Below are 67,739 nucleotides of genomic sequence, written 5' to 3'. Positions count from 1 at the left end.
TGGGGACATTTGGTGCATATGATGCTCGCAGCTGGCTCCCCAGTTGGCAGCCTGGAACCTTAGGGACAGAAGGTGAGCCTAGGTGTCACAGGGAGAGAACACTTTCCAATTCTGGAGCTAAAGCACTGTTACTGTCTGGAACTAACATCTCAGCCGTCCGCAGCTGGTCCTTCATTTCCTGTGCTTAGCGGGGACCCAACATATGCCTTGGCCATTTTACACATTTTACAAACCCAATCCTTCCAACTCACTCAGTAAACAAGCTTGTCAAAACCTAGCCAACATGTAGAACAGGGTCTGTGGATGTTGCTGGTTTACATGGTCTCTCTGGTCAGGCTGCAGCCCAGGCCCCTTAAGAATGCACTGGCAGGGCTGGGCGTGGTGGTGCATGCCTTTAATCCCAGCACTTGGGAGGCAGAGGCAGGTGGATCGCTGTGAGTTCGAGGCCAGCCTGGTCTACAGAGTGAGTCTAGGACAGCCAAGACACACAGAGAAACCCTATTTAGAAAAACAAAAAACAAACAAACAAAAAAGAATGCACTGGCAGCCCCAGCCAGCCAGTGTGGAGAGAAGCCAACAGAATGAGGGAATTAGAGGTATCTCAGGTGCTAGCAATGGTAGCCTGGCTGCCTTAGCTCTTGTCACCCCTGTCCTTTTTCTGCCACAAGCCTAACCCAAGCTGGCCTTTAGCACCAGCCACCAGAAAACCCACACTCCTTCCACAGTGTCTCCTAAGAGCGAGCCCCCTCTCCTCCTCCCTCCCCCACCCCCAATGAGCCCCCCCCCCGCCCCCGACACACACATCAGCTCAGCACACCTCATGGCTGCCCCTTACAGAGGCCACTTCCAGGACAAAGCATTTGACACTTGTCGGCTGCCCCCCCGTGAATAGACAGAGAATAAGTAGACAGAGAATAAAGCAAAGGAAAGAGTTTGCTGGAGGGGCTGGAGAGATGGCTCAGTGGTTAAGAGCAGTGACTGTCATCCAAGGGTCCTGGGTTCAATTCCCAGCCACCACATGGTGCCTCTATAATGTGATCTGATTCCCTCTTCTATCTGATGTTCTCTTCTGTCATGTGGGCATACATTCAATAGAGTGCTTATATACATAAATAAATAAATATTTTTTTTAAAAAAAGAGTTTGCTATGGCTTCAAGAGGTGGAATGCTGTAGACTGGGTGGCTTCAACGGCAGATACTTACTCACTGTGTACCCCTGGCTGGCCTAGAACTCCCTATGTAGACCAGGCTGGCTCCCTGTGTAGACCAGGCTGGCCATAAACTCATAGAGCTCTGCCTGCTTCTGCCACCCGAGTGCTGGGGTTAAAGGTGTGCTCCACCACGCCTGGCTCTCATCTCTTTCTGAATGACCTTCCTGCCAGGGATGACCCTGGCCCTCTTGGAGCTTCTTGACCTATTGGTGTTGGTAGAATCAGAGGCAAGCTGCGTGCGCAGGCTCAGTGTTTGGAATGTCCCACTGGGGGTGTGATTCTGGGCCCTGACAGACATCGGGCAGTTGTACAGGGGTCATTCCCATACAGTGTCAACCTGGGGACCTTCTCTGTCTCTGGATGTGAAGGGTGGAGAGAGATGGTCTGAGGTAAGGAGGCTTGACGGAGTGTAGGGGATGGCGGGAAGGAAGGAGCCGTGGTTAGGGTGAGGTAGAGCCTATGGGTATGATTAAAAACGTCATGAAACCCATGACTTTGGGGGCCAGATGATCTGAACTGGATCCCAGAGCCTCACATGGTGGAAAGGGAGGACCATCTCCAACAGGCTGTCCTCCGACTATCACATACAGACAGTGGCACATGTACACAGACTCACACACATACCATATGCGCAGCCACATACACAGTAATACATACATACACACACATACATACATACACAGACACACACATACACACACACACACATACACACACACACATACATACACACACACATACATACATACACACACACACACACACACACACACACACACACATACATACATACATACTCCGGGTTTCCCCCGCCCCCACCTCCCAGCAAGAAACTGATTTCTTTGTGCCCTAACTTAAAATTTTAATTAAAATAAAAGACAAGGAAGCTTGGTGGACCTTGGGAAGCTCAGCAGCAGGATGTGAGAACTGATCTAAGCCTGGGCTACCTGGTAAGATCCTCCAGAGGAGAAATAAGAAGAAAGGAGAAGGAGAGGAAGAAGAGAGGGAGGAAGAGGAAGAGGAGAGGGAGGAAGAGGCTTCCACGGAGGAAGGAATGACACTCAGGCAGAGTCCCGAAATAACTCAATACCCAATCTTTTTTTGTTTGTTCGTTTTTGTGTTTTTTGGTTCTGGTTTTATGACACAGGGTTTCTCTGTGTGGCCTTGGCTGTCCTGGACTCGCTTTGTAGACCAGGCTGGCCTCGAACTCACATAGATCTGCTTATCACTGCCTCCTAAGCACTGGGCCTAAGTGATGTAAGCTTTGAGGTTAATGAATTTACATAGTGAGTGAGCTCCAGGCCAGACTATCTCAAAAGACAAAAATAATACTAAAATCCCTCTCTGGGAGGGAGTGTTGCACAGAGCAAACGTAAGGAAGGAAGCTGGTGGGACATGCGGGGCAGCTGGTGGGACCTGCGGGGCACCTGGTGGGACATGCAGGGTGGCTGGTGGGACATGCGGGGCAGCTGGTGGGACATGGGGAGCAGCTGGTGCGACATGCAGGGCAGCTGGTGGGACATGCAGGGCGGCTGGTGGGTGTGTACATGTGACACCACTGATAAGAATCACTTCTCTGAAATAAAATGCTCACACTGCAAACAGAAATGTGGGGCTTGCCAGGGCTGTGGCAGGGTGTGGAAAACAGGACAGGCAGGCTATGAATCTGTGTGTTGACAACCCCAATATGCATGTTTTCAAAGCTTTTCCTGGCCAGCAACCAAAATCTTTGCAGCCAGTTGGGGAGAACTGATTTGGGCAGAAAACCAGAAAACAAGGAGGGGTCCCCCCTCTGTATTTTATGTACTTGTTTGAGACAGGGCCTCGCATCCCTGCACCTGGTTGTAAGCTACATAAATACTCAAGAATTACTTGATTCTTCTAACTCTGCCTCCGGGTACTGGAACTACAGGCATGTGCCACCAAGGCTGGCTTTCCAGGCTTTTGTCTTATTTCCTTTGTTTTCTGGTGGTTTGTTGTAGAGGCAGGGACAGTGCACCTGTGTGCGCGCTTGAGCAGGAAGGTGCTGTGAGTCCTGTTGCATCTCCCTCGGCCTTGTTCCTTTGAGACAGGGTCTCTCACTGAACCTGGGGCTTGGCAAGTGACCAGGAAGCCCAAGTGATCCTCTCACCTTTGCCCCTCAAAAGCACTGGAGTTGGGGGCTGGGCGTGGTGGCGCACGCCTTTAATCCCAGCACTCGGGAGGCAGAGGCAGGTGGATCGCTGTGAGTTCGAGGCCAGCCTGGTCTACAAAGTGAGTCCAGGATGGCCAAGGCTACACAGAGAAACCCTGTCTCGAAAAACCAAAAAAAAAAAAAAAAAAAAAAAAAAAAAAAAGCACTGGAGTTGTAGGTGCGCATGGCTCACCTGGTTTTTTATGTGGGCACTGAGATCTGAACTCAGGTCCTCAGGCTTTTTCAGCTCGGGAGGCAGAGGCAGGTGGATCACTGTGAGTTCAAGGCCAGCCTGGTCTACAAAGCGAGTCTAGGACAGCCAAGGCTACCCAGGGAAACCCTGTCTCGAAAAACCAATATATATATATATATATATTTTTTTTCTTATATGTATATGTGAATGCCTGCATGTATATCTCTGACCACATGTGTGCCTGGGACCCACCGAGGCCAGAAGAGGGCACTGGATCCCTGGAACTGGGGTTGTCTGTGCGCTTACATGTTGGTGTGGGAGCTGAACTTGGGTTCTCTGAAAGAGCAGCTGTGCTAGAGCTTCTCCAGGACTTCTCTGTGGCAGGTCCCTAGTGGCGAGAGGAATGCTAGGCTGTCGCATGGTTAGCTCAGGCAGCAAGCTGCGGGAGGCAGATTTCGGAAGAGGCTGAGTCCTCTAAGCCAATTGTAACTCAAAGCTCTCCAAAACCTTGTCACTCGCCTTTGATCCCAGCCCTCCGGAGGCAGAGGCAGAGGCAGGCGGGTCGCTCTCATTTCAAGACCAGCCTAGTCTACAAACCGAGTCCAGGACAGCCAAGGCTACACAGAAAAACTCTGTCTCTAAAAGCCAAAAACAACAACAAAAACACAAAACCAAAAAACCTTGTTACCACTTGCAACAATGATATTCACAGTCAGTCGTGATGACCTTAGAGCTACTTACCCATGGTCTCCACAATGAAAGTCAAAGGCAGCATGGTGGCACACACCTTTAATCCCAGTACTTGAGAGGCGAGGCAGGTAGATATCTGTGAGTTGGAGGCCAGCCAGAACTATCTAATGAGGTCTTGTCTCAAAAAGAAAGGAAGAGGTGTCAGAAGTCCTTGATTAGACAGAAGAACACACACACACTCTCTCTCTCTGATTTTTCTTTTTCTTGTCAGTACTTTAATGCTGTGTACATCTGCCTGTAGCAGAGGCAACTACCTCTCTCTGGTTTTTCAAGACAGGGTTTCTCTGTGTAGCCTTGGCTGCCCTGGACTTGCTTTGTAGACCAGGCTGGCCTCGAACTCAGAGATCCACCTGCCTCTGCCTCCCGAGTGCTGGGATTAAAGGTGTGCGCCACCATGCCCAACTCCTGTTTGTTCTTTCCCCAGCATGGAACTGGAGTGGAGGAGGAAACTGGGCCATGAAAAGCGCAGCCACTGTAGCGCTGAAGTTGACAAACCCCTCCTGGGTGCAGACAAGCCCCAGGCAGACAAGTGGTTCCTGGCTGTGTGTACGAGTTTGAGAGAGAACTCTGGATGCCGGGCGTGGTGGCGCACACCTTTAATCCCAGCGCTCGAGAAGCAGAGGCAGGTAGATTGCTGTGAGTTCGAGGTCAGCCTGGTCTGCACATCAAGTCCAGGACAACCAAGGCTACACAGAGAAACCCTGTCTCGAAAATGCAAAAAATAAAAAATAAAAATAAAAAAAGAAAGAAAGAAAAAGAAATGTCAGCCCTGACCACTATTGTTACCCAGTGCTCTTTCTGCCTCTGCTGCCAGCTCCTTCATTCCTCGTTACCTCAGCACCCACAGTCGGGGTTACTGTCTTCCAGACGCTCAGTGGAAGCCGATAACACAAAAGTAGGGAAAACAGACCCCCGACATTACCCAAACACTGAATCTCACACACACACAGATGCCACTATGTGCTGGGTACCTGCTGGAGCGGAAGACTATGACACATGGTGCTGGTGTGTGGAACAAGGGACAATGTACTCCAACTGGGAGTGGACAGAGGTGGGGCTCGGCCAGCGGAACACCCCGGCCAAAGCCCAGGCTGAGATGGGTGCTAGGTGTGGCAGCAGTGTGAGCAAACATGGGTCTTGGGCTTATTACATGGCAGGAGATAAGCTAGGCATTTCCTGTCCTTTAACCTGAGTCATCCTCACAGCCACCCATCAGGGAGCAATAAATATTTTCACTTCTTTGATGGGGAAACTGAGGCACGGGGAATTAAATAAATTGACCGGAGCCACACAGACTTAGGGGTTGAATCAGGCAGGGAGGGGTTGCGTCTGTACCAGGCGTCACAGAACTAACAACACTATGGGTTGGGTAGACAGGGTAGTAAATGTCCTTTAGGAGGGGCTTTCTTTAGAGCAACAGTTCAACCTCGCTGTGAGTTCGAGGCCAGCCTGGTCTACAAAGAATCTGGAGAAACCCTGGGTCAGAGCAAAACAAAACAACAGTGTCAAGTCTGCCATGTGGTCGGCAAGTCCGCGAACATCCTAACCGCCGACAGAAAGAGCATTTTCAGGACTATGGTGTCCGTGGACACCACCCGCACAGTTTGGTGGCTGGCAAGATAAAGAATGTAAAGCTGATCTTTGAAGGAAAAAAAAAAAAAAAAAGCCAAACAAAGAAACAAAACAAAACAAACAAACAAAAACTGGGAGGAAGGCCAGATCATGGTGCCGACCGAGGAAAGACAAGGCTGAAAATGAGAGCTGGAACCAGGAACTGGAAACCGGAAGTGGAGACGCGGCATAGGAGTCAGGAGGTGTGAAGGAGGAACGAGGCAGCTTTCTTGCCTCATGGAGAATTTGACATTTACTGGTGAGATTCGTGGCACCAGCTCAGGCTGTCACCCTCGGTCTCTAGCAAAATCCCAGGTGCGGAATGCTAAATAAAATGGGTCGAAGCTTGGCAGTTAGGTTTGGTTTGGTTCGTTGACACAAGGCCTTGCGACGTAGCCCAGGCGGGTCTCACATTTGCCACCCTGCCTCGGCCTCGCGGTCGTCCATGCTGGGTTGCAGGTGTGCATTGCCAGGCCCTGCAGAGCTCATTCTTCCTCAGACAGGAAGGAGTTATTGAGGCGGGTGTTCCTGAAAGTAAGGGGGTGGAGGAAGTCCATTTTTTAGCGGGATTGTGGGGATTTGGACACAGAAAGCGGCAGCAGGATCATGACCAGATTAGCCAGGGATAGCCCACAGTCCACAGTCATTTCTTCAGGAAGTACACACGAGAAGCCACGATGGGCAGTTCCCAAGGTAAGTAATGACAGCCATTGTCCACCCCTTGTAATTTTTTCTTCTTTCACGATCGTAGTAAAGGGAATGTGAGAATTCTTTGCCTGAGGGAGATTTAATTGAAAAAGGGTGTAAGAAGGTCTGGAGGAAGCTGAGGGCTCAAAGGAAGAGCTGTGGAAAGGGACAGAAGGGGTGGGCATGAGCGATCCCGTGGTGGAGGAGGGTCAGCGTGGGGCCCTTGTTGAAAGTGAGGTTCAGGGGAGAAGGAAGACTAGTCAATGTGACTACGTCATGTGGGCTCTTAGGAAAGGGTTGGGCGAAGTGGGCTAAGGTGAGAACCAGAATAGAAGGCTGCCGGAGACACAAAACTGTCGCCCAGGCCAGTCAGGACCCAGCCGAAGATAAACTCCACTGAGACGTCGAGATGAGGACGAGAACTCCCAGAGCTGCAGGTGGGCTGAAAAGAACCGGCCTGGGCTGGCAAGGCCTCCCAAAAGTAACAGCAGTAAACTCCTTCTCAGATTCCTATAGGCCTGAAGCTTCTAGAACATTCTCTCTCCACCTTCTTTCCCTTCTACTCTCCCCTTCCTGAAACATGACTGTTATCTGGTTTGCCAGTGTCATTATTTCTAAGGCTACAATTACTTCCACCTTCAATTACCAACAGCCTTACATGAGTTGTTTAATCATTTTTACCTCAGTAGTTAGACCTGTCATTATTCCAGCTTCGCCAGGAAAGAACTAGAAACTTAGAGACAGGAAAACAACTTGGCCAAGGTCATACAGTAAGTGACAAAGTTGGGCTTCAAAGCTAGGCAACGGGATTTCGTGGTCACTCTGGTTTCTTGTTTGTTGTTTTTTGTTTTTTGAGACAGGGTTTCTCTGTGTTAGCCTTGGCTTTCCTGGACTGACCAGGCTGGCCTCAAACTCATAGCGATCCTCCTGCCTCTGCCATGGAGTGCTGGGATTAAAAGCGTGTGCCACCATGCCTGGCTTGGTTTTTTGTTTGTTTGTTTGTTTGTTTTTTGGTTTTTTGTTGGTGGTGATGGTGGTAGTGGTGGTGGTTTTCTTGGTGACTCTGAATCACGCCTTGGTGAGTGGCCCCATTTTGGTCCACTCCCTTAATTCCTTCTGAGGGCTTTCAAGGGGCTATGCCACTTTTATCTGGAAAACCATCCTCCCTGTCTCTCGAAGTCTCCAGCTTGCTTCCCCAGAGGGCACACTGGTCTGTGGCAGCTGTACATACACAGAAGTGCAGCCTCTCACAGCCACTTCCTGGTCTGTGCTGTGGGTGGGTGGGACCTCTCACGTCCATCTCCCTCTCCTCCTCAGGCCCCTACTCTTGTTCTTCGCTCTGCCCACAGACCACTCACATCCTTGTTCAATGTGCCTCTGGGATGTCACCCACCCACTTGTGCAGACTGCAGGATCACTCCTCAGTCCAACCTTAGACTCGGTAGAAACTCTCTGAAGACCCGCCAGTAAGTATCCCAGGACTTAAACACCTTGTCACACCCATCAGCCCCTGGGTCACTCACAGGAATCTGCAGCTGGCTCAGTTGATTGACCTGCGCCCTACTGGGAGTTAAACAAGACCTGCCTAGCTCAGACCGGCTGTTGCCAGCTCTCAGCGGGCAGCTTCATGGCTCATGTGCTCAAGTGCAGGCCTTTGTCAGCCTGATTTCAGAAAATGATGTCTGAGCACAGTCTAATAATCTTGGTGTGGGGTTCAAAAAAATAAAAGCTGCTACACACGCACACACACGCGCGCGCACACAGCTTTGTTTTTGAGGCGGTGTCTCCCTGTCTGTATCAGAAGCTGGCCTCAAATCTATGGCAATCCTCTCGTCTCTTACTCCCAAGTTCCGTGATTAGAGGCTTGAATCTGGCTAGAAGTAGCTTAATTTTTTTGTTTGTATTTTGTTTTGTTTTGTTTTGTAAGACAGGGTTTCTCTACGTAGCCTTGGCTGTCCTGGACTTGCTTTGTAGACCAGGCTGGCCTCGAACTCACAGCAATCCGCCTGCCTCTGCCTCCCGAGTGCTGGGATTAAAGGCGTGCGCCACCATGCCCGGCTTGAGCCCACACTCTTATCACAACCCTAATGAAACTCACTGGGCAACACACATACACACATGCACGCATGCACGCACGCACGCACATGCAATGTGGAAGTAGAAATGGGATGTTTTAGTTTGGTTTCTGACCAAACTTGGGGGAGGAAAAGGGTTTAGTTGACTTATGACTTCCAGTCACCACTAGGAAGCCAGGGTAAGAACTCACCCACGGGCCGGAACTGAAGCAGAGGCCATTAGACGCTGTTTACTGCCCTCTAGCTCGCCTTAGGTCTCCCAGGACCACCCATCCTGGGTGACACCGCCCACAGTGGGCTGAGCCTCACTCCGTGGAAGAGAATGTGCCCACACAAACTTGCCCAGTCTGATGGATGCCGTTCCTGAGCTGAGGTTTTCTCTTCCTCAGTGGAGTGAGGAAGTCACTCTTCCTTCCAGCTGTGTGACTCTAGTTTGTGCCAAGTTGATAAAAACTAACCAGTACAGGAGATGAGCTGAGACAAGGAGGAGCTGGATGACTTCCAGGAAGGTGGAGAAGCAATAGGTTCTAAATACGCACCCGCGTGAAAAGACTCACAATGAAACAGGCCAAGCACTCGAGGCAGAGGCAGGTGGATATCTCTGAGTTTGAGGCCAGCCTGGCCAAACAGAGTCCAGGATAGCCAAGACTACACAGAGAAACCCTGTCTCAAAAAGACAAAAAAAGAAGCTGGGCATGGTGGCACACATCTTTAATCTCAGTGCTCGGGAGGCAGAGGCGGGTGGATTGCTGTGAGTTCGAGGCCAGCCTGGTTTACAAAGCAAGTCTAGGACAGCCAAGGCTGCACAGAGAAACACTGTCTCGAAAAAAACCAAACCCCCCCCCACAAAAAAAAAATCTCACAATGAAACCCATTATTATGGATAGCTACTATGTGCTATTAAATTTTTTTTTTTTTTTTTTTTTTTTTGGTTTTTCGAGACAGGGTTTCTCTGTGTAGCCTTGGCCATCCTGGACTCACTTTGTAGACCAGGCTGGCCTCGAACTCACAGCGATCCGCCTGCCTCTGCCTCCCGAGTGCTGGGATTAAAGGCGTGCGCCACCATGCCCGGCAAAATATTTTAAAAGAAAAAAAAAACCAGAATTTCATGGAGAAGGCCCAGCATGGTGGCACACGCCTTTAATCCCAGCACTAGGGAGCCAGAGGCAGGCAGATGGATGTGAGTTCAAGGCCAGCCTGGTCTACAAAGTGACTTCAGGACTCTCTGCGTTAGCCTTGGCTGTGTGTATGCGTGTATTTTTTTTTTTTTCAGGGAGAGGGGTAGATAAAGTTTCTATATTGGGCACCGGATGGATCTAAGGCTTTCTCAGAGGCCCAGATGACAGGATTAGAGCACCTAGCTCTATGTCCTTGCACAGGGGAAGATTTGGCAAGGCCAGTCTGGGGCTGGGGCCTGGCCTCAAAGGAGTTAAGGTTTCAGTTCTGAGGAACCTGGCTTTTCCTCAGGAAGAACTGTTATTATCAGTGATGTGTCCTGTGTTCTCTTTGCCAACATTGTTCTGTTGAGTTTTCCATCGGCTCTCACCTCATCTCTTCCTGCAGGTAGTATACAGGACACTGTCACTGTACTTCCCAATAAACTGACGTGGCAGAAGTCATCAGCTTATAGTGACACACATCGGGAGGCGGAGGCAGGCAGATCCGTGAGTTCAAGGCCAGCCTGGCCTACAGAGTTCCAGGACAGACAGACAGAGCTGCATAGTGATTTCCTGATTCAGCAAACAACCAACCAGTCACCATCTTATGCAAGAGCTCCCAGTCCCAGATCTCTATCTTCTTTATTTCTCATCCTTGGTCCTCCCACTCGACACCTCTCCCACCATTTGGTACCCTACCCCTTCAAGTTCAGGTTAGTTGGATCCCCTGGAACTGGAGTTATACACAGTTGTGAACAGTCACATGGATCCTGGGAATCAAACCCAGGTCTTCTGGAAGCATCCCGCGCTCTTTTTTTGGGGTTCTTTTTGAGATAGGGTTTCTCTGTGAAGCCTTAGCTGTCCCAGATTTGATTTGTAGACCAGGCTGGCATCAAACTCACAGCGATGCACCTGCCTCTGCCTCCCAAGTACTAGGATCAAAGGCGTGTGCCACCACACATGGCTCACTCCAGTGCTCTTAACTACTGAGCTACCTCTCCAGCCCATGACTAAAGTTTAAATGTTAGTTGTTGTTGTGTTTGGGGGGTTTTTTGTCTGTTTGTTTGTTTGTGGTTTTTGTTTTGTTTTGTTGAGACAGGGTTTCTCTGTGTAGCCTTGGCTATCCTAGACTTGCTTTGTAGACCAGGCTGGCCTCGAACTCACAGCGATCCACCTGCCTTTGCTTCCCGAGTGCTGGGATTAAAGGCATGGGCCAGCATGCCCAGCCCATGTTTATGTTTATGTTTTTAAAGGTTTACTTATTTATTTTTATGTATACAGTGCTCTGTCTGCATGTACACTTGCAGGCCAGAAGAGGGCATAAGATCACATTATAGATGGTTATGAGCCACCCTGTGGTTGCTGGGAATTGAACTCAGGACCTCTGGAAGAGCAGGCAGTGTTCTTATCCACTGAGCCAGCCTTCTCTCCAGCCCTCTCCCCTGACTCTAACGTGGCTTGAGGAGTGGTGGGGCCTATGGGAAGCACTTGGGTCATGGACACTTTTCTCCTGAAAGTGTTATGCCCAAAATTTTGAGAGACTCCCCGAACAGACCACCCAAGAGCAGAGTCCAAATGCAATGATAAAGAAGTGTTTAATGCAGGTTCGAACCCGGGCCACCCTTCCCACGCACTGACACAGCAGATGCAGGGAAGTGGCCCTGAGGCTCAATTAAGAGGGGTTTTTATAGGTTTTAGACAAAGAAATGGGTTTTACAGAATATGATTGGATGACATTTGGGCAGAAAAGCTGCAAGCAGGGAGTTACAAGCCTTGCCGTTTCATGCTTGGGTAATAGCTGTAGGGCAAGTTGGCCTATAGAAAAGATTGGTTGAAGCAGTCACGGGGCGTTAGCAACTTTGGCCTGGCTTCTTCTAATTGGTTGTTGCTCTCAGCTTGACCAGCAGAGAATATATTTGGACTTTCCCAAGGTGAGCTGATTGTGTTGCTAAGGAATATTTTTCTGTTTAGACTAGTTTGTGGTTTTTCTGGAATCTGGGTTCAGCCCTTGGCTAAGTTTAACGCAAAACAGAGTTTCTTTTTCAAATGGTGTTCCCCTGAGCATGGGTTAGCTGACACAAGAGTGGATGTTAGCCTCTGACCCATCTCTCCAGCCCTATACTGTATTATCTGTCCATCTTTGCTTTCTATACCCATTTTTATATAGTTATATACCCTGAGTTGTGTAAAATTTTCTTAGGCAAGAAGGGTATGGTGGCCACCACGCCTTTAATCCCAGAATTCAGGAGGCAGAGGCAGGCAAATGATTCAAGTTTGAGGCCAGCCTGGTCTACAAAGTGAGTCCAGGACAGCCATGGCTACACAGAGAAACCCTGTCTTGGAAAAAAAACCAAAAGAAAGAAAGAAAGGCTCTAGCATATAGTCACATGACAGTACACCCCCGGGACACAGACGCACGTTCAGGCCCTAGACAGTCATAGTCTGTGGAGTGTGGCCCCAGCCACGCTGTCTCTGGCTCCATACACCAGTAGCTGGACATGAACTTGTTGCCTGGAAAGAAGGAATGATTTCTGGGTTCCCTTTTCCAGCTTCCTCACCCTCTTCCCTCAAAAAGAATTCTCTCTCTGCTCAGCTCGGGAAACAGACAGAAAAATCACGGGAGGCAAAGGCAAGCTGGTCCTATTTCCCAAGCCTCCCATCTCTCCAGTGAGCGCAAACTGGGTGTGGCCACCGCATGAGGGCGGTTAGTCTCAGTGCTGATCTTCCAGAAGCATTTTCTCCTCAGGATCCAAATTCTTGTGACCACAGGGCCAGGAGTCCCCTTCAGGTCACTGCCTGAAGGAAATGCTTTGGAGCTGTGAGGAAACCAAGTTAGGCCGGGAGGCTTGTCCGTCGTGGATAGGCGACCTGCCTCTCAGGCTCTCCTGTGAAGTCAGACAGCTGAGGCAACATTGCGCTAGACTACACAGACCTCAATTCTAAACCAAGACTTCCTTTCTAGGGGAGGAAGATGGAGGGGAGGGCGTCTTCTGTGTACAAAGTTCCGCCCTCGGAGGAGCTGAAGACCAACGGTGGCTAAAGCCCAAGAGACCAGAGTCTTGGAGACTCGCAGAGAGAGGCAAATGCCCAGCCACTTCGGGATCTTTCAGAAGTCAAATTTCATACTTGCCTTTGCCTGACGACTCAGATCCCCCAAAGGTCAGGGGGTGCTAAGCTGATTCTGCTTGCTGCTGACTGGTTACTGCAGCCTTTAAAAAGCGTTTCAGGGCTGGCGAGAAGGCTCAGGGGTTAAAAGCACCTGCTGCGTCCAGAGAGCCTGGGTTTGATTTGCAGTACACACCCATTTGTTTCTCTGGTCCCAGGCAATCTGATGCCCTCTTCTGGCCTCTGTGGGCACTGCATGCACATGGTGCACAGATACCTGCAGGCAAAACACACACACACACACACACACACACACACACACACACACACACACACACACACACACACACACACACACACACACACACACACACACACACACACACACACACACACACACACACTTAAAATGTTTTTTTTTTAAAAAGCACAGCAAAATCCGGCCTAGATTCTCTTCTGGACTCTATTAGCTGTTTATGTTGCAAGAAAGAGGCCCAGCAGTGTCTCCGCCCACATGACTCAGCCTCCTAGGCTTTGGGCGTGGGTGTTTTTCCAAGCTGCCCTGGGGCAGAGCTGCCAGTAACCTGGCCAGGTGTTCACCCTTTGTCCTGTGTCCTGCTGTAGTTACAAACACTCCCAGCAGGCCACGCGGACAGCGTGGACAGCAGAAAGGAACCGCAAACCTGTGTCTTGCTCCCCAGCTCAGTCGTTCTAGGCCCTTACCAGGGACAGGTTCATGTCATGAGATTGAAAGAAGGAGACAGCTATAAAGAAGGATTCCCAAAATGACCTTCCTTGTTCTGAGGAAGTCATCCTGCTTGTCCTATACTGTGTAGGGGATGCAGGTAAAACAAGCAAAGAGACTGGGGACCAGAGTCTTTTTTTTCTTTTTTTTTCTTTTTTCTGAGACAGGGTTTCTCTGTGTAGCCTTGGCTGTCCTGGACTCACTTTGTAGACCAGCCTGGCCTCGAACTCACAGGGATCCACCTACCTCTGCCTCCTGAGTGCTGGCTTTAAAGGCATATGCTACCACCGTGTGACCCAAAATGTTTTTTAATTGATTTGTTTGGTTCCTCGACCGTGTTTCTGGTGTCCCTGTGTGAGATTAAGCACACACGCATACTTGTAGAGGCCAGAAGATGGTATCCAGTGTAGAAGAGGGTGTCCAGTGTGCTCCACATAGGACTTTCTCCTGAACCCGGGACTCATGAGTTTTCAGATAGATTGGAAGCCAGCAAGCCTCAGAGACCTTCCCACCTCTGCCCATCTTGGAGTTGGCCTGCTGGGCTTGTTCTGTGGGTGCTGGGACCTGAGCTGCAACCATGGTGACAATGCAGCAAGTGCTCTTGACCACTGTCCAAGTTTGCTTTCTGTCACTGTGACCAAGCACTGGCCACATGCAGCCTGGAGGAAACGGTTTGCTTGGATTACAGCTCACAGTCCATCATGTTGGGAAGTCAGGGCGGGAACTCAAGGAGGAACCCAGAGGTGGGAATTCACCCAGAGGCCACTGCTTATTGACTGGCTCTCCGATGGTGCTCGGCTTGCTGGGCTTGCTGGGCTTGCTGGGCTTGCTGGGCTTGCTGGGCTTGCTCGGCTTGCTCGGCTTGCTGGGCTTGCTGGGCTTGCTGGGCTTGCTGGGCTTGCTGGGCTTGCTCGGCTTGCTCTCTTTCACTACCCAGAACCACCTGCCTCCCCTATCAGTCATTAATCAAGAAAAAGGCCCCACAGACTTGCTTACAGGCCAGATGTTGGAGGTAATCCCTCAGTTGAGGTTCCTTCTTGCAAGACAACTCTAGCTTATGTCAAGGTGATAGAGCCACCAGCACAGCCACAATCCCGTCTCCACACCCCACCCCAAGCCCCCAAAGAAAGCTTCTGTAAAGGAACACAGCAGGAATGACGTCACTAGAGATGCAGAGACTGAGTCAAGGTAGGGATGTAGGAGAGAGGGGACAGTTAGCATCAGATAAAGGGCCACAGAGCTGGTCCTGAGTCACCTTCGAACAGACACTTCTTGGGACGGACTTGGTGCGTGGCATCCGTGAAACATTTGACACAAAACAGGTGCAAGATCTGTGCTCCCAGGGCACAAGGGCTCTGCCAGTGCTGACAGAATTTGCATAGCAGATGCTCCTACCACTAAGCCTGCCTTGGAGAGTGTCTGCCTGTCCCCTCCCACAGGTCTCAAAGGACGTATTTGGGGTCCAGTACCTGTACCAGGCTTCCCCAGCAAGCATGCATCTTCAAATGGTCGGTGTAGAGTGCTTGGCTTCCGACGACATCCATGGGTTGTTGCTTTGCTTTTAATTTATGTAATTTCTGTCATACAGAAAAACGGCAAGAAAGGGCAATACTAAGAATTCATACATATGTGTCTCACTGTGTAGTCCTGGCTGGCCTCAAACTCACACAGATCCTCCTGCCTCTGCCTCCTGAGTGCTGGGATTAAAGGAGTGCGCCACTACGCCCGGCTCTGAATTAATTTTCTTTCTTTTCTTTTTAAAGATTTTATTTATTTATTATGTATACAGTGCTCTGCCTGCACATACACCTGCAGGCCAGAAGAGGGCATCAGATCACATTATAGATGGTCCTGGGCCACCATGTGGTTGCTGAGAATTGAACTCAGGACCTCTGGAAGAGCAGCCAGTGCTCTTAACCTCTGAGCCATCTCTCCAGCCCTTCTGGATTCATTTTCTATCACAATGACAAAAACATGTGATGATGACTCATTTATAAAGAAAAGAGGTTTACTTTGGCTCATAGTTTTATGAAATTTAAGAGTGGGTTGGCTTACTTCAGAGAGAAAAGCAGAAGTGCAAATAGATTCTTTGTAACAAGAAAAGGAAAGAAGTGGGGACAGGACACAGTACAGCTTTCCACTCTTGTGACAGCTAACCCATGCTCTAGGGAACTTTCAGGAGAAAAGTGTCCATGACCCAAGTGCTTCCCATAGGCCCCACCACTCCTCAAGCCAGGTAAGAGTCAGGCAAGAGGGGCTGGAGAGATGGCTCAGTGGATAAGAACACCGCCTGCTCTTTCAGAGGTCCTGAGTTCAATTCCCAGCAACCACAGGGTGACTCACAACCATCTATAATGTGATCTGAGGCCCCCTTCTGCCATGCAGGCGTACATGCAGATAAAACACTGTGTACATAATAATAAATACAATCTTTTTTTTTTTTTTAAAGTTAGGAGAGACACGATATCCTTTCTCCATAAACACTTCAGGTGTGCATTTTCCAGGGAAGAGAAAAGGCATTATGTTTTGGATTCTGGGCTATGGTCTCACGTAGCTTAGGCTGGCTTTGAACTTCTCATCCTCGAGCGCCTCAGTGTTGGGATTTTGGGTATGTACCACACACCTAGCTTTTAGGGAACACGTTCTTTGCGAACCCGCAGTGCAGTTAACACAGCCAAGTCAGCCATCATCTTCAGTCATCGTCCCGTTTCTTCAGCCTTCGTGTTCCCTCCTGCTCTAGGGCCAAATCCAAGACTGCACAGCACTTTGCTGCCAAGTCTGCTTATGCTCTTTTATTCTGGAACAGTCTGTGTGATTCCTTTTGTTTCCTGACTCCGACATTTTTTTCAGATGATAGGTCAGTTCTTCCTAGAATATGGGCTTGTCTTGTTTTTTGCTTTGCTTTTTTTTTCTTTTTTTCCTTTTTGAGACTTGGCTCAACTTTCCCTACTTCCTTCTTCCTTCCCTCCTTTTTTTTGGGGGGTGTGTGGTTTTGTGGGGGCAGGTTGGACAAGAGCTTGCTATGTAGCCTAGGTTAGCCTCAGATGTGTGAATCTCCTTCCTATGTAGCCTAGGCGGTGCTTGGATTTGTGATTCTCTGTCAGTTTCTACAGGGTCGGGATCACATGTTCACCATTACTTCTACTGCTGCTATAAATTTCATTGATTTAAAAAAATATTAATAGTTTTGGATGAGAGGTGGCTCAGTGGTCAGGACACTGGCTGCTCTTCCAGAGGACCCAGGTTAAATCCCCAGCACCCACATGGCATCGCACACCTGTCTATAACTCCAGTTCCAGGGGATCTGACACCCTCTTCTGGTCTCTTTTGGTACCAGCTACACATGTGGTACATAGATATATATACAGTCAAAACACCTGTATGCATAAAATAAACTTTTTTCTCTTTTGGTATTTCAAGACAGGGTTTCTCTGTGTAGCTCTGGCTGTCCGGGACTTGCTAGCTAGACCAGGCTGGCCTTGAACTCACAGAGATCTACCTGCCTCTGCCTCCTGAGTGCTGGGATTAAAGGCGTGCACCACCACCACACCCGGCTAAATAAATAAACTTAAAAAAAAAATAAAAAGCTCTCTCAGCCTTAGCACCATCTTCCTTGACACTCCTGCACTGAGGTGCAGGGAGAAGTGAATGCACAGGCAGCAGCGCAAGACAAGAGGGCTGAGGCAGAGGTCAAATAGCCTGTGCATGCAGCAGGGCTGTGGGAGCAGAGGGAAGGGAGGCTGAGGGCCGGGACGCTGGTTCAAGTTGTTGGTCTCTGTGCTGCTGTCAGGAAGAAGTCTTAGTGGATCTGAGCCATATCCATCTGCTCGCTGAGAGCACCTGAGAGACTGCCTGCCTGCCTTCCGACCACAACCGTCCGCACCTGAGAGACTGCCTGCCTGCCTTCCGACCACAACCGTCCGCAGGCCCTGTGCCCTGCACCGGTGGCACCCTGGACTAGTTCTCTCCTCACTTGTAAGTCATGCACAATAAATCATCTTTCTTGTTTCCTCTTGGGGAGGCAGAGGCAGGCGGCTTGCTGTGAGTTCCAGGACATCCTGGTCTACAAAGTGAGGCCAGGAAAGCCAAGGCTACATAGAGAAACCCTGTCTCAAAACAAAACAAAACAGCACCAAAAAGAAAAAGAAGTATTTTTTACTTTTTAATAACAAACTTGTAAGAATAGCACAAAAGATAAACAATGTTACAAACAAGTATTTCCTGGGACTGGAAAAGCAGCACAGGTGTTAAGAGCACTTACTGATAAACTTCTTGTGGCCTCTGCAGAGGTGTGCACACACAGACACACAATGCACACACGGAAACGTACACACAAACACACAGATACTCATACAGACACTCGCAGAGACACATACATACATACACAGAGACACAAACACAAGGGGGAAAAAAAAGTACTCCCATGTAGGACAGCTCTGAAAAGAACAGTGACTAGATGGACTCTAGTTCCTTACAAAAATGCTACCAACACCAGTTAGTTTCTCTTACTATAAAAATGCACTTACACGGAAAAGTCCAAATACTGCATGAATGACTCTGGCCAGCTTCAGCTCCGCAGGCCTTGTCCTTCTCCCCCACCCCCTCTGCCTTGCTGAAAACCATTGCAGTCCCAGAGCAGCCGCCAGGGTCTAGCGCTTAGCTGGCCACTTCCTCCTCCTGAAGCTGACTACCAAGGCCCAGCTGTCAAAGTACTGAAATCCAACACTCAAAAGCCCCCTTTAGCTCACCTAATTAACATGTCCACTTAAACACCTCATCCTAACATGGTGTTCTCTCCCCCCCCCCCCCCCCATATGACCCACCATTTACCTATGGGCCACATCTGTCTCCTCTGCATCCAGAGGCCACTGTCATCTGGAACAAATGCCTGGTCGCCTTCTCTCTTGCGCCCTTCTCTGTCATCCCCATCTCCTGTCTGTCTCTGATTCCTGCCCTTTGTCCCTCTGGGGCAAATACATCTCTTTTGTGCTGAGAACTGGATCTTGGGGGTCCTGAGTTGATACCTTTTCTTTCACTGTGTACTGCAGTGTACTTGGGAGCTAAGAGCCTCCACTGCTCTCCCAGAGGACCTGAGTTCAGGTCCCAATGGTGATGTCAGGCAGCTCCCATCCACCTACAACTTTCTGTGTTCACGTGCATGAACACAGACAAGTGACTGAAAGTGAAATCTTCTGTTAAAATGTCCAAATACTGGCATCGCTTGGCAATTTTTAGCAGCTTCATTTTCTAATTGTTGTAAAGTTGGAATAAGTTCCTGGAAGCACTCTGCATGCACCAATGCTTTAATTTCCATATTTCTGTTGCAAATGCACAAACTAATGAAAAGGGATAACTGGCCAATACTTCATCCTGCCTTCATGTTTTTCTGTGTGTGTGTGTGTGTGTGTGTGTGTGTGTGTGTGTGTGTGTAACAGAGATATTCTGTGGGGTGGGATATATCTTTAAGCCCAGCACTCAGGAGGCAGAGGCAGGCAGATCTCTGTGAGTTCAAGGCCAATCTGGTCTACATAGCACGTTTTATGTAGAGGACAGGCTGTATGGCCAATGTTCAGCCATCTTGTCAGAGCCTATGTTCTTATTTTTCCAGCAGTCTGCCATTTACCAGACACCAGCTAACCCTGTCGTGGTTCAGCAGTTAGACTAAAGATAAGATGTAGACAGAGCCACCCTGTTGTAGTTTAACAGTTAGATTAGATAAAGATAGCAAAATATTCCATGTGGCAGGAATGTTGTGACCTGCTTGGAATTCCTCGCATCTTGAGATAGCCTACTGCTGGGTTGCCATAACAGTATGCTTCCCTGCCCCCTGCCTTATAAAAACTCTGTGAAATTTCTCATTAAACGGGGTTTGATCAGAATGCAGACTTGCCCCCTTCTTCGTGTCTTGTGTTCTGTCCCTATACAGGAAAACTTTCCTCCCGAACGATAGTCGAACCCCGGTGGGCAGGGGCAGTTCTAGGACAGCCAGAGCCATGTAATCAAGAGACCCTGTCTCAAAAAACAAAAAGAAAAAGAATACCACGGGGACACAGGTATATATGAGGAAACATGAACTTACGCTGCTAATTCTAGCTCCGCTGCGGCAGAGATCCTTTCACATCTGGTGACTTCTCTCAACAGTGTGAGGACTCAGCTTCATTGGCCCAACGCCCCAGAATACACAGATGTAGGGCAGAGTTCCAGAACTGCTGATTTATACCTCTGACAAAAGGAAAATTGACTAGGATTCAATCTGATGGCAGTTCATTTTGTAAATTTTGTAAGATTTATTTATTTTGTTATTTTTTATGTGTATGAGTGCCTTTGCTGTCTCATATGTAGGTGCACCATGTGCGTGCCTGGTGCCCTCAAAAGTCAGAAGAGGGCTTTGGATCCCCTGGGACTGGGGTACAGACAGTTATGAGCTGCCACGTGAGTGTGCCAGCAATGGAACCTGGGTGGGCTGGAAGAGCCACAAGTGCTCTTAACCAGGGAGCCAGCTCTGCAAGCAAAAAGTATGCATAGTGAAAGATACAAATTCCAAGTATGCCTTCCAGCAGATTAACCGCTGTAGCAGGTGCCCCATCCTCAGTTTTGTTTTGGTTTGTTTTTCAGAAAGCCTGTATTTCTGCCTAGTCAGCGGGCCCCAAGTCAGAGACAGCCAGTGCAAACAGATCTGTCCGAGGAACCACCTTGCTAGGTGCCTTATTCCTGCCCCGCCCCCTGCGGCTGCCCCGCCCCCTGCGAGTTTCCCTCTGTGGCTTCTCCAGATTTGTTTTGCAGCTCTGTTCTGAATGCTTTTCCCAACCAGATGTCACCACGAGGCTCACGACAGGATTTATGCACAGGCTTGATGCTGATCAGACCCCAACAGGTCTCCCTTATGCAGACTGTGAATCCAGCTCCGCGGCTTGAATCCCAGCCCTTAGGGAGGCAGAGGCAGGCTGAGCTCTTGAGTTCAAGAGCAGCCTGCTAGTCTACAGAGTGCATTCCAGGACGGCCAGGGCCACACAGAGAAACCCTGTTTGAAAAATAAACAAACAATAAATAAAATAAAATCAGGGAACTAGAGAGGCAGAACACTGGCTGTTCTTCTCGAGGACCTAAATTCGTTTCCCAGCACCCACGAAATAGCTCACAACTGTCTGTAACTCTAGTCCCAAAGCATCCAATGCCGCTTTCTGGCCTTCTTGGACACAGACACGCATTCAGGCCAACTCATACAAAAGAAGTAGAGTTTATAAGCTCTCAAAGTATTAAACTTTTTAAAATGTAAAATTAGCATACAAGGTATTAGACATTATGGCAGTTTTCAATTTAAGTGTCTTTTTCTTTTTCCTTTTTTTTTTTAGATTTTTGAGGGCATGGTGACACACGTCTGTAATCCCAGCACTCTGCGAGGCAGAGGCAGGTGGATCTCTGTGAGTTCCAGGCCAGCCTGGTCTACAAAACATGTTCCAGGACAGCCAGGCTACACGCAGAGAAACCTTGTCTTGAAATCTAGCCAGTGTTGTTGGTTTTTGTTTGTTTCTGAGGCAGGGTTTCTCTGGGTGCTGGGATTACAGGTGTGTGCCACCAACCTGGCTTCAATCTAAGTGTCTTACCGGTTTTCCCTCCTCCCTCTCTGCTGCTCTACTACCCCGTGCGTCCTCCTTACCCAACTTTACCCTTCTTGGTCTCTTTTCTAATTTTCAAAGCCCAACTCTTTTTACCTTTTTACTTCTTTCTCTTTTTTTCTTCCTTCGAGACAGGGTTTCCCTGTGTAGCCTTGGCTGTCCTGGACTCACTCTGTAGACCAGGCTGGCCTTGAACTCACAGAGATCCACCTGCCTCTGCCTCCCGAGTGCTTGGATTAAAGGCGTGCGCCACCACGCCCAGCCCTCTCTCTTTCTTTGGAAACAGCATCTCCTGTAGCCCACAGTGGCCTCAAACTGGTTTTGATCGTCCCAGCTCCATGTTCCGAGCGCTGGGAACACAGGCACTGCCACAACTGTCTCCATTTTATGGTCACAGTCTTGTCTTCCCACGGACTGTCTCGCAGGTGACCTCCTCCTCCCAAGGGCGCTTTGTGAGCTTCTCGGAAGGCAGAGTTGGGCCAATGTGCAACCACTCAGCCCACCACCGGGGTTTGGCAAGCGGACGGCTGGAGGGAAGCAGCACAAAAGGTGGGTGGGGCCCTTCACAGCTGCAAACACTGATGACTGACTCCCTTTAACACAACCTTAGAAGGACTCCAGAGGAGAGGAACCAAGGCGAGGCCCTGGAAGCAGGAAGTCACACCCATGTTCATATTTAAGAAGCCTTGGAGTTGTTAACAGCCTACTTTGTGGGCTCCGGAATGAAAGAGTCAGTGTGGTTCAGCCATGAGATCATCTGAGGGGCTCTTTGACACAGTCACACTGAGCTCCGGTCTTCACTGTGGCCTTTAGTGACACTTCTTTCTCGCTCTGCCTGTGTCCTCTGTGTAAAGGGCCTTGGAGCCCATACAGAACACACCCAGACAACACATTCTCAGCACAAAGGAGGTGAACCCAGAGGGGAGAGTGAGGAGGGAGTGTACAAAGACAGGCGGCAGGTGTTTCAGGTGTTTCTGCGGGAGTGGCTTTTTAAGGAGAGGAGGAAAAGTTTGTGCTAGGGGGAGTTGGTAGGTGCTGACTGAACGGTTAGCCAGTGGAGCCCATTGCTAGATCCTGATGTTTTCATAGCTGGGCCTTTTGGAGTTTTAGTCAGGCATAAGGAAGTGACCAAAATAAGCAAATAGACCTGGAGCGGCGGCAAGGGGGGTTGGGGGGATTGGGGGTCGGGGGTAGCTTTAGGAATGCAATCTTACTGGTTAGCGAGGGAGGGAAGGGGGAGGGGCAAGACCTGCGGCACCTTGTTTGCAAATGCTTCCTGTTCCACAGTCCTTCTTCGTATATTGCCCCAGCAAGGCTAAGAGCACCTCACGGACAGTGGAAATGTGTCTTTCCGTTATCCTCCTGCCTCAGCTCCAGGTGTTGTATGTCTTTCTGCTATCCTCCTGCCCCAGCTCCAGCTCCTTTTCTGGTGACCGGAGGTGTCCAGTCCCTGTCTGTCCTGAACTATGTTTGTAGACCAGACTGGCCTCAAAACTCACAGAAATCCACCTGCCTCTGCCTGGGATTACAGGCTGTGCCACCCGCGCCCCCCCCCCCCCCCGCCTCATACTTTGATTTTTTACCTGGATTTTCTTTGTCGCTACCCCCAGCCCCACCCCATGAAGTCTCGTTTCCCAGTGCACCCAGCAGCGCAACGAAGTACCTAGTACTGGGAGCTTCTCAAATTGGTTGAATAAATGATGGACTAACTCCATGGACTAGTTGGACTGAAGTGCCCTTCCTTTCCAGAGTCTGCATTTTAGAAGAGGGTAACCATGGGTCACACATCCCAGACCTAGTAGGCAGGAGGGTTGCTGTAATCCAAGATTAGCCTGGAGAGATGGCTCAGTGGTTAAGAACTTACTGTTCTTCCAGAGGTCCTGAGTTCGGTTCCTAGCACCCATATCAGGTGGCTCGCAATTGTCTGTCATAGCAGCCAGTTCCAGGGAGATCCAGTGCCTCTGGCCTCCCACTCCATAGGCACCTGCACTGATAGGCACACACAGAAACCTAATTTAAATAATAAAAGTAAATATTTTCTTAATTGTGTAGGACTAGAGATGTAGCTCAGCTGGTAAAATGCTTCCCTACCATGAAATCCTGGGCTCAACCTCCAGCATCACATAAATGCATAAGTTTTTTTCTTTAAAAAAAGAAAGATTTATTTATCTATTATTATGTATACAGTACTGTCTTCATGTACACCCGCAGGCCAGAAGAGGGCATCAGATCACATTATAGATGGTCATGGGCCACCATGTAGTTGCTGAGAATTGAACGTAGGACCTCAGGACAAGCAGTCAGTGTGCTTAACCGGTGGGCCATCTCTCCAGGCCATAAGCACATAAGTTATGGACTATCCCAAGGGCACTACCAGCAGGAAGATCAGAAGTTCAAGGTCATCTTCAGACACATGGCAAGTTTAAAGCCATTCTGAAAAAATATGAGAAATAGAAATAGAATAGAAAATATAGAAATAATTTTTTGCTTATTCATTTTTTTTCCAGACATGGTTTTTCTGTGTAGCCTTACCTGTCCTAGAACTTGCTCTGTAGACCAGGCTGGCCTAAATTCACAGAGATCCACCTGCCTCTGCCTCCTGAGTGCTGGGATTAAAGGCGTGCGCCACCACACATGACTGTTTTTTTTTTTTTTTAATTACAGGATTAGGTACCTGTAGTGGTTTAAATAGACCAACCAGCTTCAACTTTAACCACAATACCTGTTGGTTGTAAGAAGCCTAGAGGCCAATTCACTAAAGAACTCTTCAATGACAAACTAAGTTGTGCTGCATTAAGGGGTTCCTATGCCTTGCTTCTGGCTGTCCGCAGGCACTGTCTGGTCCAGCTGTTGGCTGGCTGTCCGCAGGCGCTGTCTCGTCCAGCTGTTGGCTGGCTGTCCGCAGGAGCTGTCTGGTCCAGCTGTTGGCTGGCTGTCCGCAGGAGCTGTCTGGTCCAGCTGTTGGCTGGCTGTCCGCAGGAGCTGTCTGGTCCAGCTGTTGGTTGGCTGTCCGCAGGAGCTGTCTCGTCCAGCTGTTGGCTGGCTGTCCGCAGGAGCTGTCTCGTCCAGCTGTTGGCTGGCTGTCCGCAGGAGCTGTCTGGTCCAGCTGTTGGTTGGCTGTCTGCAGGAGCTGTCTGGTCCAGCTGTTGGCTGGCTGTCCGCAGGAGCTGTCTGGTCCAGCTGTTGGCTGGCTGTCCGCAGGAGCTGTCTGGTCCAGCTGTTGGTTGGCTGTCCGCAGGAGCTGTCTCGTCCAGCTGTTGGCTGGCTGTCCGCAGGAGCTGTCTCGTCCAGCTGTTGGCTGGCTGTCCGCAGGAGCTGTCTGGTCCAGCTGTTGGTTGGAGTCCTCAGAACCTATTCTGCTTGTGGAGCCTGCCTGACTCCCAAGCTCTTCTCTGCTCAGAAAAGCTTCACCAAAGTGCACTGGGTGACGGAATGTCCCTTTTAGCTCGTGGTGTGGTGTGGACAGCCCTGGACTGGGGGTCTTCGGCCACTGGTTAGAGAGCCCAGCCCTTGATTTGGCACAATTGCTTTTGTCCTGAAATGCTTTTCCAGGCATGGAGCAGGGAGCCCCACTTGCTAATGACTAGTAGGTGCTGGGAGAAGGAAGTCGGCCTCAGCTTATGAGTCTCTGTGAACATGTTTCCCTTTTGGGTACTGGGCATTGAACCCAGGGCCTGGTGAATACTAGGAAAATGCCCAACACTGAGTTATACTTGTTTGCTTATTTGGTTTGTTTTGTTGTTGTTCTATTTTGAAGACAAGATTTTACTAAATTATCCAGGCAGGTCTTGATGTTGAAATCTTTCTGCCTCAATCTCCCAAGTAGGTGAGATTGTTTTCACCAGGCCTGGTTAGCCATGAACTTTTAAAATAATAGTAATAATAATAATTATTATTACAATTTCCTGTGTGAGTGGTTGCACACGTGGTAGTCAGAAGACAACTTTGTGAGTTGGTTCTTCCTGTCTCCCTCTGTGTGGGTTCTGGGGACAGAAGTCAGTCACCAGGCTTGCTCAGCGAGCACGTTGCCCCCTGAGTCATCTCACTTGCCCAAGCCCTGGACTTTTGAGCAGCTTCAGCCCCAGCTGCTCCCCTCCCTCCTGTCAGGAGGCACCATTTGCACCTTTTCAAGATGAGTTAGCGCTTTTATTATCAGCACTCACATAAAGAGCTGGCCTTGGTAGCCTGTGCCTGTGTCACCAGCGTCGGGAGGTGAGGCAGGTGGATCTCAGGCCTTCTCGGGCCAGCTTGCCTGATAAGCTGATGAGCTCCAATCTCAATGAGACCTTATCTTTAAACAGAAAGTGTAAACCAAATCTTAAAAAGAAAAAGGAAGATGAGGAACTGGAGAGATGGCTCAGTGGTTAAGAGCACTGCCTGCTCTTCCAGAGGTCCTGGGTTCAATTCCCAGCACCCACATGGCAGCTCACAACTGTCTGCAACTCCAGCCCTAGGGGATCCAATGCCTTCTTCTGACCTTCCTGGGCACCAGGCATGCAAGTGGTTCACATATACACAGGTGAAGCACTCAAACACATTAAAAAATAAAATGAAAATAAAGCTAGAAAAGGAAGAATACACAAACAAAAATGGGAAAGTGAAATAAACAAATAAAAATAGCTAGGTATGCAGTGGGTCTCTCTGAGTTCGAGGCCAGCCTGGTCTACACAGCGAGTTCCAGGACAGCCAGGGCTACACAGAGAAACTGTCTCAAACAAAACAAAATAAAACAAACAAACAAACAAAAAACCCACAAAACCCCCCAAACAACCAACAAGACAAACCTAAACCCAAACAACCAACAATAACAACAGGAAGACAGATCACATGCTGTGAACATGCTTTTGTGTGCTTGCCTTTGTCTGTTGCATGCACACTGGGCACAGTCCAAAAAAGGGTCCCCGATGCCAGTGTGTACATACACTCATCATTAACGGTGGAGGGAGTGAGAGTATACTTTGATAAGGGGGAGAACACAGAGCGTCAGGCCCTGGATTTCTGCTCACCTCCCAGGCTTTGCCAAACAGGAAGCCAACGCAAGCGGCTTACCTTCTCTGTTTCCTCAGCTGCAAATTGGAAATAATTAGTGCCTTCTCTCCTTGCAGTGTGATGGGAGAGCCTCTGCAAACACTCCTGTTGCACAAGTGTGAGCTGTCAGTAAACAGTGGGAGCTTTTAAGTATCTATGGAAACTAGGGATTATTATACTGACGTGAGTTTCCACCTCTAATTAAGAAACCAGGTTACTTGTGGCCGCACTGCTAACCAGGGCTGAGCTGCCTGGCACCAGGAGGGGTCTCCCAAACATACTCTTAGTTTTGGCTAGATTCCTGCTTCTTCCTTCAGTTGCCAAATATGGCAGTCTTCTTCCCTCCAGTGGCAGTCTGAGTTTGCCTAGGCTGGAAAAACCATCTGGCTGGGGTCTGCCTGGTTGGCCCAACTCTATTTCTCTGGGAAAGCCACATGGCAAAGTTGGTCCGCACCTACAAGCACTATTAACTCAGTGGCACAGTATTGCCAATGAGACGCCGTGGTGATGTGGTGAAATACCAGTTATATGACACACTAAATCGAGAGCTGTAAGAAGTATTATCGCCAGTCCCTGGCATGCTGGGTGCCATGAGGGTTGTTATACAAGAAGGAGACAGCACCCTCTTCTGGCCAGTGTCACACTTGCAGGGCTGTGGTAGGGATTTCCAACTCATTGGTCTGGCCTTTCACCTGGAGAGGCCCATCCTGGGGGTTCTTATCAACCTTGAATAAATAATTTCTTTTGTTGCTTTCTACTTTTCCTCTTTAAACAAGAAAAATCAAACCTGTGGTGGATAATTTATTGAGTTGATGTGGACAGCCAATGGTGCCCAGTTGTTTGACCAAACACATCTATTCATGACTGTGAAACTATTTTAATTAATCAGTTCATTAATTGGCTTCCATTATTCACTTTCACACAATACTAGCCTATTGTAAAATAAAACAATCCATTTTCTTATGATAAAGAATTGCAGCCAGGCGGTGGTGGCGCACGCCTTTAATCCCAGTACTTGGGAGGCAGAGGCAGGCGGATCTCTGTGAGTTCAAGGGCCAGCCTGGTCTACAAAGTGGGTCCAGGATAGCCAGGGTTACACAGAGAAACCTGTCTCAAAAAACAAAACAATAAAAGACACTTGGAGGCAGAGGCAGGAGGATAGATGTGAGTTCAAGGCCAGCCTGGTCTACAAAGTAAGTCTAGGTCAGCCAAGGCTACACAGAGAAACTCTGTCTCGAAAAACAAACGAAAAATAAACAAAAAACAAACAAACAAAAATCCCAGCACATGGGGAGGCAGAGGCAGGCAGATCTCTGTGAGTTTGAGGCCAGCCTGGTCTATAAAGTGAGTCCAAGACAGCCAAGGCTACAGAAACCCTGTCTCAAACAAACAAAACAAAAATACCAATAAAGCAGCCCAAAAAGTATGTCAACAGAACTTCCATTCCCCTTGAAATCTAGACGAACATTTTTTTTTTTTAAAACGAGACAGGGGTTCTGTGTGTAGTCTTGGCTGTCTTGGCCTCACTCTGTAGACCGGGCTGGCCTCGAACTCACAGATCTACCTGCCTCTGCCTCCCGAGTGCTGGGGCTACAGGCTGACGCCACCACACCTGGCTTCCCATAAATCTTAGTATGTATTTCCTGCTAAGATTTATTGTAGCATTGCCTATTTCAGCAAAAATACTGCAAAAGGACATCTATGAATTCAGACAGATTCGACATGAGCCTCCAGCGTTCTTCCTCACGGCAAGCCGCACAAACGCTTTCCTGTGGTGTTCTACAGGAGCAGCCGCGGGAAGTCCTTTTGCTTGCAGACCCTGTAGAAGCCTCTTTCATAGTCTAAGGCTGCTATGCAGATTGTTCCCGTAGGCGTGCTCTGCTGTGCACCCAGCCATGGCAGCCTAAAGCTGGGCCTCTCATGGTAAGACCAGCAGTGCATCATGAGCCTCGATGTTTCTGAAAAGCGATCCTGAGGAGCTTCTTTAACACCTGGTCCAGGCCTCACTTAATGCAGGGCGAGGTGTAAACACGCTGACCTGCTCTTAGCCTTTTATTCACCGTCTGTCTTTTCTAAGAGGTCTCTAATAGCTCTATGGCCATAAATGGAGCTTTTAATACAATAGCACCCGGAGTTAATGATTTTCTTTTTTAGTTATCCGTTGGTGTTTTATAATCTTGGCAATGCCCTTGCAGTCAGCACAGAGGCTGCGAGGCGTTCCACAGGTCCCACCAGTCTTTATTTTTTGGGGGGCAAACTATAAGGTCAAGGGAGCATGTGAGACCCAGGAGTAAGCCCCCGACAGACAACTAGTTCATCTTCTCCATTTTACAGATGAAGAAATGAGATCATGGAATTTATGAGATGTCTTGTTTTTTGTTTGCTTTTATGTAGCCTTGGCTGTCCTGGATTTGCTTTGTAGACCAGGCTGGCTGGCCTCGAACTCAGAGATCCACCTGCCTCTGCCTTCCAAGTGCTGGGATTACAGGTGTGTGTTAACATGCCTGGCCCTGACTGTATTTTATAATTGTGGCTGAACTTGTAACCATGGACATTTAATGAAAAACCAAACCCATAATCTGTACTTCTTGTATAATCATTGCTTTGTTCTGTGAAACCTGTATAAATAAAGATGCACCTACCAAGATTCCCCTTGACCACTGTGCCTGACTCACTCTTCCCTCCCCTGTAGGTCCATCTCTGTAACAGCTGGCAGGGGAAGGCCCCTGGCACGCTCTTCTCTTTATAGCTTGTCTATGCTAACAGGTATGCCATCCAGTTCTGCTTCTCAGCTGGAATCAACTCTACTTGCCAGGGAAAGCTACTCAAGAGAACATGGCTACAAAGATGGCTGGATAGACGGTTTCAGTTTTATTTATTTATCTATTTTTGTTTTTTGAGACAGGGTTTCTCTGTGTAGCCTTGGGCATCCTGGACTCACTTTGTAGACCAGGCTGGCCTCGAACTCGCAGTGATCCGCCTGCCTCTGCCTCCCGAGTGCTGGGATTAAAGGCATGCGCCACCACGCCCAGCTGACGTTTTCAGTTTTATAAGCAGCAGAATAAATAGCATCCTAACACATAGGAAATGAAGGCTAGTTTCTTTTTAAAAAGTATTTATTTTTATTTAATGTATGTTGGTGTTTTCCTTGCATGTATGTCTGTGTGAGGTGTCAGATCCTGAAGTAACTGACAGTTGTGAGCAGCCTTGTGGATGCTGGGAATTGAACCCGGGTCCTTTGGAAGAGCAGTCTGTGCTCTCAACCGCTGAGCCATCTCTCCAGCCCGAAGATTAGTTTCTATGCTAATTGTGTTGGGTTTGGGAGAGGCTTAAAAAAATTTTTTGTGTGTGTATATAAGTGCTCTATTTGCATGCATGACAGTATGACAGAAGAGAGCATCAGACAGAAGAGGGCATCAGATCACATTATAAATGGTTGTGAGCCACCATGTGGTTGCTGGGAATTGAACTCAGGACTTCTGGATGAGCAGCTAGTGCTCTTAACCACTGAGCCATCTCTCCAGTCTGATTTTTTTTTAAAGTGATACATGCAAAAGTACACATAAAAACAAACCTATAAAGAAAATTTGTAAAGCCGGGCATGATGGCGCATGCCTTTAATCCCAGCACTCGAGAGGCAGAGGCAGGTAGATCTCTGTGAAGTCAGCCTGGCCTACAAAGGGAGTCCAGGACAGCCAAGGCTACACAGAGAAACTTTGCCTCGAAAAACCAGGGGGGAAAAAAAAAAAAAAAAAAAGAGTGCTAATATGGTAGTAAAAAGGACCTGCTGGGTCAGGAGACTCAGCATGTCTTAGAGCAATGCCATTCCACAGTGAGCAAACCAACAGCCAGCTGGGTACCCCAGGATTGTCTTACATTCCAATTTCACTTTTCTTAGCTCTATTTTAAGTGGGCACTTTCAGGAACACAGAATATCAGAGACCACCCTAAATTTATTTAACAGATGACTTTTTTGTTTTGTTTTCGAGACAGGGTTTTCTCTGTGTAGCCTTGGCTGTCCTGGACTCACTTTGTAAACCAGGCTGGCCTCAAACTTACAGAGATCTGCCCGTCTCTGCCTCCTGTGGGATTAAAGGCATGAGCCACCACCGCCCACCTCTAAATTTATTTCAAAAGGTCAAGGGTAGCCCACTCACATGGGAGCTGTGAGTCTGGCTAACTCCCATGGACAGAATCAAGTACATTAAACTTAATGTGACCCTTATTACAGATGTGACAGTCAAAGCAAAAGGAGTCCATGTTCTTAAGAGAAAGTGGGGGTAGTACCGCAGGGGTGGAGGGATGGCCCCTCGGACTTCAGGTGCAGATAACCTGGTGCAGGGTGGCCTAGCCTTGGGGGCAGTCCTTACCACAGGTGCTGGCATCCGGTTGCTGAGGGGGGTTATGGGGCAGGCTCTTTCCAGGCAGCCTGCAGGAATCCTTAGAGGATGCAGGCCACATGCAAGCAGGTGTTGCAGACCCTTGTTCTCCCTAGGACTACACACTGAAAGCTAACTGGGCTGCAGGGAAGCTTAGACTGGGCCAGGGTAAGAAAATACACAGAGAAACCATGAAATCACGAAAATACATTTTTTAAAAAGACTTTCAGGTATTACACACAAAGCAAACAAGTTTACCTTAAAAATATCAAGTATCACATCCGTAGCCTACTTCTAATTATAATTACATCTTCAAGCAACGTTTGTCTTTGTTTGCAAATACAGCAGCAGGTGACAAACCTAGTACACTCCATTGCTTACAGTTCATAGCACACACATGTTTGTCTCAAACACACTTCAGGCAGCTGAAATTAAAATGCATAGACTATAAAATACATCAAATTTGCCATTATTCAATAAATGAAAAAGATCACAATCTCAAGGAGAGTATTAACCAAAAACTTTTATAGCTCACATATAAAAAATAATGTCTACTTAATGACAGGTCAGTGTCTGTCAGTCAGTGTCAGCTGGGCAAGTGTCTATCCAGAAAAGCAGAGGAAAACACCCTGTGACTTTGCACACTTGAATAGTGGCACTGATCAGCACTACAATCTTGAAAGACACCCTTTTGTTTTTTGAGACATGGTTTTCTGGTATAACCCTCTCTGTCCTAAACTCAGAGGTCGGACTGCCTCTGCTTCCCAAGTGCTGGGATCAAAGGCACGTGCCACCTTCACTCACAGTTTATTAAGCCAGGCATATACCTTTAATCTCAGTTTTGAGGAGGCAGAGACAATAAGATTTTTGTGAGTTCCTCATCTACACAAAGAGATGCAGGCTAGCCAGAATTATATGGCAAGACCCCACGTCAAAAAAGGTAACAAAACAAAACAAAACCCAATGTCCACTTTAAAAAATGCTCAAGACAGGTCTGTCATCCTCACTGACAGCTGTTAAGCACTTATCTAGGGGGCTGGTAACTAAAGCAGGAGTTCTAGTGCACACGGCACGCTCAGTCCTCAGATGAGTTCTGGAGCTAGACACCTGCATAGACTCTGAATCACCATTGCCCACTGTTGTTTCAGTTGGCAGTCCTGAAAATAGTGTCTGCTTCGAATGACACTTGCTTCCCTAAGATCAGTCTTCCCTCAAAGCAGCCGGCGCTCTCTAGCAGCTGGTTCAATCAGGCATCGTACAGATTTGAAGGCCCATGCTAAAACTTTAACTTTCAGAGTTTGCACTCCTGGCACTTGAGAAAGCTGATCTACGTCACTCAGGGTGAGGCATGCATGGCCACAGTTGTTGACAAGTGTAGGTGACCACTATAAAAATGAGGCAGTGTCTTACCAGAAACTGATCGCATCTAGTTTCAAAAGCTGTCTATGTGAGGACATAAGACAGCATGAGTTGGTAAGGTGAGAAAATAGTGTTGCCTGCCTGCTAACCTCTAGTGACAGTAAGATGAACAAAGGAGGTCTAGGGCCCAGAACTGAAGACTTCAACTTCAGAAACACTGTTCTTGTGCACTTCTCAACTATCTTTATCTATTAAGAATTCTTCTCAGACCATGTCAATAAACTATAATTTGGACTCCTGTAAGACCAAACATTTATTGACAAATTGTCTTTTTGGTAGATCAGTCATGGCCTAGCATGGCTTGTTCTCAAAGCAGTATTATTCTTAGGCTAAATAAAACCAGGAAAACCTTTCCAGATTCTTTTTCTCATTTGGATACCTTTTATTTTCACTGTAGCTTTTCTGGATTCTATCTTGAACCCAGAAACACTCTACTTTCTACCAAGCCAGAAAGCCCTTTCCAGATTCTTTATTTGGCTACCTTTTACATATATTTTTATTTTAGCTGTTCATGATTTTATTTTGAACCAAGAAACACTCTACCCTGAGGGCAATGAAGGAAATGTTCTGAAAATAAAAAATAATTCTGCTGTCCCTTTGACTTCTCTTGTATTAAATGACAACCCAAATACTTCAATGATCCAGGGTTTAAATGGAGGTACCTACTGCCTAGAGCACATGACATAGGCTGGATTGTTAAATTCTAACAAGACCCTCACCCGCCCCAAAAAACCCCACCCAACAAGAAAAACCCCAACACATTGGCTGATGAATTTGGCAACTGATAATTACTGGCTTAAGGTTATGTAGGTAGGCAGGACAGGATGGTGTACATTCCAGGGTCCAGATGCCCAGGCTGGCAGGTTGGGTTCCAGGTCCAAGGAGCCCCCAGGAGAAATCACAAATCTTTTTGGGAGTCTGGAAGCAGCTGTTCCTCAAGGAACCCTAATGGGATGGCATCAATGGAAGAGCTTCAAAACACATCCCAGAGGACAAACCTTCCAGAGGGCAAAGGAGCTCATCTGCCTATATAAACTGAGGCCTCTTTTTGTATTTTAGCAACATAATTGTATTTTGGTTTTACCTGCATTACTAAGCTTAATTAAAGCATTAAACCCAGCTCTGACTAAATAAGAAAATGTTCCTTACACAATTCCATTAAGCTCTGAAGATGGGTTTCTTGCTTTGAGAGAACTAAGTGCAAACACACCTAGACCAACTGTTAAGACTAATACAGAAGGTGTCTTTGATGAATCAATGCCTGAACCCACCTGGAAGATCAACTTTATTTTTGGGTCACTAGTCACTGCCACCACACGCCTGTCCACCCAAACAAGCCTAAAGACAATGCCTTGCTCTGTGAAGCTGAAGACCCTAAAGCTGAACACATCTCATGTCCAGAGCAGAAGGGTGAGAAGAGAAGCTTCAAAGTGGACCACACTGAACTGCCAGAGTCCAGAGATGCAGTGGACCACACTGAACTGCCAGAGTCCACAGATGCAGTGGACCACCAGGAGCCAAGGCTGGGGTCACGGCCTGTCCATAGCAAGGTCTGAACCTATGGGTACAAATCCAAGATCTCCTTTAAGTTGGGGGATGGGGACTCACAGGTGCCTTGAAGCGTCTTTACATTTTGGGAATGCAACAACTCTGCAATCACACTCACACTGTCCGCAGGAGCCACCCGTCAGCCTCTGCGTCCTACACCTGGTCTACTGAGGGGTCTGACCCATGACTTGTCAACCAGAGCTTTCTCCTCCAGTTGTCCTGTGCACCGAAGCCAAGAAACATCTATTACACGCGTGTGACTCTGCAACAGCTCAAACAGGTTCAGTCACCATGGGAATGTCCTTTGGAAGTCAGAGCACTTTTTTCCACTTAAAAGAATATACTGATAAAAATAAACCACCTTTCTTAAAGAAAAAATAATTTAAGAATTCCAAATTAGATGGCCAAAAAGGACTATGACATCACTGTGTGGGCCCTGCTGTTACCTAGTGAGAGGAGAGCTCCTAGCTCCACCTGGTGCTTAGATGGCAGGCTGGGTACAAGGACCTGCAACAGTGACTACCCAGAGGCAGCTGCCTTACTCATGCCCCTCTCTGCGTGAGTTTTTCTTCCTAAGGCTGGACTCAGAACATGGGCAGTTTAACCACAGTAAACCTTAACACTCTAAGTGCATTTGGTGCCAACATTTTTCTAGAGCTGTTAGAGCAAAAAACTTGTCCTTAGATAACAATGCAATTTTGATAGAAAAATTAAGTTATTTTGGGAGAACTGAATATAATGGTTGAATTAAACCTAGTAACAACACACAGACAAATACAATTATGTAGCTAAACATAACAAGAGGCCTTGGTGTGTGTCGGTAGAAAGCTCAAAATGTTGGGGAGCCATGTTTCAAGTAAGTGATTGTTTTTAGTTATATGGGCGTGGTAGTGGAAGATGATTATAAAAAAATACTTGAATTACTTTTCTAAGAAAGTTGTGGATTCTAATTACAATAATCCATGTTGCTTTAGAATTTGAGGGCATAGCTACGCTTTAAACATATTATCAAAGTCACCACCCAAAACATACAGCTACATTAACCACACTTGAATGATCTGCTCCTACATTTTATCTGATTGTACCCACATGACGCTCTACATATCCAAACACATGAAACAGGACTCAGAAGTGCAAAAGTTGTTCTCTCACGAATGCCCTCAACCAACAGCGAAGCCAGTCATTTTCCTATATGCCTTCACGTGCATTCGCATGTACTTCAAAAAGCAGTGTGCCGTCTCCTCATCCACTGCCAACTTAATGGTAAGACTGCAACAGAAAAAAGAAGGGGGGGGAAATCAATATTTATAATTATGGACACCACAACCAACACTGTCTAAAATCAGAGTAATATTCTGAGTGCCTGTAAGAAAACTCCAACAAACCAAGACAGGAATCTTGCAGCCTGTTTCTTCAAAAACCCTGGATTGTTCTTGGCCCTCCCAGATGTAACAGACAGGAGCTTACTTTAGGTTGTTCATGACAACTGGCTGTTATGTGCTTCTATGGAAAACATGCTTTTGCTGCCTTCAGCTTGCTTCATCACATGTGTTTGCCCTCTCCAATGTATTTTATTCACATGAATCCTCAAGAGTATAAATTGTCTGACCCTCTGAAGAAAGCTGGCTAGTACAGGAGACTAGTCCATCTCATTTTCCAGATGCATTTCCCCAGGACCTAGTGCCTCTGGAGCAGTGGAAGTGACGGCCAGAACCTGAGGTTGGGGTGCTGACAGGTGAGTGAGAATAGAGGGCAGGATCTGGGAAAGGCTTTGTGACGTCTAGTTTGGGCAGCATATTTCAAAAGAGGGAAGTGCACAAGTGTTTTTGTTGTTGTTTTTCAAGACAGGGCTTCTCTGTGTAACCCTGGCTGTCCTGGAACTCGCTCTGTAGACCAGGCTGGCCTCGAACTCAGATCTACCTGCCTCTGCCTCTCGAGTGCTGGGATTAAAGCCGTGCAGCACCACCACCCCCGGCTTAGCATACAAGTATTAAACCATAACTATTAGATTGCATGAGAGCATCGCTGGTTTCTAGAAGGAGCTTTTAGGTGAAGGACACGAGGACCTTTTAAATCATCTCCTATGGACTTACTGCCCCATATCACCAGTGTCTTTTTTGTTGGAGCAATAATGCATAAAGTTGCCATGACTTTCATTTAATTGCTAAACGGCTCGAAGCCCTTCCCAGTTGTTCAATTGCAAATGTGGCTTACAGACGAAGCCCATGAAAGTGTAGCAACGACAACTTAGGGGTGACCCTGGAAAGGTCTCCTGTGCTGATGGGGCCAGAGAGCATCAGCCGCATAACATTCTTTCTGCCGCCCTCCCGCCTCAGGGGCTGCTTGGATGAAACTGACAAAGGATTTGACTATGGGTTTAGTTTTATAAAACTCACATGAGAGGCCCCTCTGAGCCATATGCTTCTAATATTACTATATTTACCATGTGTTTCTTATAGGATACTCATGGACTTATTAACATCTCAAACCAAAACAACTCTGGACATCTTGTGTTTAAAAAAAAGAAAGAATAGACTATATTCGCAAATGTATTAATGATTTTTGAAACTTTTTATATTGAGCTCAGTGCCTGTATTATAAATAAAAACCAGAATTAAAAGAAAAAACAAAACAAAAAACCCAGAAAATTGCTCTTGGGTATGTGGCTATGCTCCTTCAGGCTTAGCAACAGGAGCAAGTCTCCTTCAGCTCCGGTTAGCCGCCACCTCCATGGAAAGCCATGCTTTTGGCCTAGGGGCTCACACATGTGGCTTCTGGCATGTGCAGACGGTCTGCTACGTGCAGCGGTGACAAGTAACAATCTGCAGGAGGCAAGGAAGCCCAGTTCAACACGACTTGGTAGCTGGTGATGGTTCAAACGTTGGAAATCCAACCCTAAATAGTTTATTTCAGGCATATTTGAGCACAACACAATTTGGTGAAGAATTTCCAGGAGATAAATAACTCGATGCTGTGTGCACAATGACGGTTAAGACAGGACTACATAGGAACAATTGTAAGAAGTACAAATGGCATCTTCCATAAAGATGGGTTCCACACATTGACAAGTTCGCTGTAAGTGTCTGGGGAGGGTGCAGTGTGGTCTTGGCCACAGACAGCACAGAGGTCACCAGATTATTGATCACATCTGCCCCAGCCTCTGGGCAGGACACAGGGCATGCATCTCCTCCTCCTCCTCCTCAGAAGAGACAAGCCTGTGTGTTTAACATCCCTGGTCCCACTAATGCTAATCTGTGAGCACAAGAACCTCCTAGCTCCCACATATGATCAGAATGTATAGTTACTCTTTGAGGAGGTCTAAAATAATCTTAGTGTATAATAAATGCAAACACCAAGTCTTGTGGTACATTTTGCAAGAAAAAAATTACACACACACACACAAATTGCACTAATATAATTCAGAGGACACTTTACTAAGAATCTCCCCACAGCTGAGCTACTTAAGTTTTCTACATGGAGATCTGCTTAGTTACTGGTGGGCTAGCAGATACAGACTGCTTTACAAGAATAGTGACATAGTGCCAGGCTCAAGAATACCAGGGAACTGTTTGAGACGGGCAATGTCTGTCATCTACTCACTGCCTCATGTTCTTTCCAATACCCAGACAAGCATTTTCTCAAGCTGCATTTTAGTGTGACACCAAGAATTGTAATTCTAGCCACCTAGGTCAGGGTGCTGAGGAGCATGCTGCTGCTGATAGTACAATGTCTTAAGGAGCTGAGAATCTTCCCTTTCTCTTCTTAGCAGCAGGAACTCCTCTGCTTTGAAATGCTGCATCTAAGCCAGGCATGGTGGCACACGCCTTTAATCCCAGCACTCAGGAGGCAGAGGCAGGCAGATTGCTGTGAGTTCAAGGCCAGCCTGGTCTACAAAAGGAGTCCAAGACAGCCAAGGATACACAGAGAAACCTTATCTCAAAACAACAAAAAAGAAACAAAAAGAAAGGCTGCCTAGCCCTGAAGACCTCACACTTCCTGTGTATAGACTCAGCAGCTCTAACCTCCCACCAGCGGAGCCAATGTGACCCTGACTACATGGGCAGAACAAGCTCAGCACTCACATGAGGGCCACCAGGCATTGGTGGGATACCAGAAGGTCCTGAAGGCACTTGGTAAGGATTATTCAGAGCAGGATGGGGTCCTGGCGTGGGATAAGGTCCTGCAGGGCCAGGATATGGTGCTGGTGGTCCCCAGGCTCCTGGTGGCACAGTGCCCCATGGCACAGGTGGTGCTCCAGACACTGGCGGAGGAACAGTGGGGTATGGCCCTGGAGATCGATATGGCATATTAGGATGCTGCCCCCCAATTCCTGGTGGCCAAGGTCCAGAGGACATGGATCCCCATGGACCTAAAGTACCAGCTGCAGCTGGATCTGTGGGTGCAGCATACGGCCTAGGTAGCTCTGGAATTGGCATATTTGGTGTAGCATACGGCCCTGTGGGGCCAGGGCCTGGCACGGCAGGGGCTGGGTAAGGGCCACTAGGCGGGACACACGATGGTCCAGAAGGGGGAAAGGGTGCCGGGGGCCCTGGTGGTGGCCCGGCCGGACGCATGGAGGGGTACATTCCCGTCGATGCTGCTCCGAAAGGCACAGTGGCGGGCGCTGCACTACTTGGTGGGAGTCCAGGTGGCATTGCAGGTGGAGCACTTGGGTTACTCCAAGGGCTGGAGCCTGGCCAGCCCTGAGGAGCCTGGCCAGGTTTTGTATTGCTCACAGATGTTTTGGCAGAGGACTGTTCAGGTAGCGCATCTGCCAACTGTAATACAAAATAGGTATGTCTTACCCAGGGCAAGTCAAAGCAAACAGGTAACAATTCCATACAAACCACACATAACACCTGGGGCTACAAGCTTTAGTGGTGTCTTCAAGGACTCAACTACTCATCTGAGAAGCTCTCCTTACAGAACATTACCTCTACAGTGCAAATTCTCTAAAGTTCACCTGTTTTAAATGCAGCTAGGTCTACTATGTTTCGTTTCTGAGCTGTGAAGTGAAGGCAGCGTCATAAACAGGATTGGGCCTATGCACGCAACTCTCTGCCTTTTTTAGTTTCAAAAACAGTTTCAGGGTTAAGTTCAGTATTAAATGAGGCAATTTATGTAAATACAGTTTAAAATAAAATACATCCTTTTTGTATTTTCTCATGTAGCACAGGCTGACCTTGAACTTTATGTGTATGGGTAAGCATATCCACACGTACGCGCGCGTGCACACACACACACACACGTATGTATTGCGTGTGTACCACATGCATGCCTGGTGCCGTAGATCCCCTGGAACTGGAGTCACAGACAGTTGTGAGCTGCCACGTGGGAATTGAACCCGGGTCCTTTAAAGGAGCAGCGAGTGCTCCTAACAGCTGAGCCAACTCTTCAGCCCAACACTACTTTTAAAAAACGTATTTTACATCTGTGTACATGCTGGTTGGTTGGTTTTGTCCTCTGAGAAGAGTGAACGTCAACTGAGGTAACGCTTCTGTCAGACTGGCCTGCAAGCAAGCTTGATTAATGTCCACTGCTGGAGGGACCACACCTGGGAAGGTGGCCCTGGGAGACGTGACAAAGGAAGCTGAGTGTGACCCAGATACAAGCCAGGGCTCCTCCATGGCTCAGGTTCTTGTTCCCGCATCCAGGCCCCGCCTTGAGGTCCTGTCTGGCTTCCCTTTACGATGGATGACAAGCTGTAGGAGGAAACCAGCCTTTCTCTTCCTAAGCTGCTTTTGGTCACACTCTTCATCACAGAAAGCAAACCAGAATAGCATGCCACATGCGTTCATACATGCCACATGTATGCCTGCTGCTGGCAGAGGCCAAAGTGTCTTGGAGCTCCTGGAACTGGAGATGTGGGTGGTTGCGAGCCTCCTGCTGTGCACTGGGATCCAAGCTCAGACGCCCTGCGGAGCGCTAAGCACTCTTACCCACTGCACCACCCACCTCCCCAGCCCAAGCCCTGACCTTGGAATCCTCCTGCCTCCACCTCTCAAGCACTGAGATTACAGGCATGCTCCATTATGTTGGGATTTTAATATTACTGGCAGACCAAAGAGAAAAATGGCAAAAACTGTCAGTGAAGACTTGATAACCACGCCTAGGCATGAGGACGTGCACCTATGTAGGCACATGCATGTGCAGATAGGCAAACCATCCATCAAGGTCCACGTTAGGGCTGGAGAGCTGGCTCAACTGGCAAGAAGTCTGGCTATTCCTCCAGCTCACCAGCTGCTCCAGGGGAACCAGCACCCTCCCCTCCCTCCAGGGCACCTGCACGCACGTGACACACACTTACACACACACAAAATAATCTTCCTGCCACCTCCCCCACCCCCGGCAGGACCGTGCTTTCCTTAAAAGAAAGCAAACAAAAACTTAGCAAGGTTTAACTTACCGAAAATTCATCTGACATTTTCCTAAAAAAGAAAGAAAATATCAAAATTAGTGTTAATATTTTTAAAATACATTTTAGATGTGTGTGTGTGTGTACTTTTTTTGTTTTGTTTTGTTTTGTTTTTTCAAGACAGGGTTTCTCTGTGTAGCTTTGGCTGTCCTGGACTCGCTTTGTAGACCAGGCTGGCCTTGAACTCACAGCGATCCACCTGCCTCTGTCTCCCAAGTGCTGGGATTAAAAGCGTGCGCCACCACTGCCTGGCTGTGTGCGTACATTTTACTTACATAGGATCTTTCTCACCTCGCCCCTCTTTTTTCCATTTTTTTGAGACATGGCTTCTATGTAGCCCAGGCTACAAAGATTTGCCTGCCTCTGCCTCTCGAGTGCTGGGATTATGTTTTCTTTTATATAGGAAAAATTTTCTACTAAAATTAAGATAACCAACCAACCAACTTAATTCTTGTCCTGATTGCACATTACCTCCCAGTGGGCCCTGACTGTCCAGGCTAGAGATTCTTGTAGAAACTCCTTTAACCCTCCAAGTGGCATAGCTCCCAGCTCAGCCTGACCCACAATTTACTTTACATTCTGGTTTTTCTTTTCTTTTCTTCCTTTTTGTCAGCAGGGTAGAGTGTACTTTATTGTACAACTCCCAGGCCACAGTCCATTCCTGAGGGACCCCGTGTTATGAACTGACGCAGAGCCCATGATAAGTGCTGCTTCCTGGTTTGCTCAGCTCTTTCCCCTCCCCCTCCCCTTCCTTCCTTCAAGCCCTCCCATATATATACACCCCTTCTTGCTTTCTCAAATTCATGGACTCTTTTTAAAGTCAATTGTTGTTACATGTATGTATTGACACATATATATTCCTAAATACAATCTGCTCAGTTTGTACAATGCTCCTTGTTTCTCTGATGTCTGTGGCAGCACAGGCTCAACAACAAACACACACTCATCTTTGTCCAAGTCTATGTATGAAAAGCCCGAGATGTGGAATAGTCACACATGCAAGTTTACCTAAGATCCACCTGGTGCAACTGTGCAAATTTATGCTGTGACCTTTAAACTCTTAGCTCTGGATATTATTAAAACTTTCTAAACTGTTTTCTTTTATTTTGTTAGGTTTTTGAAGACAGGTTTTCTCTGTGAAGCCCTGGCCGTCTTAGACTCACTTTGTAGATCAGGCTGGCCTTGAACTCAGAGATCCACTTGCCTCTGCCTCCTTTGGGTGCTGGAATTAAAGAGGTGTGCCACCACTCCTGGCTGTAAACTGCTTTAAATCATGATAGAGTAACAATCTTTTAAGCTCAGGGCCCCAATTATATTCTTTTCCCGTGACTATCTGCCATCACTAGATGACCAACCGCTCGCTATCAGCCACGGTACCAGAGATGGGGTCTCGGGCCTTGTACGTGCCAGGCAAGTGCCTTGGCCAATCTTTTTGCTTTTTCTGATAGGACTTTGTGTACACCAGGCTATCCTTGAACTTGATGAGCTGCAGATGATGATCTTGAATTTCTGATTCTCCAGCTGGGCTGCCTGGTTTACGTGGTGCTCCATCCCTTACCAATTTTCAGTTGAAATATAATCAACATAGTACAAAGATAAGTGTCACCTTAAGCTTTGGCCACTCCAAAATGGCCTGACCCCTGTTGTCACTGGTCACTGACTTAAATGGTACTAAAAAACGTTTTGCAACTTATTAATCTGTCTCTACTTGTGATGTTTCCATTTTGTGATAAACAAAGACAGCTACTTCAAGAGTATGTTTGTTGCTGGGTGGTGGCGCACGCCTTTAATTCCAGCACCCAGGAGGCAGAGGCAGGTGGATCTCTGTGAGTTTGAGGCCAGCCTGAGAGAGAGAGGGAGAGAGAAATGAATGCGTGTGTGTGTGTCCAGGAAAAGCCAAGGCTACACACAGAGAAACCCTGTCCCGAAAAACAACAAAACCCAACTAACCAACCAACCAGAACAAGGCACAGGCATACACTAATACTTATTTTCCTTTTAGACAGGGTGTCATTGTTCCCAGATGGGAACTGACCTTGGGCTCGAGCAGTCCTGTCCTAGCACTGTAAACAGAGTAGCTAAGACTTGCAGGCACCACCACAGCCACCTCAGTGTAGCTTTCCAGCTCCTTATGGATGTAAAAAGGCCTCTTGAACCACACCCTCTGACTAGTTACCCTTACTACTCTTGACAGCTAAGACATTAATGGATTACTTTATTTCCCAGAAGTTTTCTGTGGATTCTAGTTTCAAATCTTCCCAATACCACGGGGTCCTTTCTCATCCGCATCAGGAGTCATAGAAGTTCTATTATTTGAGACTTTTTTTTTAAGTTTTTCGAGATGGGTTTCTCTGTGTGGCTTTGGCTGTCCTGGACTCACTTTGTAGACCAGGCTGGCCTCGAATTCACAGCGATCCACCTGCCTCTGCCTCCCGAGTGCTGGGATTAAAGTCGTGTGCCACCACCGCCTGGCTTATTTAAAGACTTTCAAATAATGAAAGGTTCAGTAGTGATGGCAGTACACAGATCTTGTTTTTAATGCTCCTGAAAATGCGTCTGATGTTTAAGCATGATTATTGTTTTTAAGTTTGAGATTTGTGGACAAAACCAAAAACACATACTAGAAAAATTTTGCTTATTCTGTGTTGGAACCCACTCCAAGAAGCCACATGCAGCTTGCCCTCTACTCACTCACGTGACCCTCTTAACCCTCAGAGTATAAATTGTCCGAGGCTCTGAAATATGGTGGGCTATTGCATGAGTCTTTTACCCACCTCATCCATTCATTCTTCTTTCATATAGTGTTCCCCAGCTACAGTTCCCTTTCCCTCCTCCTCACTCACCTCTCCCCATCCCTCCATTTCCCTTCAGAAAAGAGTAGGCTCTCAGTGGTGTCAACGAAACATGGCATAACAAATTAGAGCAAGACTAGGAACATACCTCCTATCAGGATGGACCAGGCAACCCAGTAGGAGGGAAAGTATCCCAACAGCAGGCAGAGGCAGAGGCACTCCCTGGTCCCATACAACAGTAAAATATATGCAGAGGACCCAGCTCAGACCCTTACAGGCTCCCTGATTGTCAGTTCAGAATCTGTGAGCGCCTATGAGCCTTGGTTACTTGATTCCGAGGGCCATGTTCTTTTGGTGTCCTTGACCCCTCTAGCTCCTCCTCCCCCTCCTCAGGATTCCCCAGACTCTGGCTAGTGTTTGGCTGTAGTCCACTTCATTTATCAGCCCCATTCTTCCAGGACTCACTGCCCCTTGAGAGTTGTCAAATGGTGCCCAGAACAGGGACCTGAAGCTGGGCCGCTCAGCGGAGGTGAGTGAGACGATGCGGCAGGAACCAAGGATGGCTTTGCCTGATGCACACGCATCGCTTTATAAAGAAGGGAAGTGTGCGAGCATTAAAACCATAGCTATTAGAAAGCTTGCAAGCATCCCTGGTTTTCGGAAGAAATTTTAGGTGAAGAAGTATGAGACAGAGTTCAAAATAATATTGAGCCAGGCAGTGGTCGAGCACGCCCTTTAATCCCAGCACTTTGGAGGGAGGGGCACGTGGATCTGTGAGTTCAAGGCCAGCCTGGTCTACAGAGTGAGTTCCAGGACAGCTAGAGCTGTCACACAGAGACACCCTGTCTCAAAAAACGAAAATGAAGGGGGGAGGGGGGGGAAAGGAAAAAAAGAAAGAAAAGGAGGAGGAGAGATGGATCAGAGGTTAAGAGCATTGGCTGCTCTTCCAAAGGTCCTGAGTTCAACTCCCAGCAACCACATGGTGCCTCACAACCATCTATGAGGTCTGGTACCTTCTTCTGGTGTGCAGGCATACATGCAGGCAGAACACTGTATACATAATAAATAAATCGTTTTTTTAAAAGGCATATATAAACAAGAGGAATGATCCCTGTTCAATTTTGGGTCACCTGGTCATTAATTCAGACTGTTATCAAAATGCGTAAGGAAAATAAAGAGGATATTAACCACAAGGAAGAGACGGCTAATTCCTCGAATGAATATAAACTGGATCAAACCTTAAAATTGGTAAAAGAAAAAACAAAACAAACAAACAAACAAACAAAAAACCCCACAATCTAAAAAAAAAAAAAACAGGGTGGGCAGGAATCTGATAATCTAACCTTACATCCCTCCATTTCCTGATACAGACTGAAGAGAGCACATGGAAATGCTAAATTTACAGCCCAGGCAAGCTAGGGGACAGCAAGGAGAAGGAACTCGCATATCAACTCCTCTCCAGCCTCATGTGCTACGCTTGGTATTTCCAAAGCAATTTCAACAAAATCAGAACATTTTACTTAAAACTGCAGACAGAGAAGGTCCTGGAAATCCCTCACGTGTTATCTCTAGAGGCAACACAAGAACGACTGCTATTTGAATCCTGACTCAAAAAGGCATCTGTGTGTGCTGTGGATCCTGCACCCGTCTTTAACTTGCTTGTTTCCCCCACTAACCTGCCTCCTGTGGTGTTGGCAGGGCAAACCTGAGGAATGGATTAATTTACACCACAAGGACCACAAAATGCTAGCTGCTTGCTTATTCTCCTTGCTCAGTTACAGTATTTGATCCCTGTTACATTATATAGCCGTTACTTAATAATCAGGCTTTTAAAATGTTTTGTTTTCTGTTTTTTGAGACTGGGTTTCCCTGTGCAGCCTTGGGTGTCCCGGACCTCACTCTGTAGCCCAGGCTGGCCTCGAACTGAGAGATCTGCCTGCCCCTGTCTCCCGAGTGCTGGATTAAAGACACATGCCACCACACCTAGCCAACAACCAGTTTTTAAGAATATTACAGAACTCTGTGGATTTTCAATTTTCATTTGCAGATTACTACAGAAGGAAATGAAATCATTATCCACCTGGTAAACTATGGGATTTTCTTATACAAACTGAATTTATTATTACAAAAATTGCCCGGTCATTTCCCATTCCACAGGCAGATACTTATACCTAAGGGTATAAGGGGATTCACGGTCCAGATACCAAATCTATTAAGACTTCTTTTCCTCAGTCCAGAAGGTGGAGATGACTGTTTTGATTAATCTATTGTGGTTAAGTGATAAACCATAAACATTGTTTCAGATTCTGTTTATGCTGTAAGATTGTCTTCACCAATGGAGACGGCTGTAATGTTGCTGTCACATTGTTAAGCTTCCATCACTACAACAACTAGAACACCTGGTTAAAGCCACACCCATTCTTTATTACTCACACTCACGCACACGCTAGCCTCTCTGGTTTTATTGCAGAAGGAAATAAGCAAGCTGATTCATTAACCTGCCCTATTTTTACTTTTCCAAAAGAAAATTGGAAAGGCAATCTGTTATTGCCTATGGATCCACCGAAACATTATGGATTCTTCATCTCCTCCAGCCCCAGGCCACTGAGGGCAAGGAGACAGCGAAACTCATCAGCAGGACAGCAAACTTCCAGGTAAAGGGCAAAGGACACAGCAACCACGTCACCAGAGTCAAGTTATGGCCCCACCCACATACCAAGAGAGAAGTGACTTTCCTAATGACCCTGTGTTTATGACTAGACCTTGGGACTCAAGAAGGGACATTTCATTTTCCCTTGGGATTACTTCCTGTTTGCATAGCACATCAAAACATTTGTATGCCTACTAAAGGCAGACATGGGCTTGCAGTCTACACAACTATTAATTATGAGTTTCACGCTATTTCGCTGGATTTTCAGATCAATGTTAATATAACCAATAGTACCAGATAGTTCGGATCCCTGTTCTTAGAGGCAGAGTGTTGCACACAATGCTTTCACTGTCTTAATATTATTATATTTAATATATTTTGCTAAGAGGATACTCACATACCAAATGGCATCTAGACTTAGTAACAGCATCTCAAAACAAAAGCACTCTGGACATCTTGTGCATAAATAATCAAAAAAGGGAAGCCGTTAGAACATGGTTCAAGAAGGGAGTCTTTGAGGAGAGAGTTCTGGGTGCTTGTGAGAAAACTCCAAGAAACCCAGACTTAGCCCTCAGTTTCTTCAAAAACACAGAACTGTGTTTCTATGCCCCTCCTAGAGCATCGGACAGGGGGTGAGTTTACTAAAGATCATTCATTACAAGCGGCTGTTTCGCCTCATGAAGCTCGCCCTTGATTGTACACTTTACCTGTGTGACTCCTCTGAACCCTCAAGACCATAAATTGTTTGGTGCTCTGTAAGACTTTAGTCCACCTGACTTATCAGCTCCATTCTCCCAGGCCCTGTCCTCCAGAGCGGTGACAGTACCGAGGCTTGCTGTCAGTGATGAGGCCTGAGCTAGGCTGCAGAATGGCACAGTGTCGAGATTTCTCAAAAGACACTAAAACACCAAGCTGTATGGGCGAAGAGCTGTACGGTGCACACCTGTCAGAGTATGTTAGTGCAGGGTGAGACGGTGCACACCTGTCAGAGTATGTTAGTGCAGGGTGAGACAGTGCACACCTGTCAGAGTATGTTAGTGCAGGGTGAGACGGTGCACACCTGTCAGAGTATGTTAGTGCAGGGTGAGACGGTGCACACCTGTCAGAGTTTGTTTAGAGGAGGGTGAGACGGTGCACACCTGTCAGAGTTTGTTTAGAGGAGGGTGAGACTGTGCACACTTGTCAGAGTTTGTTTAGAGCAGGGTGAGACGGTGCACACCTGTCAGAGTATGTTTAGAGGAGGGTGAGACTGTGCACACTTGTCAGAGTATGTTAGTGCAGGGTGAGACGGTGCACACCTGTCAGAGTTTGTTTAGAGCAGGGTGAGACGGTGCACACCTGTCAGAGTTTGTTTAGAGGAGGGTGAGACTGTGCACACTTGTCAGAGTTTGTTTAGAGCAGGGTGAGACGGTGCACACCTGTCAGAGTATGTTAGTGCAGGGTGAGACGGTGCACACCTGTCAGAGTTTGTTTAGAGCAGGGTGAGACGGTGCACACCTGTCAGAGTTTGTTTAGAGCAGGGTGAGACGGTGCACACCTGTCAGAGTTTGTTTAGAGGAGGGTGAGACTGTGCACACTTGTCAGAGTATGTTAGTGCAGGGTGAGACGGTGCACACCTGTAACCGTCTGGAGGCCGTGGCATCAAGGCTGGACTGGGAACTTGAGGATAGCTTGTGCCACACACACAGGTTCAAACAAACTCAAAAAGAGCCCCACATTTTTCCTGTTTGCACAATTAAAAGCTTTTAGTTCCTAAACTTTCCATTACTATTTACAATGTCAGAGCTCATTCAAGAACAAGGTATAGGCATATATGGATATCTAATTTCCTTGCTTCTCCAGCTTCTTCCCCTTTTTAGACTGGGTCTCATTGTTGCCAGGCTGAAAAATACTTATTTCTCTAGGAGTAAAAATAGAAAACATACAGTATTAATTTTCTTTGCCAGTCACTAGAGGAAAAAAACGTAACACGTCAGTGGATTCTACGGTCTAAGGAAATTATCCTCATCCAAAGTTTTCTTAAGAAAGCTAAAATCCATTGAGTTATTAGTGACAACTGGCAAGCAATACTGCAGAAGGCCATCAGACTGTGGCAGGAGACCAAATAGTATAAGACTCTACACTTGAATGTAGACACCAGTCCTTTTTGATAAAATAAGCTTCTTAGCTGGAGAGATGGCTCAGTGGTTAAGAGTGCCGCCTGCTCTTCCAAAGGTCCTGAGTTCAATTCCCAGCAACCACATGGTGGCTCATAACCATCTGTAATGTGGTATAGCACCCTCTTCTGGCTTGCAGGAGTACATGCAAGCAGAGCACTGTATACATGATAATAAATAAATAAATCTTTAAATAAAAATAAAAATATTTAAAAAAAAAATAAGCTTCTTAATAATCAGTATAAGCTATGATTCCTGGATACCTCACTGACAGCTGAAGTTCAAGAATCTAAACACACACACAGACACACACACAGAGACACACACATCATTTGGATATGTAAATCCAGAGAAATTAAAGAAAATCAGGACTTTTGTGGTTTTAGTGTGGGTCACTGTTATAGTGTTAATCCTGAGATTTGCCAGAGAAAAACCAATCTCACCATTTTGGGCCAAATCTGAAGCAAGCTTTATTAGGTATTAAATACTGACCAAGACATGGACTTTGGACAAGACCACTCTGTGGAACTCTCAGCAAGTATCCCAGACATGTGTTGTAGGGCTTCCATGCACAAAACTCACTGGCCACCACAGTTTCCCACAGGCTTTGTTATTTTCTGAGAACTACAACTCCCAAATTCCCAGTCCTTGGATGGGTGGGGCTTACAGGTTCATTTTGGTATTAATATTAGTATATATTATATTGAAAGCAAACTCTGAATTAGAATCTGTATTAGCTTTAGTACTGGTGAATTTATTATATTATATTCCATTTTACAACTGAGTAGCTAAAAAAGCATGGGGTGTTTAAAATTACCAGTGGTATCTTTTGTAATTTATTCATCTTTATTTTAACCCAAGTGTGACACACTGCTGGGTTTTAGGGTAATGGTGGCATGGCGCAGAGATACTTAAGAATGTAAGTGGTGTTACGTTAAAGACAGGCTCAGGGCTAGAACAGACAATCTGGAAAAGCAGAAGTGGCTCAAGTTGGTTGAAATACAGCAAGAAAGCAATATGAAGTTTGGCAGAGGGTTTTGGGCAAGGGTCCAAATACTTCAGCTTTATAAATGAACTTAAGAGTCAACTTCAGTTCTTCAGGTATTTAGAATGGGCCAGTAATGCTACATGGGAAATAACCAGGATTTCACCTGACCCAGTGATGAAAACAGTGCTTGGAAAATAGCCGACAAGCAACAATAATCCCATTCTTTTCTCTTCCTATTTTTAAAATTTAAAAAAAAAAAAAAAGTGTATATGGGTTTGTTCACGTCAATGCAGGTTCCAAGGAGACTAGACGTGCTGAATTCTGTGGGCGTTGTGAGCTGCCTCACATGAATGCTGGGAACAGAGCTCCAGGCCCCAGCAAGAACAGTGCATGCTTTTAACAGCTGAGCAATCTCCCCAATATCCAGCCCCATCATCTCTTTTTCACATATAGACACATGGCACAAAGCTAACAGAGTAGACTGCTTATCTGGCCTCTGGTCAAATCCAGTTCTCTGAGTCTCATAGATGAGAGTTAATTGGTATTTTGCAGAGATTTGCTGAGGCTTATATAAATCTGTAAATAAATCTCTTAAGTCACTGTCTGGCACATAGCAAAAACTCAACAAACCTTAGCTTTTACAACTGCTACAATGCGACCACAAACCTTTGTCTATTTTTGTTGGGAACAAGCTAAAGAAACTTATTCCAAATACTACCATTTCGTTTTCAGCCTCCATTTAATCACAGGAAGAAACTAAATTCAAAGTTCCAGGCTGTAGGGGAGCTGGGGAGAGCTTCCGTTGTAAGGAAAACAGTTGTCTCCAGACATCCCAGGGACAACTCGTAAGGAGTCCAGCCATTTCAAGGACAACTTCTCCATTTTGCTGGCAGTCAAAGTAACTTAACGGTCCCAGGTCCAGAAACCACCCCTACCCTGATTGATGGAAACTCCCTTGCTCAACCCCTTATGTCAACATATGATCAGACAGCGCTACAGGCCACCCCGCTCCCCTCGCTCTGTGGCTTCATCCTTTAAATATGCTGCAGAACATCCCTTCAGGGCCCCAGCCCTGCTCCTGAGTCTGCTCTGAGGCCGCGTCGGTTCAGTGGCTGCTTCATTACAACAACTCCTTGTCATCTGCATTGGCCTGGTGCTTGTTATATTGGATTTAAGAGGAATCCCCCCCCCCCAAACATCTTCAAACCAGAACGCTTAGAAAACACAATCTCCTAAGAACGGTACAAAACTTGTATGATGGCAAAAGTGTCGCTGACGCTATTTGTCCATTTTATTTTCCACTCATCGCCACCTACAGCCTGAATCCTTAATAACTGCTCTATTTTTTTTTTTTTCCTTCCCTGAAGTTTTGGGGATTGAATTTAGGGCCTCGCAGCAAGCCAGGGCGGCAATGAATCACTGTCCCCCAAGTCTAGGGCGGTTACTGCTCCTCTGTAATAAGCCTTAATACATTACAAATCTGAAGATTGCTGAATTCCTAAGCATACTGGTCCCACGACTCTCAACGTCAGTTAAGAGAAATAGTATGAATGCTGTAATTGCTTCTGCAATAAAGAACGTTCCAACGCCTGCAATTGCACTAAACAGTTTCCGAAGCAAACTGGTTTTACAGAGTGGCTCCTACACACCACGAAGAAGAAAACTAGCCCCACACCCACCCAAGGAGCACCGCTAAACAAAGACTCTCGAAGGCGACCCCAGTAATGAGGGTCTGCCTTCAAAACAGGCCCTTAACACACCGCAGGTACAACGTGTGTGTTTCTGTAGTCGGTGGTTGGGCTCTGCTTTGAAACTTGAACATTAGGACTGGTGAAAACATTACTTTCGGTTTTCAAGGCAGGGAGGAAAATGGTTCAAGAGTTCTTATCTGAGCCTAAATCCTTCAAAAAGGAGTACATTTCTCAGCCCTTGGTACATTTTGTCCTGGGCAGTCATTAGTGAATGGGTAATTACGAACAGCAAGAACCTCGTCACACAGAATTATCAGGCGCCATGCCTTCTTGTAAGGAGGATTCGGGTCTCCTCCACTGCCGTTTTTATTAGAAATTAGTGGCTGGGATACTAGTGTGGGGCATGGGGCAAGGGGTGCCAGACACGCTGCTCTCTAGGGCTAAGCGAACAAAGGGAATCCGGGACCAACCGGAGTGAACCGGCCCGCAGCCGGGAGCGCCGGCGGGAGTGTGGGGGGAGGGTCGCCCGTTCCCGCCCTGTCCCCAAGTCTGGCTGGACGTGGGCGCCAAGCAGCCCTCCCGGCGCCACATCAGAACCCCCGGTGGCCTGGTCCCCGGAGGACCCTCCCTGCCGAAGGCTCTAGAGTCGCCAGGCCCCCGGGGGCCCCGCGTCTTCGCGCCGTCTCTCGCCAGCCCCGCGCCCCATCCTCCCGCGGGCGCCATAGCAGACTCACACGGCAGGATCCGAGTCCTACGCGCCGAGCGGGTGGCGGCCGAGAGTCCGGAGGGGACCTGCAATGGAGAACGGACTGGAAGTCTGACGGACCGAGGCGGCAGAGACGCGGCTACGCCTGGCACCGGAAGAGGAAGCGCGGAGGCCGGCCGGGCCGCCCGCTATTTCCGCCCGCCCCGCCCAGCTGCGCTGCGCCCCCAGCAGGCGGCCCGCGGGACTGCAGGCAAGGCCGCGTGGGAAAGCTCCGCTGAAGCTCAAAAGACCCTTTAAAAACAACAACAACGACAACAAAAACAAAACAAAACAAAAACCTTTGGTTTAGCTGGGCGTGGCGGCGCGCGCCTTTAATCCCAGCACTCGGGAGGCAGAGGCAGGCGGACTGAATGTCAGTTCCAGGCCAGCCTGGTCTACAATGTGAGTCCAGGACAGCCAAGGCTACACAGGGAAACCCTTTGGCCGGTGGTGCTCAAGGCAATGCAGTGGCTAGAAGCGGGTTTTGGATTCCTACGTTCGGTTGTTTTCGCAGCCAGGCTCTAAGCTGGCTGTCCATAAACGTGTTATGAGTGAAAACTTCTGAAAGCGATCTGTGGCTGCAGAGACTGAGTGGCTAACCAGTACTGCGGAAAAATTGGAATGTTGCAGGGCCAGAGGCTAATTACCTTACGAACATGGAATTTGAAGTAACCTAAATCTGTGTTCTGGGGCCATGGTCACTCAAACTGGCTCCAGAATAAGTGATCTCTTATTCCCTCTAAGTCTTAAATTGAGAACAGTGGTTCTTAACCTGTGGGTCACGATCCCTTTGAGAATCGAACGACCCTTTTACAGAGGTCACATATCAGATATTCACATTACGATCATAACACCAGCAAAAATATAGTTATGAAGCAGAAACAAAAATAATGTTGTGGTTGGAGGTCCCTACCACATGAAGAACTGATTAAAGAGTCTCAGCGTTAGGTTCAGTCTGGACCCTCCCCGATGTCGCTGGCTGCTCTCTACCTTATATCTGCCTATAAAACCTCTCTCCTCAACAAGACCTACAAGTGGTCACGTCCTCACTTTCATTCAAAGGTAGGGATGCTTTTAAAAACAAACAGTGGCCGGAAACGCGGCTCAGCAGGTTAAAGTGCTCAGCTGGACAAGTTTGGCAATCTGAGTTTGACCCTTGGAGCCAAGACTAAGATAGCGATAAATAACAAATTGTCCTTTGGCCTCCACACCTGCCACTTGAACCTCCCTCCCCGCCCCTCCCCCTCGCAGCCCTTAATAATAAAGACCTGAAAAACAAAACCACATGACTGGGGCCAGGGTTTTGGATTAGCAGGTAAAGGTGCTTGCTTGCCAAAAAAAATCCTGACCATCTGAATTGCACCACTTAAACCCATGTGAGAACCCAGACGCTGTGGCCAGCAGCTACACCTCCAGCTCGCCCACTGCTGGAGTCAGAGGCTTCTGCCTCAAAATCAAGGCACAGGAGGACCAGCCCTCACAAAGTTATCCGCTGACCTTCACAAGCGTACCATAGTATATCCTGAATTTAACACACACGAACACAAATCTTTAAAAACAAGACATTTGGATTTCATATATGAAGATTTAATTAGGTGAAATTTATTCAAAAATTTAAAACCCAGACACAAATTATTTGCCAAGATTAGAAAGTGGAAATAAGATGGGTCACACACCATGGTTGACAACATAGCTTTGTGAAATCATTACATTCTGTATATTCAAGTATATATAGTTCATATGTGGCTCATACAAATCGTATCCAACTTCAGCAAAGCCAGCATAATTTAAATTAACTTCCTTGAGTTTTATACCATGACTCCTATGTCTGAAAGCTTAGATTTGATTTATAGCTATGGCAAAAATATCTTTATTTCCTGAAAATGTAATCAGCTTTCCAAATAAAGCAAACATCGATTTACACAGATCTTATGAAAGGCAGGAACAAATTGCAATCTTCTGAGTTTGGACCATAAAACCAAATTATTCTGTTATTTCCATTGTCCGATCAAGCCAGGAAGCCTGTTACAGATGAATGAATTTGATTTTGTATGCTTCACAACGGGGCTATTTGAAAACATATCATTCTCAATTAGTACTGAATAGCTCCTCAGCAATATTTTTCATCTATGATCCTAGGGACACCTCGTACTCAATTAGCCTTCAGGAAACCAAGGGGCTGTCTCATTACCTACATTTATAGGAAATTAAGACAGTTCTTCTCCATCTTTGAGACAAGCTCTCACTATGTAACTCTGGCCTGGAACTCACAGAGATCCACCTGCCTCTGCCTCCCAAGTGCTGGGACTAAAGGCCTGTGACACCACACCTGGTTAAATAGGCTATTTTAACCATTGTTTCATCCTCAGGATTGTCTTATAATCAAGTAAGTATTCTGTGAAATTGGCCTGCCAAAATAAAAACATAGTTGCCTATTGAATTCTGATTATAGTTGAAAGTGACAAACACTTTTAATGAAAAGAGGGTAAGAGATCTCAAAGCATCTGCTTTGCAGGAAAGGAGTGCTCTATTACATGATCTATAAAACGATCCAAACCCCGGAGACAGGAAGTTGAAAATTTGATTTATCTTAATGGCTTTAGCTCATGAATAAGTAATAAAGGCTTATGTGTTTTTCTTATAAAAAGATGATGAGTTTTCTTTGCACATGTTTTGTGCTTTAAAAGATTTCTAATTACTAAGACATTCTTTATCTTATTTATAATGTCAAAACTTTAAGTGGAAGCCATCCTTTGGCCAGAGTTAGCCATGAGCGGAAAGTCAGCAAAGAATACAGGGTTCTTCAAATCAATAAACCTAGCCACAGGCTGACTAAAAGCTTCCTTTAATGTTCCTATTAGCTCCCCTTTAAATTAACATTCCCTCCATCAATTATTTAGGCCAATGACATGGTTATGTATCAGGAAGATCACATACAACTCTTCACAGAAAAACACCCAAGAGCAAGCTATGGTGGCGCACGCCTTTAATCCCAGCACTCGGGAGGCAGAGGCAGGTGAATCCCTGTGAGTTCCAAGCCAGCCTGGTCTACATAGTGAGTCCAGGATAGCCAGGGATACACACAGAGAAACCCTATCTCAAAAACAAACAAACAAACAAACAAACCAAAAAACAAACAAAGCAAAACAACTGAACCAAACAAAAACAAACAAACAAACAAATTAAAAAGAATCATTTGGCATATTTCAGGAATCATAGCAGGACTCAAATGCACATTTAACAAAGAGCAGAAGGGTCTGTCCTAGAAAGCCTCAAGAGAAATGGAAAAGCCAAGCTCATTTCCTGGCTGCGCAGGATGACTGCTAAGCTGTCAGTGTCTTGTCCAGACGAGCTATCAGCGACCAAGTAGTTCCCTTTCACTGGCCTTTTTCCCCCTGAGGTAATACCTAATTTCTTAATATTTTATCTCGTTTCTTTTAGCTCCATCCTCTCTCACAAATAAACTTTACACATTTCCACCATACCGACTGCTTTTCTTTTTTTTTCTTTACTGTTTTTGTTTTGAGACAGGGTCTCACTACATAGCCCTGGCTGGCCTGGAGCTCACCATGTAGACCAGGCTGGCCTTCTCTATGAGATGGCTTCCTGCCTTTGTCTCCCAAGTGCTAGGATTAAAGCCGTGTGCATCAAGCCCTGCACTGGACACTTTTTCAACTGGAATTGAAGTATTCAAATATTCCAAAATTCAACTTAAGTTATTACATTTCTATTAATTTAGATTTCCTTCCATATTTCCTAAAATTTATTTATGCTATTTTAGCATAAATTTCATTTTAATGATTTAGCTCTAAATTCCAATTCCCTAATTTTTGTCACTCTTTTCTCTTACCTTCACAATAAATAATTCTCTTCCCAAGACTTTGTATATATCTACCTTCCAAGTTTCTTCTCACTGTAAATACCAAAGATACAAAGCGTTCCAAAGTAAACAAGTCTCTCTCTTGCCCTTATTTAATACAGACTTCAAAGCTACACATAGGGCAGTATTTTTGAAAACATTAACAGTTGTTAATATCTTGAAATTGAAAAGAATAAAAAAGCCAGAGAAAATATATCATAAGCAGTCTGAAGTATATTAAAAGCTACTGATCTTGATTTGCATACAAACACTAGTTTTACCACTATATAAGACAAGATATTTCACTTTTGTTTAGAAAACTACCCTTTAACAGAATAGTCATAAGCTAGTCATCCCTTAGATAGTTCAGTACTGATAAAAAGTTACTTTTAAAAGAAAAATATTAAAAATAATTGTTTCACAGAAACAGAAGGTCTTATCAAATTCTGATAAAAAGCTGTAATTTTAAGTTGAGTCCTAACAAACTGTACTTTCTTTAGGAGTGTCACACTGGTTAATACCACGAGCCTGTCAGCAACTACAAGTGCCGCAAAAAAGATGAGGTAGCCGGAGGCTGGGAGGCTGTCGACTCTCAGGGGAGGTCGGCAAAGGCGTATTTAGTCATCCTGACAGTGGTGCTCTCAGCCTCATTGCAACTGTGAGAGGCACGTCTTGAGTGGCTGCCTCTATAAAGACGATCTTTAGACCACTGAGAAAAAAATTCTAGGAGAATGGTAAAAGATTTTTCCTGTTTTAATTTTGTAATTGTTGAAAACTTTAAAGCTATTAGGTTTTTTTTTGGCCGGTGGGAGGGGAGGGTGGAGGCTCTCACTGTGTTATTCCGGAACTCATGGTCATCTTTCTGCCTCAGTCTCCCAAAATCTGGGAATACAGGTATGAACTGCTGTGCTCAGTAAAAGCTATTGCTGAAAACTGTTTCTTCACCTCAATAGCCCCTCAAGACTGAACAAGAGTTAAGGATTTCTTTTTTAAGTTTTTGAGACAAATTCTCACCACACAGCTCTGACTGGCTGGGGTCATAGGCATGCACCACTATGCCAGTAAGGAATATTTGTTCTAACTCAGAAACTTATGAGCCAGTGTTCTTTCTTGCTTTCTTCCTTTTTTTTAGCCCCCCCCATACCCCCCAAGACAGGGTTTCTCTGTGTAGCCATGGCTGTCCTGGACTCACTTTTTAGACCAGGCTGGCCTCGAACTCACAGAGATACCCCTGCCTACTGGGATTACAGGTCTACTCCACCTCGATTGGCTCAATCAACGTTCTTTCGATCCAGGTTGAAGAAAGTTTTCTAATACAGGTGAACTAACATCAAGAGATCAATTATCAAAACAAAAGAAAGAAAGAAAGGAAGGGGGGAGAGAGAGGGGGGGGGCGGTGGTGGTGGTGGGGAGACAGGGAAATACATTACTACCCAGGCATGGTGTCAGACATCTTTAATCCAGCAGTTGGGAGGATCTCTGAGTTCAACGACAGCCTGGAGTACTCAGCAAGCCACAGGACAGCCAGAATGACACAGAGAGACCCTGTTTAAAAAAACCATAGCTGACCAACTAAGCAACAATCAAGCCAAACCAAATGGCAACAGCAATGACAACAGAAGGAGGAAGGAAAGGAGGGAAGGAAAGAAAAAAGAAAGAAATCCATTACTAGCTCTTTATGGTGCTCCAAACCTGTCATCCCAAAACTCAGGCTGAAGGATCTCAAATTTGAGGTCAGCCTAGGCTACATGGAGGGACACTGTCAGACCCGGGGAGGGGGGGGGACCCACACAAAAAAACCAAAAAACCAAAACCTACAAGATTTAAAAGGGGCAGATAGCTCACTACAAAGAAAACTGGGCACTCTGTTGAGGTCAGTCACTGGAGAGAAAAGTCGGGCACCATTTGGCTTGTCTGGTCACCGTAAGCCAGAGATGCCTCTAGAACGCGGTGCTGCCCTGAAGATAGGAGGTGTGAAGCCCTGTCTTGCCCCATTGTCCAGTGTGTATGCCACGGAGCTATTGTCACGCCTTCTCTGTTCTGAAGCCACATAAAGCATACATTAGTTCTGAAGACAGAAATAACACTTAGGATGTGAACACCAAAAGCAGTGCTATGCTTCCTAAACACTGAGCTGCGTTTTTGTTTGCATCTTTAGGTTCAATTTAAAATAATGAGAATTTCTAAAGTCCTCTTGTGACCGGTGGATCCAGGAGCTGTTTAAAAACTGCACATCCCGTGGTGGCGCCGCCTTTAATCCCAGCACTCGGGAGGCAGAGGCAGGCGGGTCGCTGTGAGTTCAAGGCCAGCCTGGTCTACAAAGCAAGTTCAGGACAGCCAAGGCTACACAGAGAAACCCTGTCTCAAAAAATCCAAAAAAACCAAAACCAAAACTGTGTATTTCCCCTGAGAACCGGAGTCCCTAGAAAAGAGCTAAGGAGATCTAACAGTCATCAGTTAATAGAGAAGAACTCTAGTTGCCTTGGCAGCTACAAGCTTCTAATGCTGCTATTCTGTTTTGTAAAGCTTCCGGGAGGAGAGGGACCCAGGAGACGTTATGGTGTCATTGACCTCTTCCAGGTTGAGGGATGCTGTCTATGGATTAACTGCCGATTCTGCCATCCTGCAGAACAAATCCACCTCTAGAACAAAACAATCCTTTTCTTATTGGCCAGATTAATAGACAAACAAACAAACAAATTGTTTTACTTAATATTCAAATGAAAACACACTAAGTTTCATTTTAAACCACTTTGTTGCCTAACATTCCTATCAGCAAATTACAAAAGTCAATTTCAGTACAATGGATGGATTATAACACTCATCTTTACTGAACAACCTTAAATGAAAAGGGAATAGGTAACTATTTTGCCATACAAGAATACTGATAGCACAGATTAGCAAAATATTTTATACGTAGGAAAGAACAGATTATTTTAAAAAAAATACAGACTATTCAAATGTATTTGCAATGTCTCGAAATTTCAAATATGCCTGGACTAAATGTAAATTAAGGGAAAAAGTATAGAATTTACATGGTAAAAACAAAAACCAAATTCCTGCTTAAAAATATATAACAAGTGTATCATAAGAAAAATAAATTGATCTGGAATTAAAATTTAGGGCAGAGTTTTATTTTGGATTCCAACTGCCTTTGTACAAAACTTCAAAGAGCATAAGAAAAATAAAATATTAAGTGAAAATATGTCTGCGAGTCCACATTGCTAACCCTCCCCGTCACTGCTGCTCCGGCACAGCAGCCCTGAGTCCCCTCACTTTGTATTTATAATGGTACTCCTTCAGATACGATTTCATGGGAGACGGAACTGGAAGGGCCTCGATGCCATCGTAGGTTGTACAATTACAAATAACTGTTCTGCAGATGTGCTGCAAGGAAAAGGGGAAAGTCCGGACCAACGGAGTGGATAAAAGTGGTTCAAAGAACATACAGGCACTTGGGTCCTTATAATGTTCTAGGAGCCCAGTAATGTCAGGAGAATGGAAGACACAAGGATCGTGGGCATCAAAGCTGAAGTTATGGTCCCACTGTTCAATTCTCGCATGGAGAGAGCGACTATAGCGCCTAAAGCTAACGGAGAACAAATAGTCCTCCTGTGCTGAGTCGCGAAGTAAAAAGGTGCCCTCTGGCTTCCCTTCCAGCAGAGCCTCGGCGGCGTATTTATCCATCACGCCCCAGTAGCACGGGTTGTTACTGAGCTGGAGGAGGTCTGGAACCAGGCAGTGGACGTAATCAATCTGCGTGTGGAACCTGGGGGGCGCCTCCAACTGCAGGGCGTCGGCATCCACTGCCCACCTGGGCTTGTTTCTTTTTCTGGAGCTTGCGCACAGTGTGATGATTTCATCCTCTGAGTCCATGTCACTGTCCTCCATGCTGCTGCTGGTGGCCAGGTTCATCACAGAGCCAGTCATGTGACCACCTGCACACGATGCACTGTTGGGAGTGAGGACACAAGGCTGCACGCTGGTATGTGAGAAACAGGGCGTGTCTTCGTCCATGTTCCTTCGTTTTACCTGAGCATCCCTCAGTGTGCTCTCAGAGGAGTCTGTGCTCTCCCAGCCATCTGCATTAGGACTTATGGGAACAGTATGTCGTTTAATAAAATGCCACCTAAAGGCTAAGTCTGAGCGGGGCGGGAAGGGGCACTTCTCTAACATGAGCTCACTGATGTGCATTTTCCTTTTAGAAGGAAGCCCTGAAGAGTGCCGACTACTGCAGTTCTTTAATGGAAAACACTGCCCCACGGCATCTTGCAGCTTCTGTTTAAGGGATCGGCCTAAAAATCTATGCCCACAGGAATGACCTAAGTCCAGCTCGATGGACGAACAGCTGAGCTTCCTTTCCTGGCTCCTTAGAGGGATCTCAGTTTTCTCAACAGTACCGACCGTTTCAGACTCAGAACTGTCACTCTTTCTGGACCAGGATAACTTCTTCCCACTCCAAACGTAACCATCTTTCCTGTCAGCACTTCTACTCCGACTTGCTTTAGGCCGCACGTCTACACTTTTGCTATTGCTTTCAGCCATTTTAAACAAATCATGTACAAACCCCACTGTTATAAACACTGTGTTTTCAGCTTCTCCGGGAGGAAGTTTCTCCTGGGGACTTTCTGGATGAATCTAAGAAAAGAAGAAGGGAAGTCATTAGCAACTTATTTACCTAGTCTAGATCATACCGTAAGCCTCACTTGGTCACAAGATGAAAAGCACAACCAGTGAGTGAAATGGATGCTGGCCCTGTAGTAAGGGCTGTTGGCTTTGTTTTTTAACAATTAAACTTTATTATACAACCCAGCTAGCTTACACAAAAAAGAAAAAAGGTTAAAGGGACAAAAGAGTGAACCTTTCGGTATCCGTTCCACGGGACGGGTCCTTAGGTGTCTCTCTGGCCACTGTGCTGGTCCAGCCTGTTCGCTGTTCTACGTCTGAACCTGTTGTTCTCTCCTCCCCACCAGCCTGAGTCACATGGGAAGGGCGGTCTCCTTCTCCCATTGAGGGTCTATTAAAAAAACAATAGCCCAGGTGGGGTTCCCAGGTCTGCTTCCTGAATTCCAGGCCCAGGATGGCTCCACTCAGTCTGTCACAAGGTATTCATGGGGTGCCCCAAGGGTAAAGCCCGCCAAGACTGCTGCCACCTGTGACAAAGCTTAATCTTTCCCACACATCCTCTCTGTGAGTTCAAGGCCAGCCTGGTCTATAAAGAGTCTAGGAGAGGCAAGGATACACAGAGATCTGCCTGCCTCTTGAGCACTGGGATTAAAGGCATGCACCACTGGCTGGATGGTGGTTGGTATCTCAACAAAGGGCCCAGGGGACGCTGGCCCAGTGGTAAGGGCCCAAGGGACGCTGGCCCAGGGGACACTGGCCCAGTGGTAAGGGCCCAGGGGATGCTGGCCCAGTGGTCTTGCTCCCACCTTAACGTACTGCTCTATTGTATTGGGATAATATTTTCTAGTACCATGCAGGCAAGATAATGGATTCCTTCCTCACAGCTAATTTTCAACACGGGTTCTCTCTCAACCATACTACATGCTTGGATAGAAATAACTCCTAGTTCTGCAGTATAACTTCTGCCTATGGTCTTGCAATGTAGCCTTGGCTAACCTGGGAATCCCTCTGTGGCCCAAGCTGGCCTTAAACTTGCAATATTCCTCCCGACCCCAACTCTATGAGAGAATTGCAGGCACGTGTCACTATATCTGATTTTCTTTTTTCTTTTTCTCATTTCACAACAGGCCAATGCATTCTTTTAATTTAATTAATTAATTAATTTTTGGTTTTTTTTTTTCGAGACAGGGTTTCTCTGTGTAGCCTTGACTGTCTTGGATTCACTTTGTAGACCAGGCTGGCCTCGAACTCACAGCAATCTGCCTGCCTCTGCCTCCCTAGTGCTGGGACTAAAGGAGCCACCATGCCCGGCTCCTTTTTGTTTTTGTTTTTTGTTTTTTTTTTTTTTTTTTTTTTTTTTTTTTTTTTTTTTGGTTTTTCGAGACAGGGTTTCTCTGTGTAGCCTTGGCTGTCCTGGACTCACTTTGTAGACCAGGCTGGCCTCGAACTCACAGCGATCCGCCTGCCTCTGCCTCCCGAGTGCTGGGATTAAAGGCGTGCGCCACCACTCCCGGCTTGTTTTTTGTTTTTTTAAAAAGGTTTTTCAAGACAGTTTTTTTTATGTAACACCTTTGGCTGTTCTAGACTCGTTTTATAGACCAGGCTGGCCTCGAACTCACAGCATTCTGCCTGCTTCTGCCTCCCAAGTGCTGGGATTAAAGGTGTGCGCCACCATGCCTGGCTCCGACTTAAATATTTTTAAAGTGAAGCAAAAGTTAAGCCAGGAATCGAGGAAAAGGATACTATAATTCCAAATATTTTGCAAACAAAAGCTGAATTTTCTATCTGAAAAAATAATTGAGGTGCTAATTATGATTAAGTTTCTTAATTTCAGAACATTAAAAATCTCATCTGGAGAGATGGCTCAGAGGTTAAGGGCACTGACTGTTCCTCCGGAGATCCTGAGTCCAATTCTCAGCAACTACATAGTGGCTCACTGCCATCTATCATGTCATGGCTGCAGGGGTACGTGTAGCCAAAGCACTGTATACATAATAATAAGTAAATAAATCTTTTAAAAACATTCTCAAGTCAGGTGATGTGGTTAGAGACTGACATATTTTCAATGTGTAGCACATTTTTAAAAAAATTCCTAGTTTTACCTCACTTTTCAAGTAACACGATCACTTAGCACTGCCATTATATTCCACAATATTGTTTTTCCTTAGAATAGAGAGACATGCATTTCCATAGTCAATGAGCCTGCTAAATAGAGCATCATGCTAAAATCTTAGAATTCTAGAAGTAATGTAGACAGCCTGAGGACCCCTAATATAACATCTGAAAAGCTCAAAAATACCAAACTGTTAAAGTGTCTGCATGCTGTCGCCAGTGGAAGACCCCACACTTGACCACATGGTTGGCGCAGGCAAACCACAGGCACATTGAAAATGCTATGTAAATTACCTAAGGTGACGTGAGTAAGATACATGTAAAACATGAATGAAATTTTAGGGTTGGGCTCATTCACAAGACACCTCATTATATATGTAAAGATTCCAAAATTTGGGGGAAAAGTTAAAAATATTTCTGGTCCCAGGAATAGCAGATAAGGGAGGCTGAACTTACACTGCAGTAACCCTGAGAAGGAAAAGCCCTGTAAAGGACTTCCAGGTGGTTCTCAACAACAATGGAGGCTAAAGGCGAGTTTCTGACTTTGAAGGAAAATTAGCCAAAGCATCAAACAGGAGGATAAAATCAAATTGTATATTTATCAGCAAATTTACTTCCTAATGGATTGATGTTCTCCAAAGGTGAGATGGAAAGTCTAACCTAGAAGACATGCAACCAGGAGCGGAGCGCTGGGGAACTGCCGAGGCCCAAACTGCCAGAAAGCAGCGCGCCAACAGACACACAGGACACACGGTCAAGGTCAGAGATCTAGGTTTGGGAAGGTCACCAAGAGAACGATAAAGCGCGTTAAAGCAAGATTTGACGACAACTCGGAGGAGTTCATGCTCACTCTGCCTCCTGAGTGCTGAGGGTTGAACTCAGGCCTCGCTCCTGCTAGGGGCCTCTCTGCCACTGACCGACACCCCAACCTTCTTTCACCGTGTGGCCCAGCGGCACCCACTTCTTAATCCTTCTGTCTCTCAATGCTGACACTATAGGAAGGGCTCAGGTCAGAGTAAGAGACCCTAACTACACGGCTTTGTGAGTTTGTTACATTCATGTATGGTCCAGAGTGTCAGGCAGCTGTTACAGTTCTCCAAGTAGAAACAAAGTTTATCTTGAATTTGTTGGTTTCCTAGAAATTAAAATATAAGAAATTGATTGTATGGTTGATGATACTTTCGTAACTCACTGTCATCTGTTAATCTGCCTGATAACTACTGTTGCGGGAAACGTGGGGACCCTAAGATGCTGCAGAGTCAGGCCAGCTTCTAGTCACTCACTTTGTGTGCTGCTACTGTCTGGATGATGAAGGAATACATTTTTTGATTATAGTATTTGAAGTAAAAAAAATTCTTTAAAATACATTGTATTGAGATATGACTATGAAAATTTTGCTGTGTACCAGGGTTGCAAGTTATCTCAAGACACAGTATTTAAGTTAACTGAGTTTTGGGAGCTGGAGAGATGGCTCGGTGGTTAAGGGCACTGACTAGTCTTCCAGAGAATCAGAATTGGGTGCACACACGTCAGGTGGTGCACAACTGCCTGAGCTGCGGCTCCAGGGTGTTTGATGCCCTCTTCTGGCCTCTGTCTCTCTCACGCACATGTACACCAATGAAAATATTTTTAAAATAAGTAAGTTAAACTTTTTTTTTCCCCCGAGACAGGGTTTCTCTCTGTAGTCCTGGCTGTCCTGGACTCATTGTGCAGACCAGGCTGCCCTCGAACTCACAGCGATCGGCCTGCCTCTGCCTCCTGAGTGCTAGGATTAAATGCATGAGCCACCACGCCTGGCTGTAAATTAAAATTTTAAGTGAAATCAAAATTGAAATTTTTTTCTTTCACAAAACAGCAAGTGCTTTAATTTCACTTTTACTGAACTAACAGATGACTCTCCAAAGCTACTAAGCAAACAGAATTTTAACAGTTTACTCCATAGCATAGGCAACTTAACAACCACCAGAAAAGCCCTTTGCTGCAGAAAAAGACAGCTGGGTGTTCAGGTCACACTGCAGAAGGGATGCAGAACGTCCCCCATGCTGGTACTAGGAGGTCGAGGCAGGAGGATCGGAAGCTGAGTGAGTTGAAGCAGCCAGGGGTAAACATGACACTGTCTCAACCAGTCAAACCAAACAACCAATGTAGCATGTTAAAACAACAGCAGCAACAAAGCCTCTAGCACCTTTCAATCACAGCCGCCGGGCAAGTCTCAGCAGACTCGTGGTGTTTGGGATCACACTTAGTTTTCAAATGTGCTCTTTTAATGAGGTACATCCCTAGCACCCCAAATTCACTTAAAAAATACTTATGTGACAAGGTTAGCCTTGAGTTCACAGTGATCTGCCTGCAACTTTATCACCAATTTTGTGCAGTACAAGAGTCACGGCAGGAGCCGGGCGTGGTGGCGCACGCCTTTAATCCCAGCACTCAGGAGGCAGAGGCACGCGGATCGCTGTGAGTTCGAGGCCAGCCTGGTCTACAAAGCGAGTCCAGGATGGCCAAGGCTACACAGAGAAACCCTGTCTCGAAAAACCAAAAACAAACAAACAAACAAACAAAAAAGAGTCATGGCAGGACTTGAAGAGATGCTAACAGCTGCGGAGGAACGCCCCTTCCTTTTCTCTTTCAAAGAAGAGGAAAGACTCATTTGGAAGAAGCTGATTTCGTTCCTGATTCAATATTAATGTTTTATGAAGGGAGCCACAGCCCCGGGGAATCAAAAGTGACGTTTGAAAAAAAATGCCATTATTTCTTAATGAGCAAGAGGCAAATGTTTAAAAAGCAAGTTTATGTAAGTGCCACTTCAAAAAAGCAAGTTTCACTGGGTGTGGTGGCACAGGCCTGTAATCCCAGCTCTCAGGGAGGCAGAGGCAGGCAGATCTCAGTGAGTTCAAGGCCAGCCTGGTCTACAAAGCAAGTCTGGGACAGCCATGGGTACACTGAGAAAACCTGTCTCAAAAAACAAAACAAAACAACCCCCCCCCCCCAAAAAAAAACCACCACCAAAAACAAAACAAAAGCAAGTTTCCAGATTCAGCTGGCATGACAAAGAGGAGAAAAACCAATATGCACACACTGATTCCACTAAGAAAAGATTTAACTAGTGTTTTTATTGAGTAACGTTAGGTAGGTAATTTTAACCCAAGAGTTTTACAGAAAATAAAAGTTATTAATGAAAGGGTTAAATATCTTGAAAACTAATTTGTATTCTCTACAATGCTAGATAGCAGAGCCTGTCTTCTATGTGCAGACGTTACTCACTGAGCCACTTATGCCCAGAGTGCTGACACACACTTAGGAGGAGAATTCTAAGTTCTAGTACTAACTGAAAATAAATTTGATGATCTAAAGAGTAATTCAAAATACTAAATAACTCACAATACATTATTATTATAACAATCAGCCCTGTGACCTTGCCTACAAAATCTGACTCCATATTTACCTGCAACTACCTCCCCAAAGCATCAGATCATAGCTTGATATTTAAGTTGGATGCTGAATAAACATTTATGGTTCACAAGTAGAGTTTGCTGGACAGCAGACAACAGAGGAATTCCTTGGAATATTACATCAAAAAGAAAGAAAGAAAGAAAGAAAGAAAGAAAGAAAGAAAGAAAACACGTTGTACATGAAAAAAATGTTTGAGATGAAAAAAAGATTTTCATTCTCTAGTTTTCCCCCTAGTAATTTTTTTTTAATTTTCTAGCAAAAATTTAAATTTAAATGTATTTTCTACTACGTAGTTAAAGTGTACCCTTTAAAGATTTAGCAAAGGCTCACAAGGATGAACTGGATGATTATTCAAAAAAGAAAAGAACAAAACCCAAAAGAAACAAAAACCATTAGTTTTACTTACTCCTCTTCGCCCTTTTCCCCATTTCTTTACTTTCTTTTTAAGTACAGCTTGGTCATGCCAGACTCCAGGAAACAGCAAGCTCTAAAATCCTGTGTATAAGGAAGTGTCAGTGCTTATCATACTGCATGGGGACAACTGTTAAGAGTAATGTGTATTTAAAAATATGTTAGGCCGGGCGTGGTGGCGCACGCCTTTAATCCCAGCACTTGGGAGGCAGAGGCAGGTGGATCAATGTGAGTTCGAGGCCAGCCTGGTCTACAAAGTGAGTCCAGGATGGCCAAGGCTACACAGAGAGACCTGGTCTTGAAAAACCAAAAAGAGAGAGGGGGGTGGGAAAGCCAAGATAGACTTTTACATTTTCTTACTACAAAAAAATTATGTTAACTTCTGAATGAATCGTTATGTATACATCCATCAAAATTACATTGTATTCTATAAATATATAAAATTACTACTTGTCAAAATAAAGTAATTTCACACAAGTACTTATTCTGGGGAGAAGAAAGGTGGGCCCCTTTGTTAAGTAAGTTTGAGAAGTGTGCCCTGGAAGACTGCCAAGCACACTAACAAAGTTTTTCAGAGACTCTTCAGTAAAGAAATCTGCTTAAGGTAGATTCCTGTATTTACCACAAATCCCTCTTATAGATCAGAATTTGAGAAACATTCAAATGAACGTACATTCCATGAGCTGCACTAAAGCATTTATCAACTGCAGTAGCTACTCTAGAATAAAGGGCAAGCAGAAACTAATGGCTGGAAGTGTATGTGCCGTAGGCAAGCCCAGCGAACACAGTTTAGTAACCTGAGTGTGACACACCCTCCTCTTCTAATGATGCGCTGGGCAGCTTAGGCTCCTTCTCTGCAGGGACTATGAAATGCCCCTCTCTAACAATGCACCTAGCAAGCTGCTGGCAGCACAGGACCCACCGACATCAAGTTAACCCTGCGCCCTTTTCCAATCGACGATCAGCTCTTCCCATAAGGACCAAGGGACAGCTTCTATCCTAATGTATTCCCAGTGCAACCTTGTTCTGATCTGGTGTAAACTGAGTTTAGGTTCAAGTGTAATAAAGCAAAACTGTGTCAAGTTAATTTTTAGAGACTCCCCTTTTCCTATCTTATGCCTATGCATATTTGGATGTGTACCTGATTAAGGTCAGATGCACTGGGAAACAAAACGTGTATAGCAGAAAAATGGATATACAAATTCACCTATTAGTCAAAACAGGAAACCATCCTCACCATGCCCCCTTCTGACAAAATTCCTCTTTCTCTTGAGCCCATAAAAAGAAGCCCTAAAGGATAACTGGGGCCCTTGAGTGCCTTGGCTCAGGAGGCCCACTGTTCCCTAACAGTGAGTTATGACTCTTTTCTACTGCTTTGTTTAGTTGCCTTGCTACTTTTGCAAATCTGTGTGAGCTTTTATTTCAATACTTTAAATAAGACGCCAAGAATCTGGAAACACTCCATCTTCGCCCTCAGCCCTAAAACTAGCTTCCTCAAAACGGAAAGAAGAGCAACAGAATCTTAGGAAACAGGATATGCAAGGTATGTTATTAAAACACTTTATGGAATAAATTAAGTGGATGTGTTTTCCTCCTAATTTGCAACTTTAATTACAAAATAAAATGTACCCATTACCATATAGACTTCAAGTAAGCTTAAGAAGGAAAGGGCACAGCGCGCTGGGGGCTTAAGAAAGGACAGGGTGCAGCGCACTGGGGGCTTAAGAAAGGACAGGGCGCAGCGCGCTGGGGAGAACTTGAGCACGCGTGAGGCCCTGGGCTCAGTCCCCACACTGCAAAACACCACAGAGTGTAACTTCAGTTAACTTGGTTTTCTCATTTGTAAAATCAGGACACATTTTTATAGTCTTAATTAAAATGTATGAGCTGTGCATGGTGGCCCATGCCTTTAATCCCAGCACTCTCGAGGCAGAGGCAGGAGTTCAAGGCCAGCCTGGTCTACAAAGCTTGTGAGTCCAGGACAGCCAAGACTACACAGAGAAACCCGGTCTCGAAAAACCAAGGGGGGGGGGGGAATAAACCAAAAATAAATCAAGAAAGAAAGTATTAAAACATCATTCACTGAGATTAACAAAAATAAATATTACTGAGGACTTTTCTAAAAATGAGGTGAACACGTGGCA

The 67,739-nt window shown here is 46.3% G+C and overlaps 2 protein-coding genes across 2 annotated transcripts; both read right to left on the bottom strand.

Moving 5' to 3' along the window:
* Positions 1–34,885: 34,885 nt before the first annotated feature.
* Mapk1ip1l (mitogen-activated protein kinase 1 interacting protein 1 like) lies at positions 34,886–51,263 on the bottom strand. Its single transcript, XM_051142952.1, has 4 exons — positions 51,124–51,263; positions 40,104–40,125; positions 37,780–38,475; positions 34,886–34,966 (listed from the first exon to the last, which is right to left on the bottom strand). The coding sequence occupies exons 2-4, from the start codon at positions 40,119–40,121 to the stop codon at positions 34,955–34,957; spliced, it is 726 nt and encodes a 241-aa protein (XP_050998909.1). The 5' UTR covers positions 40,122–40,125; positions 51,124–51,263; the 3' UTR covers positions 34,886–34,954.
* Positions 51,264–57,559: 6,296 nt separating this feature from the next.
* On the bottom strand, positions 57,560–59,541 carry Socs4 (suppressor of cytokine signaling 4). Its single transcript, XM_051142953.1, has one exon. It carries the CDS (start codon positions 59,536–59,538, stop codon positions 58,231–58,233), a length of 1,308 nt encoding a protein of 435 aa, XP_050998910.1. The 5' UTR covers positions 59,539–59,541; the 3' UTR covers positions 57,560–58,230.
* Between the last annotated feature and the right edge of the window lie 8,198 nt (positions 59,542–67,739).

The sequence above is a fragment of the Acomys russatus genome, chromosome 3, assembly GCF_903995435.1.
Source record: "Acomys russatus chromosome 3, mAcoRus1.1, whole genome shotgun sequence".
Classification (NCBI taxonomy): Eukaryota; Metazoa; Chordata; class Mammalia; order Rodentia; family Muridae; genus Acomys; species Acomys russatus.
This window is presented reverse-complemented; position numbering and strand designations above follow the sequence as displayed.

Bases quoted from the DNA above. Each gene is read 5' to 3' on its own strand.
- Socs4 (XM_051142953.1), bottom strand. From the start codon at position 59,538: ATGGCTGAAAGCAATAGCAAAAGTGTAGACGTGCGGCCTAAAGCAAGT.